Genomic DNA, 71,627 nt, shown 5'->3' on the forward strand with positions numbered 1-71,627 from the left:
CTAATCCACTATGAGACACCATTGTGTCCCTGAGCAAGACACTTAACCCCTAGTTGCTCCAGAGGCGTGCGACCTCTGACATGTATAGCAATTGTAAGTCGCTTTGGATAAAAGCTTCAGCTAAATGAATAAATGTAAATGAACAAGGAGGAAGTGTTGCATTTGTATCAACAGCTAATTGAAAACAGGAGCAGATCAGAAAACAGGGAGGGTTCTTACTAAAATATGATCAAATATACTTATAAAACGGGTGAAATTAGAAAAAGGCCAGTCTCTAATATAAGCCTGTTTCAAATAAAGGTGGAGTGGAGGTAAATAAAGGTCCCGGCTATAATTTAAGAATAATCAGTATTGAGAAATAAATTTCTGCTGTCACATTTCTAACAGTTGTAAATGCATCTGTACTGTATTTAATTAAACTTGTGTTATTGTGATACATTGCCTCTAAACTGACTATAATATTTTGGGCCAATCCGTGTGTGTGTTTGATGTGGAAACATTTAAGTTTGACGTGTTTGTTTCGTTACATAAAAAGTCACTAAAATTCATACTCTGGGTACCATGAATGTCCGAACCAAATCTTGTGAAAATCTAATAGCTGGTGAGAGATTTCAGTCTGGATCCAAGTGATGGACTGACAAAATGACTTTGTCTTGCCAGAGAGAAGTTGGGTTTTCCCCCATCTCGTGGCCATTAGAGGAACTGCAGCTGAACGACCTTCAGCCCTGAAAGTAACAATTGTGCAGCACAACAATACAAACTGACAGTAAACACAGTCAGGAGGTGTGAGCTGCTTCCTGTCTGTAACACACAGTGAAAGCAGGTCTAAATTTAACCCCCTGACCTGCAAAAACAACAACAAACACAACGTGGCTCCACATTCTGGCAGGTCACCCGAGAACCTGATAACAAGAAGAGGTCACGTTGTTTTGAATGACCTCCAAACTGTTGACACCTTCTGGAAAGCAGCTGTAACCAGCAAGTGTGTTAATGTCCTAAAACAAAACACAGACAAATTAAATAAAACATTTTATGTAAGTAACATATCTCAGGATTTTCAGGTAACATGATTCCATCCAGCAGCCATGACTGTGTTAAAATCAACAAAGGTTAGAGCTAGAACGAGCTAAAAACACAACATCTGACATATTTATTACCTTGTAGTGTATACGTGGCTAACATATTGCCAATACATGAGTATCCAGCAAACACATTATCATGGTGTTGTGTTTGTGTCCATTTGATGTATGTAAGTCCAATATGCACACACCTTTTAGCTCTGGTTTGGTCTCCACCAACTCCTGAGAAAAATATCTGGGAATTTAGCTGCTAGATTTGAAACTTTCTTCACCAGCTAGTCTCTAACTGTGTCTTTCTGCTGTTTGCTGCTGGGCAGGGTAGTGTACAGTGGGTTTATCACAGCTTCCTGCTGCTGCTAGAAACACTGGCACTAAACCAGCCAGTAAGCTTAAGTTAAACTAAAAGTAGGAGCTAAAAGAAGCTAAAAGGCTCATTGGTGCTGCAAAGTTGGTGACAATTCTCTGTGTATTCATCTTTACCAGTGACACCTTTCGCATTGCACATTGTCCTTTGAGCCGTTGTTGAAATAAAAATATTGATTAGTGTAGCTTTAAAAAACACAAACATTACAGTAGTATTATAAACAATAATGTTTGCTTTAAGGTTTGGGACTTATGGTGCGTTCCATTTACTTGGGAGGTCGGAGCTACGAATGACGTCACGCCCGAGTTGACCACGTTCCAGTTACACGTCGGAAAACTTCGCTCGGCCAGCCGTTGTTCACATATAGCCAGGTTAGCCATTGTTACCAACGCTGGTTGATAAAAACGCATTAAGAGGTATTCACGCGTACTAAACACAGTAGCAACACGTCCACAGAGAGCAGTTGGACAGGACTTATATGAGACACAAACACACAGAAGTGCAAATAAACATTACAGACTACAGCTTTCACTAACTGTTGAAACACGGAGCAGCCATCTTGGATCACAAAGTTGGGGGTAGAGCAAAGGAAATCCGATTTAAAAGGGGCGTTCCAGATGAAATTTCCAACTGGGAACTGGGAATTCTGACACGCACCATTATTCCAAAGAATCACGGAAATGTGTAATTCATAAACAAATAAATAAAGATAGATAAACAGATGATAAATTATCTCTGTGCATTTAAAGAAATTAACTGAAACCAACCTAGGAAGGAAGGAAATGAATCTAAAAACGAATGAATATCAAATAAATATTAATCAGTTTGCTCATTTGTTTTGTAACTGAAACTGTTTCCATTCCCAGTCTGGACTGCACAGCTGGATGACTGATGCTAATCTGCAATAATCCAGGTCAAGGGTCAAATTTACAGCAGATTTAGGATGAGAGCGGTTTTATGTCACTCGCGTAACATTACACGAGTGCCAAGCAGCTCATTAAACATGCTCAGTGATGGATGCATGTTGTTGTTACTGAGCTGTGATGATTGTCTTGGCAACCAAACAACAAACTACCCTCCCCTCAAAAAAACTTGGGGTCAGTCCTACACATTCATACAAATGTTACTTGTGTGACGAGTACAGGGGTGGACACAATAATGACAACACCTATGCTATATGGTAGGATTCATTACAACAGCTCTGCAGCTAATAAAAAGGAGCTCTGTGCAGAGTTTAAGTTTAGTTCGACTTGAGGTTGCAGTTATTGGTGTTTTTTCTGTTATACTGTACAAGAGTTATTTTAATTGTGTCCAGCAAAATACAACAATAATCTAGAGATTTGACATTATGTAAATTTACCACGGGTTTGAAATTGCTTTTCTTTCAAATAACATGTTTTATAGACTGAAATCTGGGGCCGGTCCGTCAAGTTAATACTACTCACTAAAAAGTAGTTAGATGTGGTCAAGAAAGTCGAGCAGAGTGGAGACTACAGACAAAAATAACCAGAATAGTTCCAACAATCATGGCCCTTAAATTTAAATAAAGTTTTACCAAAGACTGGATTCCTGTGCCGCCTCTGGACATCGTCATGATTAGATTTTATCTTTCTAAAGTTTTATTCGTATTGTAGAGTTCATTTTTCACCTTAGGAACAGCAGTTGACCAAACAATCTCACCTCACTTTCAGAATTTCTTGTTTATGTTGCCTCAAAAGTTGAGTTTCAAAGTTTATTATTGATGAACAGCCAATAAATAGATTTTAAGGTGAGGTTGTTTTATGTCTTGTACTTTAGTTTTTATCTGAGCTGCACTAAGACAAGTCATTTCATAACAGTTGTTAACCTTTATTGACTGATAAGGTTTGAATGTGAACTGATAAGGTTTGAATGTGACATGACAGATTGTGGAGATAAAAACCACTTTGTTTCTGTTCCAGCAAACGGCCATAAAAAGTTGGAGATGTACTGTGCATAATCCCACCATCCTCAGGGAGAACAAGTGTTTCCCTGCAACTGGATTGTTCCCTGACAACGCGTGTTTCTGTGTCCTGACATATTGCGTAACACCACAGACTTGCATCTCTGGTGTCTCCCCACAGCATTTTGCTTCCTTCGTTTCTTTCGAGTTGCTGGTGAGCTCTCGGCACAGGCCACTCAGAGGGCTCACATTCCTGCAGTAAGCCTATCTCATTGACCCCCCCACCCAACACCCTAAAAAAAGACAGGACCATCAGCAGCATGGTAACCCTCCCCTTTCTCCCTGTCAGGCAACTTTGGTAGTTTGGATCAGTAGATGAACGAGGACTCTGATATGGCACCTGTATCCCTGGTCTGAAGGGATCTGATGGAGGACAAACCATCGAGCAAAAGCAGATTCAGTTAGATATTTAAGTGTTCAGAGAGTCCTGAAACGATCGCAGAACCATGAGTACCTTTGGCTACCGCAGGGAGCTGAAGAAGTACGAGGAGGTGGACGAAGACGAGCTGCTGGCCACTCTGTCCTCCGAGGAGCTCCAGGAGCTGGAGAGGGAGCTGGTCGACCTGGATGACAACGTCCCCATCGGCCTGAGGCAGAAAGACCAGACCGGCAAAACTCCATCAGGGACCTTCGACAGGGACGCTCTGCAGAAATACTGGGAGGATGAAAACAAGAAGCTGCTGGAAGACCAAAGGATGGAGTCCAACGTCAGACAGGTAAGAAGGGACATCAATACTCTGTCGGCACACTTAGAGGATCATTACTGCATGTTTTAACTACCAAGAGAGTCTTTCTGCCTGAAGTTGTTTTTGTTTTAGGAAAGCAGAGATTGTTTTCAAAACTCTACTTTTGGGTGCCGTAAAGGATGCTCCGACATCTGAGTTTTTAGAAACTACCAAATTCACTTTTCACAACATCCATGTTTGTTTATTATCTTCAGGGTTTGATTTAAAATGGTCCCTGCTTGCACCTGCATTCACCACATAATGATCCGTAACTGTGACAGTAAAAAAAAGTTACATTTTGGATGTGACGGATTGTCTCTTTGCAGCAAGTTTCAAGTCACTTCAGGTTGATTTTAAAAGAAATCATCTGAAACCACTGGCTGCCTGGAGGGCTGGAAATCAATCTAAAACTTTGGAAAAGGAGCAGCAGTTTATGTCAGTAATGCAAAGAGACAGGAGTACCTTTAGTTTTAATTTGAGAAATTTGAATGACATGCCACTATAAAAATGACAGTCTGTTAAAAGGAACTCTGTCTGACACTATAGTAACTCAACAGCTAAAGTCAAATAAACTCATTTACATTTTATTGATTAATTTAATTGACATCTTTAAAAGTGCAGTAATCAATATTTCTACATCCACAATTGATGAACAACTACACTAATCTCTTTGCAAATTACAATTCTCCAGACCTCCAGCAGTTGATTTCTGTTTGACAGAAATGATAGGGGGCATGGCCCAGATCAAAGAGAATGTAATGCTGACTTGTACTTTGTACAACGCAAAATCGCAGATTGTTTTGTTTGTTTTTATTTTAATTACTTGATTTTCTCTTAAAAAAACAGCTGCCACTGGCTCTGGAGGAAAAAAATCCTATGACGATGTCATAGTGATGTCATCAGGGTTATCTCAGCTTGGGCTTGGAGAATACAAATGTATAACTATCTGCATTACAGACTGGAGGTGTGGAGTTTGAAAGAATATCCGTTTGCATTGTGGGGTGTCGATTCTTTTTTTTAATCAATTCAATTTTATTTATAAAGCGCCACTTCATAACAAAAGTCATCCAGTGTTTCGCCTAGGATGGAGTTATAGCAGCGGAGGTGAAGCAAAATTTTTGTCTGAATATAAAACCCCAACACAACATGTCTCAGCAGTATTGCTCTTGTGTCCATGACAATGCAATGCACATCAGAATAGTTTAAAACTTCAGTGTTGACCCATTTTAATGTGTCCTTTAGCTAAATGTTTTGGTGTTGGTGTTCATGGTCAGGGTGGTCGGGGGTTTGGGGGTCCTCCCCCGAGAAAACTTTACATTTTCCAATGACAAATATGTAATTTCACATCATATCGGGCCATTATTTTCACCATATGTCTGAACAAAGAGTTGGAAAAGCTAGAGCAGATAATAAATAACCAACAGTAAAAGATGAGTCTACTGGGGAGGAACTACACCCTTTAGATTTGGGGAAAGTTATTAAGTTGGTTATGACGCTCTCCACAGTGATTTAACATTTATTGCACAGCATGTTTTGGGCCTCACCCCCTAAAACCCTGTTAATATGACCTCAGAATCGTTATAGATACGATTGTTCATGTTTGCCTTTTGCGTGCAACATGAGAAACCTCCTCCCTTCTGAGGTGCATTTTATTTGCACATTAAAATCCAAAAAGAAACGTCTCCTCATTAGCTTATAAGGACTAGTTTGCATCACTAATTAGCTTTACTAACCTCAGCTCCTCCGGTCACCTCCGTCCTTTCTTTTCCCAACAACCACTCTTTCATCTAAAAAATAATTGAACCAGTCTGTACAGGACAGAGCTGCAGGCTACACCATTTTACTCTCAGATTGTAACTGATGTTCTCAACATTGGACAAGTAGGAATAAATAAAATACAGCTACCAGTTACTTTCTATAAATTGAGGTAATGTTAAGTTACATAGCAGCCAAAAGACGCAGTTTGCTGTTGAAGCTTTCCTGCTCAGCTCAGTCTGAAGTGGGGTGGAGATGTTAGCTAACTTGGCGCAGACAGGCTTCACTTTTTCAGCAGGTGGGGAAACAACAGACTTTGACAGAGGCCAAAAAAATCCATTATTTTAAGAGGCAGAAACCTTGAGAAGAACTATGACTCAACAAATTTTAATAGTTTTTAGAAGTCCTCCAACTTTGAGGAAGATCAATACTAAATTCACTGCAGGTCATTCGGATTCACATTGCTGAATTCACATACAAATTACAATATCAAGTCATACTCGTGCATATTTGGTCAAAAATCAAATGTGGTTTTCATACGAAGCCTTTTAGTTTATGATATCCTCTATCATTTCAGATGCAAGTTTTTCAATTGTACAAACATAAACCCACTGGTATGATATATATAATGATGAAGTGTGTAATGTGTTGCTGAAAAACAGAGTCTGAGTCTGGAAAATGTCAGCTTCATGTCTGCCAGTGTTGTTGAGGGTTCTTAATTAAAAGTCAGAGGCCGGAGAATGTCAGGGTTCGACCTTATTTTCTGTCCTGTTATCGTGTGCAGGAGGTACGCCCAGATAAGAGCAGGGGGGAGCCAGTGACTGTTACCACCAGCGACAGCGGCAAGACTCTTGACAGCGACAGGAAGAAGATTTCGCAAAAGGGGAAGAAAGGTGCCTTTAGCAAAAATGATGCGAAGAAAGATGAGGCGGAAAAGAAAGACGAGTGTAAAAAGGAGGCTCCTATAAGGAGTAAATGTCCTCAGAAGAAAAGTCTGTCCAAAGGCTTGAAGAGTGAATCGAGGAGGACTGAAACCACAGACAAAAACCTGGATGCAAACTCTGACAGACCTAGCGGGAACCCGATAATCATCGACGAAACTCTGGAGCAGATCTTGTGTGATGACCCTACCGTGATCGAAGTCAACCTCAACAACATAGAAGATATTACCCAGGAAACCTTGCTTCGATTCGCAGAGGCCCTGTGCACAAATACTCATGTCCACGTTTTCAGCCTCGCCAACACCCATGCCGACGACCGGGTGGCCTTCGCCATCTCCAAGATGCTCCGTGAGAACCGCATCATTAGAAACCTGAACATCGAGTCCAACTTTGTGTCGGGTCAGGGCATCCTGGCTCTGCTGGCGGCGCTGCAGCACAACAGGACACTAGTGGAGCTTCGCTTTCACAACCAGAGGCACATCTGCGGGGGGAAGGTGGAGATGGAGATGGTCCAGCTGCTGAGGGAAAACACCACTCTGCTCAAGCTCGGTTACCAGTTTGACCTCCCGGGACCGCGGATGACAGCGACCGGCATCCTGACGCGCAACCAGGACCAACAGCGACAGAAGAGGCTCCAACAGAAGAAGGAAGAGAGTCCTCCAGAGGTGTCAGGACAAGGTTCTGGTTCATCTGCAGAAAACAGACCACCAAATAAGCCATCACAATGTTCTAAGACTGCTCAGAATCAAAACAGAAATCCTCCTCCTCCATCTCTAGACCCGCCGACAAGGAAGATCGCCGAAATGGTCAAACAGCACGAAGGCTCGAACGGCACGAAGAGTCAGTCAAACCAAAGAAAACCCAAGTCAAAGAAGCTCAAGAACGGCGCCAACGAAAAAGAGAGCACAGACATTCTTAAAGACCTGAAGAACGCCTTGAAGCCGTCACCGCAGAAGAGACGAGACGAATCGTCACTCCTGCCACCCCCGCAGAGGTCGAGCCGCGACGACCTGATGGCGGCAATTCGTGGGAGCAGCATCAGGTCCTTAAAAAGGGTAAGACTTCCTGTGAGTCTGTCCGGCTGATCTACGTTCGAGGTTTGAAGGAAGCATCAGAGACATAATTTAGCCTCCAAAAGCCATTAGACCCCCTCAGTGCTGTCATCAGGCACCTCTGTCACTCTCAAGTTATAAATAGCATTACTTCTTCACTGCTGTTTGATAAGACTGATGGCTCAGAGAGCTGCTGGGAAGAGGCTGAAAAAACAAACTGTTGTTCACATTTCCACTGAGTTCAGAGAGCTTTAAACACAAGTGGTTTACACGATAGGAACAAATATTAAGAATCATGATCAAATCTTTATAATGCTTTTGTGAAATGCATTAGGACAACAGCAGAATCTGAGTAACATGATCAAACCGTGACAATATAAATCTAAAGGAACACAATGAATCCTTCAAAAACAAGCCCTTACCGAAGATCTGGTGTTTTTAATCCCTTCAAGCCTTCAATGGAGACAGATGATAAACAGAGTAAAGAAGAAAATTCCATATAAAAAAGAAAAGTACCCATTTGATCTTTGCTTTGATGGAAGTACAGACAAAAGCCCGGTGTCCTCAGGACAGTCCAGTCAGCTCCAGCTGCTCATTGGCTGACAGATCATAGTTAAATACCTCTAACTGTGTTTTGAAACATGATGTCTGAATGAAGAATTTTTTGTCTTGAACATCCATCCAGTCCTAAATCTGCTGTAACTTAACGTGTGTGTGATGTTTGTCATTTCAGGTGGATCTGTCACAGGCCTGAACTCACCTACCGCTCACAACTATTCTCACTTTGTATTGAAATATTTCATTTTTATTTCACACTATTTCACTTTTTAACAGTATTTTACTTAACGTGTCACACAGCGTAGCAGCAGACTGTATTTGTTTCAGACACTACTGTTGTATTTTGTTACTGTGTGAAAGCTACTGTGAATACTGATGTGTAGAGAAATAAAGTTTATGTTCTGACTCAGTCTGCATGTTTTTCACAACGTGAACTCACGAAAAGGTTTTCTGACAGCTCTTTGTTGATACAGAAACAATGGTTTACATACATGTTTTCAAATCAGAATAATGTTCTTTTACATATTTTACAGATAAAAGTACTTTGGTTAAAAGTTGGCTTTGCTGTTTTTTTTGTTTTCTGTCCAACATGTTGGTCCACGACAGGGTTTCTTCTGGTGGCTGGCTTTGTTGAAGCTTGTGTTGTGAATAAATGTGTTCTCACAAGACACTTTCTAGTTTTTATATAAAAAGTGACAGATTTAGTAAAATTATTTTTCATCAAACAAGGCTGTTTCATTTTGTGATTCATTTTTCTCAGTTTGCAAAGCTGGACCCTGAATGATAGAAAAGCAGCAGCTTTGAACAACGATGTAGGCTTGTTTCTCTGCCGCTTGTACTTGTGTCTCGCTTGTGTCTTCGCATTTTTCCATTATTTGACAGTAGGTGTGTTTCCATCCTCCTGTTTTTATGAACATTTACATTTTGCATATAAAAAACCTGAATAGAAACACTGAATATATTATAAATTCATTGATATATATGCTGACATTTTGCACACAATTTTTTTACGCTTGGCTGAGGTGAAAAAATGTGTTTTGATAAAAGTAAAAAGTGCAATGGAAACAGACTGAGCAAATAAATCACAACATAACTAGAGGCATTATGTTAACATAAGAGCAATGAGGAGACTGTAACCTTCCTTAAATTAGTACACAAAACAAACATAAATGCCATTTTCCCATCTATTCCAGCTCTTTTAACTACTCTGGTTGTGAACTCTTCTTCTGTAATTATATAATGGCACCTGACTGGAACATTAGTGCCCCCTACTGCTAATCTCGACAGATCATCTTTAAATATTTGCATAACAGGAGTGGATGGAAATACGGAAAATTTCAAATTTACTTACGCTGATTTCCGGAAAATTCTGTTCAGATTTGCACTACATTTAAACGGAAACCTGGCTATTAACAGCAGACATACAGGCAAGAAAAGAGGTTCAAGAGAGAGACTTACAACATCCATATGTGCCCCAACCACTAGGCTGTCAGGATGTATCATTCAAAAAGTAGTTTACTTACGAAAATGTAAATCCCACATCAGACTCTTCTTGTTACACACAGCACCTCTGAAAGACAAAACTACAGTTCATTCAACAGCTTCTCATGTTGGTGACCTGATAGGAGGATCTACCCACTGTGTTTTCTAATACAGACCGCTCACAGAGGGATTAAACTCTACAACAAACTCACACAGAGAGCTGTTATGTGAGCCGCAGCTGCTGCCTACTGTCCATCAGCACACACAGAGTTGAAATACATGACAGAGATACAGACAGGCTTACACTGTAGGTGACAGATGAAGCACACTATAGCTAATTATTGGTTTATCTTGAAGGTTCTTTTTTTTTTTGCGAAAAGCAAACTGACTAAAATTAAATGTCAAAATTACCTCTCATCCAACTCAACTGCTACAACAGGACACATACAAAATTCTTGTGTGCCTGGCTGAGCTGTACTTTTAGATTGACTAAAACATTGGAAAGTAAGGTTATAGCGAGATTTGCGAATGACTGATTGCCGTCAGTTATGAGCCGTTCAATTACAGGCGTGGACAATAAGGGATGTTATTCTGGAAGCTATAAAAAAAAATATTATTAAGTTGCTTTGCAAAGGAATAATCGCCTGGTCTCCATGTGTAGCCCGTGAAATGAGATGCCACACAGGAAGCAATTACTTCAGGGATTCTTGAAGCTCCAGGTTTATTTTAGACCACATGTGCAGGTCATTTGACAGAGTGGTAAGTTATGCTACTGAGTCTTTCACTTAACCAGCTCAAATGCTGAGTTTTGTAATCTCTAACAGCCAAAAATGTTAGGAGAAATAAAATAAAATACAGAAAAATGCTATGACTATCCGCAGAAAAAAATTATTAAAAATAATAAAAATTATTTTAACAACCATAAACCGTCTTACATCAACATCAGTGTATAAAATGTGCGACTGTAAATGACAATTACACTTCACCAAGTTCTACCAACTTCCCAGAGATCGCACAACTCTACGCACTTTCAGCGTCAATTACTTTCAAACAGAGTCACAATTACTGTAAACTGTAACATTTCTCAAGTAACAAAGTACAATATCACGGTGTGACTTTATGCACGTTAGCATTACCATGTCATTTAGTACACAGGCGTCGACGATTGGCGCCCAAAATCTCAGCACACAATTCCAGTAGTGCCTAAATCAAACCATCTTGTTAAATATTGACAGTTGACGCCATTTTATACACTTGTACGGGAATATTTTACAAGATATGCATGCATTTACCTACTAACGTTACTTTACATTACGAAGTCTCAGCACCAATCCCTCGTACGTCAAACAACAACCATTCTACTCAAAGATGCCGCCTTGTGACCAAGGTCTGCCACCACATGTAAAACTGTGGAAATCCACTTACAATCTACTTCACACAAACTGGACAATGTCACTCTCAAAACAAAACAACAAAAACACATGTATTTACATTACTATACTTTTAGAAATATATTAAACCTAAGTGGAAAATCGCCTATGAATAGATTTACCACCCGGCTACACATGTAATATTAAATAAATTGCAAACTGCTTCTCCGTCTCCTCAAAGATTATTCTGTCCAGAAAAAAATACCACGACACGTGCTGAGACTTTAGCTGAGGTGTTAGCAGGCCAACATCCTAGCAAGCTAAATTTCAGCACAGCTGTCGTAGTTTAAGTACACACCGTTCACAATACAGCATGAGGGACGTACAAATAATTTGGACACAGCAGTATCACTAAATAAGCATTATCATTCACAGTTATTACTTACTGGGATTACAAAAAGAAAATAGTTAGGAAGCTATTAGTTGGTTATATTTCTTATGTTCATGAGCTGTAATTACAGTACAGTGGTGTATCAGCTGGCAGAGAAACAGAAAAGATTCAGATCCATCTGTCATTGAGTTATATATTAGTTTCTAATCCAGTGTGCTTACACACACACAGTGTCACTAAAGTTCATTAAACAGCTGTTCAAAGTAAATATGGACGCCCCCCCCCCCCCCAACCCGAGAGGAGCAGGAGGGGAGTGAAGTCTGACTGAGTGACCTCTCATTACAACACTTCACATCTTTAATAAAATGCCACGTAAATGTTCAAGCTTAATTGGAGGAAAATGAAATCCTCCACTTACAGAGTGCTGAGAGACACTGTGGGATGTCTGTCTGAGGCAAGTTCTCTGCTGTAATACTCATTATAACATATATTCACATACATTTATCTTGATTAAGTTCTGTGTCAGCAGATGCAAACCACCAGTGGTTGAAGAAGTAACCTACATTGTGTTTGGCAGCGTAGCATCTTACAGTCTGAGCTCCAATCTCACACGGCACAAAAAACAACAGCTTCCAGATCTGGATGGAGTAGTGGCACATGCAACCATTCGGACGAAACCTGGAGCAACAAATGTAAGCAGAGATATTAGGATAAATATATTTAGACTGTGTGTGTGGGTGTGTATATGTTAGGGGTGGGCAGCAGGATTAAAATCTCCTGGCTAGGCATGAATTCCATATCTTGATTATCTTGAAGTATATATTATGACATCCTGAAAATGTAATTTATACAGTAATATGCAGTGTAATTTAACAGTATCTTAAGGCCATGACTTCTTCCATTCTTTTGCAAATTTGTCAGTAAAGAGAGAATAAAAAAATTGTGTATAACATAGTGATGGTATTTCTGCAGAAAGTCTACATTGCAGGTGAATTATTACATTAACATTGATCCATTCTGCACAGTAAAACATCATGCTTTGTTAAAAAAATCTGAATTATTATAAATGCATTTTTTTTAAAAACGCATGCACTGAATTACTTAATGTGAAAAGTAATTGTGACATGTAAAAAAACAAAACAAGGTGAGATGAGGCTTTCTGTATATGATTTTGAGACTGTGCCAGTCTCACCAAAACCAGACATCAGTGTATTTTCCTCTGCGATGCATTAAACACCAGAGTCATTTCGCTCTCTCTTCCTTTCAACTGACTCTTTAACCAAACCTATATATTCCAGCGAGGAAGGTCTCCCACATCCTCCTCCCAGCTATGTTTCCCTGAGCTGAAGCCCTCAGAGCCATGAACATTGGTATACTTAGTGTTTCTCTCCAGATTGTTGGGGAGCTGTTGCTTTGTATCTCCAAATCTCACACTAGTCAGATCATCAGACATATAGAGCCAGCAGCCTATTGTCAGGACTGAAGTGGACTTTCCCCTCCGTCTTCTCCCACACTCTGTAGGACAGGCGTTTGGCCACATCTATCAGCGTTCCTGAGACCATCTGCGGATCGATGAGCGCTGGACTTTGGTCTGAGCGGGTTTATAACTGCTGAGGAAAGACACTTTGTGCTACTGCAGATCTTCAGCAGAGATACTGTCTGACAGAGGGGAGATTTCCCTTCTGCTCCTCTACATTCCTCAGAGCTGCCAGTCTGGACTCCTCTTCCTCTTTCAGGCACTGGCGGAGCTTGTTGAACTCGGCTCTGAGCTGATTCTCTGCGGACAACAGCTTCGTTGTGTGTTTTATCCACTTGTTTGTACTTGTCCCTATTATCTTGTAGAGACTTTAGGTCAGATTTCAGCTGGTCCTTCAGGTCACCGACTGCTTGTTCAATAAGAACCACCTTGTGACTCCGGTGGCGAATCACCACCTCCAGCTTTTGCTCAGATGATCCAGCTTTCTCTCTATCATAGGATTCAGCCAGTTCCTTCAGTGCCAAGTTCACATCTTGATCGTCTCTTAGAGAATTTTCAGTTTTAACCCTCCCATTGTGTTCCAATAAAAATATGCTAATTACTTTCTTCTGTTATAAATATGTTCTTTTTAATCTGGCTTCTTGTTTTTCTCCATACTAGCAATTTATACATATATTATACTATATTATACATATAAATATATATATTTTACATTATATAAAATGGGTGATGACCATTTTCATTTATTTCTGATGGTTTAATTCAGTAACTTGATATATGAATACCATCACTTATCTGCTTTCACACATTTCCTAAAACATACCAGGACTACCTGCTGGTCTTGTTGTAATTACCTGTATGTTTTATAATCATATTCTTCTTACACTACAGCAAAATTGAAGTACCTGACCAATGTTTCCTAGTGGTTTAAAGAAGACTTAAGTCAACTTCTATTCACCTCCTGCCTGTTTCACCACTATGGGGTTTAGAGCCTTCAGCCGCTCTGCCCCTCGCACATCCATAACACTGACTTGCTTTCCATTTTTAAATCCCGCGTGGAAGTACACATTTTTAAACTGGCACATCCAACGTGATCGCCGTTCATCTGGTCACAGCAATCTTTTGTTTCCAATTGTTTATGTACCCTGATTTTATGCACGGTTATTTTAGTTCTTGTTTACTTTATTTTAGATTTATTGCTATACTGTTTTATTATGTTTTGTGAGGTGAACATACATTTAAAAAAAAAATGTTATTAGTATATTTATGTTTAATATCGTGTTTCATGTTTACACTGTACATTGTTCGAGAATGTGTGCCAGCATAGATTGAACAGGAATCTTGATGCCTAGAATACCATTTATCTGAATCCTGCACCAAACAACCAGAAGCAGACAAAAAACAAGAGACACTTTTCTCTGTAAATATTAACATTTATTTAAGTATACAATTTAGTATTTTCATTGCGCCCCCCCCCCCCACCACCACCCCTCTTCACAGGTTCTGTCAGTATCTCGGCTTCTCGATGCAGCATTAAGCCTCGCTGGAGGACGGTAAAAACGCTAAGACGAACAGTTAAATCGAGCGTTGGTTATTTCTTTACACCGTTTACAGACGGAGGATCACAGGCATTGCCAAACCCACAAGCTGCTTGATAATGCCACATTTGGTTCATTATTTGCTTTTTTAAATTATTTTTCCATTAAGGAGGCATTTACAGTCGCATTGCATAAAATTATAGTTTGTTAACTGAAGAGGATGAAAGTTTTTTTTTTTTTTTTTTTTTTTTTTTTTTAAATCTTTTAGTGCTTTGCGTGATGATATTTGTTTGAAATACTGATCAGACCACTGTCGTTTCCTACAGCTGGAAATAACGGAATGATGTCACAACAAAAAAATCAACCAGACATTAAGAAGAAAACTTTCATCATTTCACAAATGCCACAGTGTGAGTGAATGGGGTGTGGACAAGTTTTTGTATTAAGCCAAAAAAAATAAAGTCACTAACTGAAACATCGTCACTCATGTTTGTACTCCTGTTTAAAGGTCACCTTTAGCTTTTAAAAGTGTCCACCTTCGCTGTGACCTGCTTGAAATAAAAATTAGGCTACAAATTATTTGACAAAACACACACCAGAAAAACGCAAAACTGAACTATCATATAAACTGTGTGCAAATAAACGGCTTTAATTTCATAAAAAATAAAAGTTGAAAATCCACATGAGGCGACTGAGCCGCCGCCACATTTTGGTCAAAGTATTTATGAAAAAATAACACGACTAAACTACGATTTATTAGGAAACTCGGAGGTACGAAAAGAAGCACGGTAAGAAAATAGTGTTATCTCGCATTTAAACCGACCACAGTCAAACACAAAGAGGATCCTGCCTGTTTGGTCACACGTACGTCTCCCTTTCAGTTTGTTTTTCCACGAGGAATGAAAACACGAAGAAATGAACACAAAAAAAATATTTACCAATGAGCACACGAAGACCGCAATTCAGATTCCCCTCAGTGGTGCAGCTAGTGTTTATATTATTGATTATTGATAATGACATGAAGCCGGCTGTGTCTCCACATTGTGCTGATGGCGGTGTTAAGTGCTTTTTTATGACAGACGTCCGGGGGAAAGTGTCTTTTAACGATGAGGGTGTGTAACGAACAACACAGATTTAACGGATGAGGTATTGCACAGATTAATTATAATGGTCATAAAAAAAAAAAAACAAAACAAAAAAAAAAAGAGGCAAAAATAAATATACAGCCAATTCATACAACATTTACAACATTTTAGTCAGATGCTGGAAGATTTTTAGAAGATATTTTAGTGTCAGCGGTAGGTGCGGAGGGACCGGGGTTGAGGAGAGAAATCTTCACTAGTCGTCCCACTCGTCGTCGTCTTCGAAGTCCTCGTCTTCGTCGTCATCCTCGTCTTCGTCTGGGGAAAAAAAAAAAAGACAGTGTGGAAATCGGGAGACTAACAACCGTTTTACAATAACAAGCCACAAGACGAACAGGAAATATAAACCCGACTGAGGAGTTCTGCCTTAAAAGGAATAGTTTGCTTTCCTGCGGAGTTAGATGACGAGATCGATTTCACTCTCACATCCTTCTGTTAAATATGAAGCTATAGGCAGAGGCCAGCTAACTGGAAACAGAGGGGCACATCGAATGCTCATTAATAGAGACGCTGTCAAAGGTAATAGCCTACATATTAACGACAGGCTTACCTGAGGAATGGATGGCTTTGCTCCTCTTCTGCATCACCTCCATGAGAGCGCCGACAATGCCCGCGGTGGGAGCTGGCGTTGGAGGACCGGACTCTGGATTATCTGGCACCTGGAGACCCACAAAAAACAGATCCAGTCCAGTTTGTTACAGGTACAATCAGGTGTTTCTTTAAACATTTAAATCACAGGTATATTCACATACAGGAAATGAAAGCATCTTGCTGCCTCTAGCCCGCCACAAACACCCATTTATGGATTTTTAAGTGACATTTTGATTTTAAAGGAACACTTTGACGATTGCTCATTAATCAGATCATAATATGCACTTTTGTTCCATTTGTTTTCTGCCTTTGAATAAGACTGCAAACACAAAATGGTGCAGCTTAAAGTGAAATTCCTAAAAATGTTAATTAACCATCTGAACGCTTGATTTTTTTTGTACATTTTTAAAGCCTATGATTGTTTCCATTTTGGCAAATTTGCACCATGAAAAGTCTATTAGCTATAAGGAGTTCTTGTTTGCACTGTAACTATGCGGTGCAAATAAAGAAAACTTCCAAATGTGATGATCATGAGGCTGAAGATCTGAACGACAGAGTGTGATATTGCCTCAGTCGGGCTCCATCACATCTATGACGTGGGATATCGTGATCGTCTTACGGTCTTGAGCTGGATTCCCTGTCGGATCTGGTCCAGCAGGGCGTCCCGTCCAATCCCGGAAGCCGGCGCTCTGTGGTTCTGCTCCACCTTCTTCAGCTGGGCTCCTCCTCTAATCTGCTCCAGCAGTGCCGACTTCCCGCCGGGACTTGGCGAATGAGGGGAGTCTCCGCCTCCACCGCCATCCAGTTCTGGGGGCGGAGGGGGAGGTGGAGGCGGCGGCGGAGGAGGTGGAGCAGGAGCCGCGCCGCCTCCGTTGCCTACTGGAGAGTGCTGGGCCAATGGGGGAGGTGGAGGGGGTGGGGCTTGCGGAGCAATGGACGAGTGCAAGGAAGACTGAGGAGGAGGAGGGGGAGGCTGGTGGTGGTGGTGGTGATGGTGATGGTGGGGAGGAGGAGGGGGCTGGTGACCTCCCCTGGTGGGAGGAGGTGGAGGAGGCGGGGCACCTAGAGTTCCTGGTCTAGTGGGGGGAGGGGGAGGAGGAGCTGAGGCAGGGGCTCTCGACGGCGGAGGGGGAGGAGGGGCTCCCCGGCCTCCTCTTGACGGGGGAGGAGGAGGGGGTGTAGCTGAGCTGTGGGGGGGCGGAGGAGGAGGAGGGGGACCGCCACGAATAGGAGGTGGAGGGGGTGCTGCAGGAGAAGATAACAGACACGAGATCGCATCAATAAACCTTAAGATAGCGTCACACAGGCGCCACCTGCTCCCAAACTTTTTAAATGTGAGTCTTGCAAAGCTACAATACAGGAGTCACAGAACTACAATATAGGACTGGAAAAGCAGTTTAATAGGTCTCTTTTAACGTTGTGAAACATTGCAATTTGGTTATGTTTAGGCACCAAAAGTACTCCATTGTTTGGGTAAAAAAAAGAAATAAAAAAAAAAGAAAAAACTACGTTATGTTCGTCAGTTAACTTAAGAAATATAAGTAACGTAACTTGCGTAACTTACACAATTTACGTAACTTAAATTATTTAATGTTGACTTTTTGTTTCACACAGGAAACTAACACCTGTCTCCTGGTTGAAAGTCCATTTACTGGCCCTCCATCCACCCCAACCACCTAGTTACTCAGTCTTTTCTGCCATATATCATATACCTACCTTTACCTACAGGGCTTCCCCCATTGCGCTGAACTATGACACTATTGGGATCTCGAGTGCTTTACAAACTGACGCTGACGGGTCTCGACCACGCGTCCATATGTGACGAGTTGGGAGTGAGAATGGGTTGGAAAATATTTAGTTTTTTAAATGTTGGTCACACAAAACAAGCAGTTTGATGTTAACATAGGCTTTTAGGAGATTGTGATACTTTGACATTTTATAGAAAAAAACAGTCAATTCAATTTTCTAGAAAAGAATCTGCTGATTAATCAATGATGAAACTTATTGTAAATTGCAGCCCCAGACTGAGGGTATGAAGAAAGTTCTGCAGCACCTCGTCTGTACTAGAACAGCTTCCTTATTGTAGTCAGTCAACATGACGACCACAGATAGCCAATAATATTCCAGTACTCGTCACTGACAACTTGAAAAGATCCACCATCTTTCTACACGTTGTCTAAAATCATCATACACCCAGACACCCTTACATCATCCTAAATTGAGATTCAGATCAGTCCTGCTTTCAAAGCAGCGCAGCTTAACATGAATAAAACATGGGCAGAGACTCATGACAGAAGAAGCAGAGTCTGTCACGAGGAATAAAAAAAACAGACAGAGCATACCGTTTCATCTGCACACCTCAAATCTACTGTCGGAAAGAAAAATACAGGAGAAAGGCAGGAAATGATAGTTCAAGATAAAACTGTGAGGGGATTTTAAATGAGTTTAAAAAAACAAAAAGTTATTTTGCTTCTTTTTAAAACAAATTTTTGCTATGTTGCTGTTTTTATAGATTAATTTTAGGCTTAAAAATCCCTGACTTCTGACTCGATGCTACACTACACACTTCGCCCGTCATGTTCTGTGATCGATATTGATTATTTATCATAAAAATGTTGCACAAACATCAGTGCACTCACACCTTAGGTAGATGACAGCTGTCAATCACTCTGCGTAATGCAGCGCAAACATTACAGTCGGATAAATGAAATCAGTTTATTCAGACTGGTTCGCACGACTTGTCCTTTGATCAAGTGAAAAGACAAAAGCTGTTTTTACAAACCTCATAGTTTGTATGTACGGAAACCTAAATATTTAACTTTATTTTCACGCTTGTCTCTAACATTTAACTGACTCTCATGTTTCAATGTCCCACAAGAGTTTAAAGAAAAGGTTCGACAAGTGAAATCCACTTATTAGTCTTCTGGTGGAGAGAGAAGATTCTGTTGATGAGAAGATCAATACCATACTCCTCATCTAACTATCTGTTAGTAATAGGGCTGCAACTAACGATTATTTTCATTATCAACTAATCTGCAGACTATTTTCTCGATTAATCGTTAGGTCTATAAAATGTGAAGAAATTGTGAAAAATGCTCTTCACAATTTTCCAGAGCCCAAAGTGATGCCTTCAAATTGCTTCTTTGGTCCAACAAACAGTCCAAAACCCAAAGACTCGTCATTTACTATTATAAATGACAAAGAATAGCAGCAATTCCTCAATTGACGAAAGAAGACGACATTTTTGCTTAAAAAAAATGCCTTAAATGATTAATCGATTATCAAAATAGTCGACCGACTATGTGAATAATCGACTCACCGTTGCAGCAGCAGTTAGTAATAAGGGTATTTCCCACAATGTTGAACTACTCTTTTAAGATCTGTTTGAGAGGTTTTTACATTTTGGCAAAAGAGAGGAAAGTCATTTGGGAGAAAAACTGTAAAAACTAAAATGTATTATGTATCAGCTATCTGCAAAATCAACTGACAAGCAGCAGCACTGGCCTTCTTCCATCTGTCAAAAATGAGCAGAGCCCTGCACAGAGAGAGCAAGAGAGAGAGCGTGACCGTCCAGCAACAGAAACCAAGGCAGAGCATGGTTTCCCACAACACTACCTAACTGGGAACGGAACTAAATACATTATTTTTTTAAGACTAAATAATTTATTTATTCTGTAAAAAAAAAAAAAAAAAAAAAATCACAATTTTCCAAAGTTGAAGCTGACATCTTCCAACTTGTTTTCGTGCTTGTTTTGTCTGACCAACAGTCCAAAATCCACTAAACTTAAATAAACAACTCATCAATTAATTGAATTATCATTAACAATAATTACGCCACAATATCTGTGTTTACATCACAGATGGTGTTAAATCAAATGCGGCACCACCTTCATTATTATTCAAGATCAGTTTGACACATCAAAAGGTATCCGAGTGTGTACGTATGTGTCCGCGTTCTCACCCTGCCTCCTCAGTTCGTTTTTGACAGCCTCCACCCCTCCTTTCTTCTCGATGAAGTCGTAGATGACCTTGGACGTCTCTCGGTCCTTCAGCTGAGCCTCAGAGATGCCGCACATGTCGAACAGGTTCTTCAGTTCAGGATCCAGGTTGTTGAGCTGCAACAACAAAACAGAGAACATTTTAAACACACACACACACACACTGTTCAGGACTGCAGTTATAAGAGTTCTAACTAAAGCTCACACAAAAATGACTTGTCAGCTCAAAATACTTACTGATGACTCCTGTGGTCAAACTTCCATTTGTGCAGAAAATAGCTGCAACAAATTGTGTTCTTGTATGAAATGCTGGATGAGGAAAGATGCATTATCTGGCCATGTGGAAGGAATCCCATTACTGTGCGGCTTTGTAACAGTTAGAGGTCAGTCTTTAGCCATGCTATTGACTCCGTGAGGCTGTACTTCTGCACAACGTTGCTTTGAGCCAAATGCTAACTCCCTAATGGGAGTCCTGCACAGTACCGACTAAGCTAAGCGCGTACATGAGTATACAAGGATCTGAAATAATTTGACTTTGTTCTGGCCCGTCCTGTAACGGCTTGAAAAAAATCTGGCCCAATGCCGGACTTATTTGCCGACCCCTGCTCTAGGGCATTGGTTTTCAAAGTCTGAGACTGTGGGCCTCTCGTCAGACAAAGCTTGAAAAAAGCCTGGATGCCTAAGATATCATGATTATGTTATTTGGTCCTATAGACACTCAACTATTGAGAAAAGATAGCCTTAATGTTTAACATAACTTCAGACTACGCCAAATACATGAAGTGTCTCCTAAAGCATTTATTGGTTTCTGACTCTGGTAAAGTAGGAAACACTGTAAAATTCCCCACTTTAACCAATCACACATATTTAGTCTATTCTTCATGATCTCTTTTTGATAACGTAATAACTTTTCACTTCCATTCACTGAGCCTGCCCCGAAACAGTTGAGGCCCTCCCAAGTTCGAAACCCTCTGCTCTAGGGGACTTTAATATCAGCAGCAATCCATCTGCTATTTCACCCTGAACCACCAACGTCAACTGACTGACTGCCCACATTTTCACAGCAATCCATCTAGTAGTAGTTGATAAATCTCAGTCTGGACTAAAATGGTGGACCAACAGACAGACCGACCAAGGAACATGTTTATAGTAGTAACACTGAGTACTGAAAGCAGTCCACTACTTTGATCCAATGTCTCCTGATTTTAATAAGAAATTTCTTTTATATTAGTTCCTAAACAGCCTCCACTTCACAGCAACAAACAATTGCCAAACCTTAAATGACAACACTGATGATACATCCTGTTAACAATCCCACTCAGTTATTTTCCCACTGGATTTTGTTAACACATGTTAGTTTATTTATACCTCACTTGGTTTTATTATATATTTGTCACCGTTTCTTCTGTGAATAAGCAGTGTGATTCTGCTTCCTCTGCGGCGATGATACTCAGCAGTCAGTCACAGTGTCAGTCTGACATCTGCTGGCCAGCAGGTAGAATTACAAGCTCCAAACAAAACAATCCACTCAGCTGCTTTTCATCAAATCAAAAATTGACCTGCAACTCTGTTATGTTCTCCTCCTTGGAAATATTCCCACCTCGTTTCTGTCACACTGCAGTGCATTCTGGGACTGTCTGGTGTGTGACTGACATGTGGGAAGATGTACTGTATTTTATCAGCCTCCTGCTCGTTAAGCCCCCCAGTCTGAACACAACACAACGTTCGTTAGCGGACAAACTCAACGATGACACGCATCAGCAGCTTCAATTGCTACGAGAAACCAGTTCCTAAACAGCCAATGTAATAACGTGCGCAGTTTGTCACTAGATGCTGTTTTCACATTCCTTGTTTCCCTGAAATGTTTGACATCACATCTAGTGGAGAAACAAATAATGCTCCAATATACAACTTAAACTCTGCAGCACACGTACAGTCGTCTTTTGAGACAGTAGTAGAACTTTTTTTCATATTTATTGTTTTTGGAAATCAGTAACAAGACATTGAAACTCAAAATGTCAGCTGCCCAACCAAACAAACCCTAAATAACATCACATAACGTTTAAGTGTGTCATTTTGGCAACCTGTTTTTTACTCTTTGCCCTCTTTTTTATGGGTGTTTGTATCCTAAATTGTGTCCTGTTAATTGCAAAATTTGAAGCACCTGTATAGGAGCTGTACTGGATGTGCCTTCTACATACTCTGCAGCAATAAGAGGAAATAAAAAATGAAAATAGCTCCATTACTCTAACTTGTGATATCACCACAGCCCTTGCTTTAATAAACCAGATAGATTTATTTTCAGCTGTGGCACCAAATCACTTTTTTATGAAGGGAACTGCTGACAGCTAAAATACTTTCATTTGTGCTGTTAGTTCATTGCAACATCCTCACTGATGATGAATACAAAGACGAGCTTCTTGACAGCTACAGCTCCCCTTGTGACAGAGATGTGCTGGTTGTGGAGACGACCACGTAAGTCAGTGCGTTTGCGGGTTTAAAAGCCAGTTTCATGAGGTGCTTTGTGCCTAATAAACAACAACAAGTCAATACAACTTTTAATTAAACAACATAAGAGGGGTGGGGAATAGCGTTGGGTGCACAATTACGACATTGCATTAATTTCAAGTGCGCTAATTATCTATGAAATTAGAGCTTTTTTAAGACTGTGGAAGAGGAAGAGAGAAGCGCTTTGAATGAGTCTGTATTTAAATATATTTACATAATATCTTCGGTATGCCACTCTGAGCAGACCGGTTCTCTCTGGAACATTCTGTGTCCGTGTGCAGCTTCTGAGACGCAGCGAGATGAGTATGAGCAGGAAACAAAAAGAGCCTATTGTGTGATTTCATCATGCAGCAACCACACAGGTCACTATTGTGCTCCTGTGTGCGTGTTTGTGTGTGTGTGTGTGAAAGGGGGTACTCACGTCAAAACCTGTGTTTGGATCCCAGCCCACGTGACCGATGTGCCTGAAGAAGACGGGGACAGATATGTGGTGAGATCACACACACATGTCCACACAAACACATAAATATACAGAAGTACATCAACTATTCAGCATGTGCACGTGGGCGATCATGTGCACATGCTAAATAGTGAGCCCACACACTCACACATCAGTCACAGAGACAGTGTGGTCATTGAGCGATTTCAGACCGCAACGAAACAGGTTTACTGTTGCCAACAAGCAGAGGGTTTCTGCTGGATCAGACAGGGTGGTACAGGTCTATGACTGCGCTCACACACACACTACAAAGAACATTTTGGAGAGGCTTTAAGTTTTTTTCCCAAGAACATTTAAGTTAATTATTTGTCCCTTGTCTTAGACTGAGTTTGCTTTTGTAAGATGACCGGATTGCCAGTTGAGCAAGTTTTAGCACATTAACAGCAAACTCTGCACACATTAACATTCCTAATGATCATTTCCCAAGTCATTGGGAGTTTCTGGTTTAAAGGGGAATGCCACGAGTCATGAGTACTTCTACTACTCCGCCTGAGAAAACCGTTGCATGAAGTCTTCTGTGTCTCTGGAGGAGTAATTCATTTCAATGACACCACTCGAGTGTCTCGGCCTCACCATGGAGAAAACAGAAAGCCTGTGTTATGGAGGTATGGAGCTTGAAAGATATAGATATTTATCAGAGAGGGTCTAATGAAAGACACTATTGAGTTGCATTTTACCCACACTGGGGCCAAAAAGTCAGGATCTCTCGCTTCAATTTTTGACGGCTCTTCTCGTCCCCCAACTACAGTTTTTTTTTCTTCTTTTTTCCTATCATTTTATAGTGAAAATATTAGTCAATATTATTCAGATTAGATGGACTAAAACACTATCTCATCATCATTCTGCTGCAGCACTCAACAATGATAAATACGAGGTGCGACTCACTGGAAGTTGCTGGGCGTGCCAATGTCAGCCTTCGTCAGCTTCTTCTTCTTGCCTTTGGTCTTCTTGTCCTTCCGGGATAGCCCGCTGTGGCTCAGCATGTTGTTGAGGTGGTACGGCTGCTGGTGGCTGTGGGAGTTGTGGAATCGGACGTTGTTGATCTCCGGGTTCTTGATGTCCACCACGGCCATGTGCAGAGCTGGACCTGAACACAGGGAGGGAGAGAGGGCGGTCAAGCAGAAATGTTTATGAGCTGTGGTTGATTTTTGACAGCAAACTTTCCACTTGTGCATGAACCTTTTTAACAATGACCATCCCTCAGGACAGGCTTTACATTTTTAGCTCCACTACTGGTTAGGTTCCACAAATAGTCAAATCATCAGCATGTTGTTTGTTGTGTCAAACATGTTGCTGTTTAGGGTTTCTGCAGGCTTCACAAAGTTAAACGAAATACCTTTTAAGACCATTTAATGTAACATATTTGCTAAACAGCTGATCCAGGCTCAACTTTTGCGGTAACATCATCCAGTAAAATACTGCGTTAACCAGTAAAATACATGCAAGCGCAATTTCCTGGCAGAGGACTTTGTAACATTAACACGGTAATGTTAAGATAAACTATCTGTTGTCGTTATAAAATTGAGGGCAGTGCAGTGTTTTTGCACATGACAAGCCTCAAACTCAAGAATCTTTTACTTAAACTGGACTTCCTTTATTCTACTTATTTATCTTATGTGTAGTGTGTACTGCTGGTCGGACAGCACTGACTGAAACTTCTTATAAAAGAAGCACGAAGACGAGTTTATTATGAAATATGTTACAATTTCCCGACAGCCTGCAAACACACAAACATTTTTTAATATAAAATTGATTATCTGGCAGGCAAGAAAGCAAGCTTTTAATACCTTTGCAAATGAAATTAAATATTTTAATAAATTTTAAGGCCTGTTTTTGATAAAACAGAATTCAATTCTATTAGGATTTAAGACCTGTGTGGATTCCCTGATATTGTCGCTGTAATGAAGACTGCATCCTACAGGGGGATGCTGGCGTACCTTTTGACTGTTAGTAAGGTTTTTACTGTAGTATGTAATCTCACCGACCCCTCCTGACACTAATCTATATACCTTCAGTAATCCCTGGTACCTGGGAGATCAATATAGCAAAGGGTTTCTGTAAACTCTCTGCAGTGTTTCATGTTTACCAACGGGGATCTGATCCATCTGCACTGAGCTTTTATGATCCATCTTTTCTTATATAAATGTCAACTGGCTGTCTCCTCCCTAGCGTTGGTCCGAACCGTTCAGTCTTTGAATTCTCATAATCTCCACAAACCACAGCAGCATCTGACAATCACTAATCCACTGCTAATCCCAGTCCAAATCCCAGGACTCCCCATGAATGCCGGATGTCTATGACCAGACCAACATGCTCGCCTCAAATCTGCCGTCTTCTGAGGACCAGGGTGGTCGTTTCCACCTTTTGAAGTAGAGCTGTATGGGTTGGTTCTGTGTGAGCATGGGTATCAAAAATGAGTTATGCAGCCCCCTCCCTATGGAACTCCTTACCCATACACATCCGAGATTGCAGCGACACAGACCCAAATCACTTATCAAAACCCACCTTTTTAGACTAGCTTTTAACCTCAAATAATGTTATATTGCACCTCCTGCTGTTTGTTATTTATATGGTCGCCCCTTCGCTCTTATATATTTCCGCACCACATGTTTTCATCTACTGTTCATATATTTATATTTTTTATCCGTTTTAAATGTACATAACTTCTAATTTTTCTGTAAAGTGCCTTTGAATGTCCTTAAAAGCGCTACAGAAATGTATTATTATTTTTTTTTTAAGTAACCGGAAGGCTTGCTTGAGCTTCACAATCTTGTAAACTTTTATTTGACAGTTCCTTATTTAAATCTTCATTTTTATAAGGCATTTTATTTAGACAAAGTACATCTGCCGGTGTTCAGACAACGTTTGGGAACTTGTTCATAATTTCTGAATCATTTTTGTATCAGTACTCAAACTCAGGTATCGTTTCATCATCTTAACATTTCAACTGCCACCTAGCCCTAATCGAATTATAATGTCACAAAAATGCTGTCCTCCTGATCCTTTTGAAAATTTTACTGAACTCCAAATAAGTCAGACTCGAACTTTGGTTCATTAACACATTCAATACGAAAAGCTGGCAGACTCGCTGCAAACATTTTGGCTTCTTTTCTAAAACAGACCAGACCAGCAAAAACTTACAACCACACTTCGTACTGGTTGGATTAGATACGACAGTGAGCATCGATTCAAGCCACAGCATTCAGTTTGTCAATGAACAGCAAATGTGAAGCTTCAGAGCTGGATATAAGAGTTCACATCAGGTAACAACAGAGACAGAGGCGATCTCTCAAATTTCCCCAAACAATATGGATGATCCCAACATGAGCAGCTTCTTCGCTACAAAAGTGATTTTACTGATGTTCTCACAATGAGGATGAGAATAATACAAGTGAAGAGGACTGGGGAGGCTGAGACACATACATTTCCCAAACAGAGAGGCAAATCCAGAGCAATGACGTCCCGCTGTTAGTCTCATGTTTCACAGCTGAAATGTCAAAATGAATCTGTGCCCCTGGAGAGAAACTTGACTGAAGAGACGACCGATTTGTTCAGTATGTGTTAATCCTGCTCTTTACAGCGTCAGTGTTTGCCAACAGTCGGCTTAATGAAAAGTAAACCGTTTTCTTTGGGATGACATGCAGACACAGCTGCAGAGGAGAAGATCTAAACTAAAGCTCTGATGCACTGGGACCATTACCCACAACTTTGCTCATGATGGTGTTCAGGTGAAGGCAAACTCCAAATTAAGCCGGCTAAATCTGAAAACACTTATTTTTGCTCTCCCTTTTGGCTTTCTGTCCACAAGGTGGTTTGGAATCACAGCTGAACTGCTTCCAGAGAAAAGACGGTATAAAAGTGGACGTAGCCACCGTGATGTCACCCATTGGTTTGTGGACAGCCATTCTGAAGCCATGAATTTGGCATCTCGTTTTTTTTAGAACCACAAATTACCATATTTGGACGAAAAGGTGGTGAGATACGAATTGCTACGCCTGACAGGCTCTGAAAGCGACTTGTCAATCACAAGGTAGCCACGCCCTAAAGAATACCCTGCTTTGTCATTTATTTTCCTCTAAATAGGACCAACATTTACAAAATGAACATTATGCTGTATTGAAGTAGACTTGAAACTTGCGACTGAGACAATAAATTTGCTAGGAAAGTGTTTACTGAGATGATGAATCAATAAAATAAAACTCAAGTGAGAAGTAGGGTCCTTTTGTCATAGACGTTTATACAATCGGACTTCTTTTTGCAAGCGAGTGGATATTCTCACTTTAAAACTGGGCATCTTAAAAAGAAAAAAAAACAACACTCCAGCCTCATATTCAAGTCGATGACTATTTGTCTCCTCTACCCTCTGTGATTATTGATTTTAAATGTTAATGGAAACCACAGTGTGCTATATTCCCTAACTTCAATGTTTCAGTGTAGCAGCATAGGAATTAAGAGCAGCTGGTGCTACTACTGGTCACCTAGTGAACAGCTAACACTTAATCATAAATGACCCCCCCCATCAAATCTACACAAATCCCAAAAGTTTAGGATTCAAAACAGCAAATTTCGCTGAAAGGTGAGAAGTTTTATGCTGATTCATGTGCACTTTCTTCTAATAAAATAGAAATTCACTGATGAATGATAAAATTAAATATATACAAAACAAATGTTCAGCAGCAGTAACTATAGGGATTACAGATTAGGCCTAATGTGCATCACAACAGGGTTTAAAGAGAACAACAACAGAGACCATGTGGTCCACATATGGCGCAGATGGGCTTCCTGCTGACCAGATTAACCTGCAGCAGACTTCCACTCTGTGTCAGTGTGTGAGTCACACAAACAATGCTGCTAATGTGTCGGGAAACACCACAACACTCCAGTCTCTTGGCATTTGTCATCCAGTCACGCAAAAATCTATTTTTGTAGGAGACACTCAATGAGGATGAGCACGTCTTCTAATCAGCTTCTTGCTTCTACATTCACATGGAGACATATACTGTAGGGTCACAGGTTTTCATGACTAAACACAGTGGAGAGCCACAGTAGCACGCACTAAGATACCTTTGCCTATATTATGCAGCAAAAAAAGAAAGAAATTACTCTGCGACTACTAAGTTCTTGGTATTACCACCAGTAATCACAGGTGGTGCTACATTAAAGCAGCCCTTGGTAACAACCGAACATACAATGCAAAACCTTCTGCATCTCGTATCACTGCGCTAAGCCCCTCCCACCAAACCTACAAGAAGGAGCTGGTTGCCCTGTGAAACCTCATCCCATGTAGGGCTCGCTCTCCACGGCGAGACCTGGCCCCTCTGGCTTCGACTTATCTTTTCTAAGAAAACTCTCCAACGCGTCAAACAACTAACAGCGGGATGAGAGGCTAGTACATCACTGTCTCCCATTAAAAGTTTTGTAGTCATGCTTCTTTGCCACTCGTCGATACGAGCGCCGTGGCATCAAACATAATGAGTTTGAAGCCCCGTGTGGAGCCGTACTATACGCTGTTGTTGGTAAAGGAGGGACGTGCAGTTCTTCCATTGTTTGTGGTTGTTTCTCAGCCGTTGTGTTTGCAAAACGTCTGAAGCCGCACTGAAGATATTGAGCTGGACTGAGTGAGAACATGTGGGAGGAGGGGGACTGCGCAGTGTATGCACAAGCAGTGATTAACAGTGCGTTTGAGACTGATCCTGGCTCTGATTGGTTGCTTTGACCTGGAAGCAGGAGCACTAGGAGGGGCCAGAGGAATGTGATGTATTTGTTAATATTAACCCTTTCTCACGTACGGCTGTTGAAATATAGTGATAGTTTCAGCAAATATGCCCCATATTATTAGGAGTTCACTACTGTATCTTTAACTACAACTAATATTTTAAGGATTATAACTTCACTTTCTCTCAATTTTTTTTGTTTCATACTTGTACTTGCATTTTGTTGTGGGGGACATAGATTCTCGTGTTTCATCTTGTGTTCATGTTATTTGTGTTTTTGTTGTTTGATACGAAAGCAACAAATAAAAAAATAACAGGGTTATAAAAGTAAATATGAGGATCATTTATTATATAATAGGCGAAGATAACCATGTCATAATCTCAAGATAACAGGACATAAAAAGCCACTGTGGGTCACTCTGAGCTTAAGTAAGTAAGTAAAACTGAATCTGAATTATCAACATTGAGAGTTCAACATACCATTTTTAGGGTCACCTCTCTTCTCTGCAAAAGAAAAATTAACACAATTATAGTTTCAGAACAAAATCAACAGGACTTAATTAAATTAAGAACACGTAAAATGAAAGATGTTTAGTTTCTAAGAGGCGAGAGAAGAGGGTGAACTGTTCAAGAGTCAGAAAGTGTGTTACAGTTCAGTAAGCATCATTCTGTGGCGGCTAGAGAGAAGATGACAGTTTTAAAGCCCTCAGGTGTAAAAGCTGTCAGAGAACACACGCTGCTTCATTTATTCGACGCTGTGAGCAAAGCAGTCAGAAAGACAGTTCAGGAAGTCTGCAACATGAGCGGAAGAAGAAAAAGCAAAAGATCTGAAAGCTCAGTTGTGATAAGTCCAATGAAAAACTCCCCTCCTAAAAAAAAAAAAACCTTCTGTGTCCCAGCTCTGTGAGCGTTTGACCCTCAGTAACCATCACAGTTTGAGTGGTGTACTTCAAAAGTGCCAGCATGCTGAGAGGAGCTGGAGGGAAGCCACAGAGGACCCTCACTTACAACACAGAGACAGGCTGATGGTTTTACTACAGCAGAGGGAAGAGTCCCAAACCAAACCTTAACTCATGTCCTCATCAAAGAAAAACACCTTTACAGATTTTACATTTTCGATATTGTGACTTATACCCCTCTCATACAGCAGACGCACATCTGATGTGGGTCTACTGCCGGGCCGTCACTTTCAAAGAGTTCAAATGAACATGTACATTAGTTCAAATTAATTTGAACGCAACCATTCAGTATATAGCGTCAGTAAACCCCTTCCTGTAACAATGCCCATGGGGCACATATCCTTACACAAATCTTATCGGTGGTGGCCTTTATAAAACTTCTGGAGAAGTGAAAAGTGGGCAGTCAGACGAGGTTGTACAGTCAAGGCTCTCTGCTGCCTCACACAGTTTGCAGCTAGCGGCTGAGTCCTCAGATTTGTTGTTGTTGTTGTAGTAGAGTAAAGCAGCTACTTTTTAAAATCTCCTACATCTGCTATCTATAGTGCATAGTTTTGCTCCCGTTCGAACGAAAAAATTTCAAATTTAAAAGTAACAGCCTTCTATACTGACATGTGTTCAACCCACATTAGACCCATTCCTATGAGACAGCGGTCACTGTTAGAGACTGCGGTCTGTAGTTTAGTTTATACGCACATCCAGAAAGGACTAAATAGAAGTTAGGTTCAGGCTACACAAGCACACTCCCACCTATACGTGCACCTTTACTATTCTTCTGTAGAGTCTGTTCAATTATGCTTACCCGTCATTAGTTTCATTTCCATCCCTAATACTTGTAATAACATAACGTCGTAATTGGCAACGCCTCACCTCATGTTATAGCCAACCAGGCTCCTGGATGGCAACGTGCAACAGTATCCTATTAAACGATACGACAAATGCTATTCAGGTCATTTATTTTTGTTTAAATTAATTAATATACTGACGATCCCTCACCTTTTGCTGCAATGCTTTATTTTGGTGAGGTGCATTTTCTACATCATTAGCCAGTCAAGGCTTCAAGCTTAAAGAGGAACTCCAATATAAATGATTAACGTGTGCAAAAGTCTTGACGGAGAAGAGAACAAAACAAAAACAAGAGTCCGTCAGCGTGTGGGATCGTTTGGTTCCTTCTAAAATGTCCTGTTTACCTCTGTACTTTTAGTTTCAAGATCCATTCAAATACCTTAGCGGGAACATGAGCAAAGCAGCCAGGTTTGGGACTGAGGCTGAGGTCTTGTTAGCAGAAGAGGTGGTAAGTGTTCTAAGCACAGGTGTGAAAGGTTAAACGTCACACAGCTTGATGAAGCAGAGAGACAAAATGAAACAATAAAAACGTACCAGTTTTGCGTTGTCGTCGGTTGAGCAGGTCGTTAACTGCCGCTCTGAATCTTTTGGCCTCCTCTTCGCTGGCGAAGTTCAGACCGATCTGACAGGTCTGAGAGGGAACAGCAGAACAAGACACAGATGGCACCTTTCTTTAAATAAAAAGTATTCAACAGAAAGATTATAGAACATCAAGTCTGCGCACATCATACCTAATTATCACCAGGCACCGTCTGGAGTAAGTGATACTGATTCACTAACCGGGGCATGATCATACACTACACTGGTTTAGAGGTCTCATGATTTAAAAACATTCTGGCTTTTCCTGAAGTGCATCCTCTTAAGAATCAGTCAGTTAAGTACAGACATCTCCAGCTCGGGTCCTCCTGCAGCATTTTATAGCCGAGGAGGGTCTTTTGTCAAACAACGACTCAACCTTCAGAAGCTCTCTGCTCTGCAACTGTTTAAAGAGCAGACACATCCTGAAGGCCTGCGGCTGCTTCACATTACTGTCTGTGTGTAAAACAGCTGCAGCAGCAGCAAAAAAAATAATAAATAGACACCCTAATGTGAATATGTGACTGTGTGTAAGCGCATTCAGTGATCTCAGACCTTATTAAACTGTAAGACCTGATCAGTGAGTCCAGCAGCTGTGGGCAATTTGGTTTTGAGGTAATGACAACGAGCTGAACACTTACATCGCCTGCAAACATGATGAAGTAGGATCTGGAGCTGCTGATAGAGAAGTTGTGGTACAGTTCTTGTTCAAACATGGTTTTCCCTTCCTGCAAAGACAGAGAAAGAAACAGAGTAGATTATTCTTGGGAGTTCAGAAGAACCACATCTGTAACACGCATCATCAGATTTTCATCCACGGACTACAAATCACCCGCACGTTCTGTCATTTTCAATACAAGAAATTACCAAATTCACACGATTTGCCTTTTCACAAACCGCGTTTTCAAATTGTTGACAGGGCTCATTAACAGCGATACATTTGGAAGCATCTTTAAAGTAACGGCAGGTTTGTTTTTAATAGAAATTAGCTGAAACCGAAGTGATATTTTGTCCACAGACTCGCTCAGCCTGTATGAGAGTCAGACAAAGTAAACACACATGAGTGGCTGGTAATTCAATTTGATCCATTAGAGTTACACACCTGATTGCACATCATCTTTGAAAAAAAAAAACGTGTTAATTTATTCTGCCAACAGTGTATAGATTCAGTCAGCGTAACAGACAGAGGGAAGAATGAAGAGAAAATGAGCAGATTTAATGGACAAGTTGGCCGTTTTCGGCTAATAGGGGTGTGACGAGACGAGATTCAAGACTGGGTTCACGAGACGAGATGAGGTTTTAACACTATTTTTAAGAAATCTTTAATACTGAATTATATGAAATTTTTTCCTGCATTCTGATGAATTTTTCTGCACTAGTTTATGGTGATTTGTTAAATTTTATTTACATAAAGAGAAACACAAAATTCATATAGCCATATAACCATACCTTATTTAATATCATCCCTGCTGCTTTGGTCTTCCCTCCTCTTTGTGTCTTTGTTTGGGGAAGTAACACTTTTTCACCATAATGATAAATTACTTAATTTTAAATTAGTTGTAAACTCCTGAACTTGAACTTCTGTGTTTCAGCAGATTTTCTGGTCATGGTCAAAACTTTCTGCACATTCAGAATCTCCTCCACAAATCTGTGTTCTGACGTGTCCAGAGAAAAGTCAGACTATTACCAGACTAACGTCATCAGTTAATAAGAAGTCTGTGCATTACGTTTTTTGATCCGCTGGTAGTAACGTTATCCCCTTCAGACCGTTTGACCGACATGTTGCATGTGAAACCGAAACTAAATGAAACACTTTTGATCAGGCAGAAATCTCACCACAGATCCACACACGTGAACTTTAGCAGCTCAGATAAAGTGCTCAAAGTCCCCACAGTCCCAAACAGAGCAGGCTGCGCTTCAGTTTTTAGAGGTTTATGTTGCTCTACCAGCTACGTTACCTCTCGTCATAGCTGTCTGGACTCGGTTGATTACTATCACAGCGTACGCCGGTGTCAATCAACTGGGCGGAGTTGACTCACTCCATGAATCTATTTTATCAGTTATACGTTGTAATTCACTGCGTGAGAAAATTAAAATGAGTCTCGCGAGACAGCTTTTTACCTGACGAGAATTTTCATCACAATTTAATCTCACAAAATGTCGTGCCGCAAGATCTCGTCACACTAGGGCTGGGCGAAATGTTATCATGATTAAAATATTTCATATCATTTGATATCGATAATTACCACGATATATATCAAATCATTATTTCTTTCAAGTTTCAAGGCAGATTTTTGCTCCTGAGTGGAAATTGATGAAACCAGATGGTTATTTATGTGGTCAGAATGGGGAAAAACACTTGATGCCAAAACAGTGGATCACTTCACAAATCTGAGGGAGAACAATGAAAACCATTATGATAAAATCTTTTTAAACATAAATAATAATAAATATCTTAATAGAAAAATTAAGTGCTAATTTGTTAGCGATTCAAATGAATTAAACCAGATATTTACTGACTGATATATTGAACATTTATTATATTGTTATTGAGGAATACTATATTGCAATATTTTTTTTTTTTTTCACAAAACAGACATGTATCCCTGAAATTTAAGAACCAAGATACGCACGAAGCCAAATCTGTTGGTATAAAAAGGCTGTATTTCAGTTTCTTGCTACATGTCAGCCGACCTATATGCTGATACGATAAATCTGTGATAAGATCGAAAACGACAGCTTTGCTGATCAACATTGTGTTTTTCCACCACGTGCCCCCGAAAAGTTTTTAAGCTGTATACTGAAAGGGATGAATAGCAATCTTCATAAAGATATTCTCTCATTTGCTGTTTTGATGTTGGTGGTGGAGAACAAAGTCACTCCAGGTGTCCCAGAGGAGTTCAGATGGGTTGAGATTTGGTGACTTCACAATCATAGAACCAGTCAGTCAGTCAGTCCTTTTGACCTTTCTTTGTTACCCGCATCAATATGAAACTTTAAACATTGAGTTTTTACTTGTATTCAAGTATTTTAATGTAACATCTGACTGATTACAAGCTTCTATTTTTCAGGACATTTCCTAAGGAGACTACTTGAAGTACGTTTATGCGACTTCTAATGAAATGTTCAATACATTATACCTGGCTAATATAAACCTAATGCAAATGTTTGGGAAATAAGCTTATTGGCTTTCTGGCAGAGAGCAAGACGAGGACCAATAACTGTCACATATCTGTGCATTCATTACCCTTGTAAAATTGGTATCAATCCTCTCATCTAAATCAGAAAGCCAATAAGCATGTTTCCCAAAATTAAGATGCTTCATTACACTATCTACCTGGTGTTTAGTTAAAGCTTTACAGATGGTCCCACTCACCTTGATATCAAACACTCTGATGAAGTAGGACCTCTGTGGGTTGTCTTTGACCAGACAGGCCACTCCACAGCACCTCTTCACCCAGTTGCAGCTCCGGTCTGCACAGTACACCTGGACCACTGCCGAACACAGAGTCTGAACACACAGAGGACAAAAGGACAGGACGGTGAATATCAGCGTCTGCGCAGTTCATTAACAATACATACAATTAATAACCAGGTGTGTTGAGTCCTGCAGCGAGTGTAAGTAACTGCTCAGTCAGGAGAATTTTAACTGCATGGCTGCGATCTCGCTCTAATGCGTGTCCACATTTAAAAACACATCAGGAGAGTTGTTAAAAGCCCCCAAGCTGTGTCACGTGTCACAAAGCAGCAACAGAGCAACCAGCGAGGAAGCGGAACTCTATCCATGATGCAAAACATTTAAACAATGATAAGGAGTACATAAAGCCCACAGCTGTTTCACCAGGTGAGAAACGAAGAGCAGGTCATTTAGGCAAACCTGAGACCTTTTCAAATCAGATTACCTGTCACATATGCAAAAATCTTCACAATGGAGTCTCAAATGTGCAGAAGAAAATGATATTATGCCCGTACACTCTTTTGTGATCATTTGTTGTCTTGGCATTGTACTTCAAAATGAACTTGCTGAATTAAAGGCACATTCCCCTGATATAATAAATCTCTTCCAAAAAGCTGGGAAGCTTGTGAAAGAGATTTAAAACCAAAAACCCTTGTAAACTGGTGAAACAGCATTCCCTCACACCATGTGCAACACCACGAAGGACTTCAAGGAGAGACTGTCCGACAGCGTGCGCCATTATCCCCTTTTATGCTCTTTATTGATTCATATCTCACACCTCTCTATGACGGCATGCATTTCACCTGTGTGGACATTCGGGACAGGTAGGACACTTTTCACTTAAGAGACGGCAGTAGAACTGGTTTCTTTGTTGGTATCTAGGGCTGCAGCTAACGATGATATTAGTAATCGAGTATTCTACAGATTATTTCATCGATTCAGCGAGTAATTGTAAAAGACGTTTACCCCTGGTGAAGAAGTATCCCTCCCCTTTTTCCACTTGCTAACATTCAACACCAGAGCTGAGGGCATCGGAGCAGTGAGGAGGAAGAAACAGGGCCAGCCTAAGTCATTTGGATTCATCGTCCATGAACAACAGAACTTTGTGCCAATCTAATAGCTGTTGAGGTATTTCAGTCTGGACCCAAGTGGTGGACCAACATTGCCATCGCGAGAGTGGCTAAAAAAAGCAAACGACAACAAGAGGTTTTAATTGGGGGACAGATTATTAGCATTTCTGATAAACCACACTATTGTCTAAAATATAGTTGTATTCTGTAGCATTATGATTTGCCTTGATTTGAACTAAGGGGCCAAACCAGGAAAAACAGACCCACACTAACAGTATGCATCTCTTCCATGTTGATGATCTGTCAGTCCTTCACTTCACGAACTTCACTTTCTTCTTGTTTCAGGGTTTTTTTGCCTCAAGTTTGATCTTCAGCAGTAAAACCCACAATGACATGGGTTGCAGTCATGCGAAGGATTTGGGCGAAACACTCCACTGTTAGGCCCTAAAAAAACCATGTTGCTGCGTCTGTATGTTTAGGATCACTGTCCTGAAAATTGGGAACTGTGTACTGTGGATATTATGGATATAAACACCCTAAAATTAAAGCTCTTTAACGTTACAGTGAGTTTTTCCAATTCAAATCAAGTGTATTTGACATTTCCCCACAGTGTTTAACTTTTTCTGCAGGACAGGAAGCGGAGACCAGCTGCTGTCCTCAGCAGTATTGTGGGTTTGTGGTTTTGAGGTTTCTGCAGAATTTCCACCGTGTTCAATCCTCTGCCAGATTTTCCCTGTGTGGCAGACAGCAACTCAAGCAGCCGAGAGAGGAAATAGGAAATGCCAATGGACCAGTTTCCTGCTCTGATTTATGATTGCAGGTCAGAAGACCAGCAGGAAACACTTTTCAACACGAAATCACAGCTCAGCATCACACAGGAAAGGTCGAAGGTCGGCCATTAAAAGCCTCATTTAGGATCTGCACATTCTCACTGAAGGAAAGCATGTAGCAATGAACACAGACAGCAACACCGCAGACTCTCTGCAGGTTACATTAGCTGGCGCTTTAGCATCTAACAACCACAAACCCAAAGGACAATATCAATGTTTTAGACCAGCGGTTCCTTATTTATTTGCCCACCCACAGCACTATCTGATTGGTTACACATCGCGAATAATCTATCTAATAAACAAATAAATTATCAACACTTTGCTCGGGTGAGTGTTGACGAGAAGGCAGCCGATATTTCTGAAGGTGCAATAATCATCAAAAATCTTCAAGCTTTTAAATCAGTCACTCTCCCCTTACCCACTCACTGCACTTAAACACAGCATGTACAAGTCTTCTTTTCATTGCAACTCTGCATCGCGATGTAATGTTATATATTTATTACTTTAACAAGTTACAGTGGCAGTAAAACCTTCTCATACAACATTTCACCTGCGGTGAACCGTGCAGAGGGAGGTGGGGGGTATTTTCATGACAAAAAAAAAAAATACGTATCAAAACATCCCCGCCACTGTTTTTTTTTTCTTTTTAGAAATCGCACCAAACCAATAACATGGACAGAAAGAGGACCCATATGAGGATTTGTAAGTACAGTGCGGGTGGTTCAACCTGAGAGAGCGAGGGAGAGGATAGAGAGAGGTGTGCGAGTAGCTATTTCCTGTGAACGATTAATAATAAAGTTTTTAATTTTAAATTAAATTTACAAAGGAAAGTTTTCTATACAGGTTTTTTATTTCATGAAAAATTCCACCAAAAAATAATTGCTGTAGTTATTACACTACTACACCAGCATTACATTTTTCCTGTCGCGCACCCTAGAGGCAGCTCACGCGCCACCACACTTTGGAGCTTTAGACAATTAACTAAAAACCAAATCAGTTTTTATATTTACTCCTTCATTTATTTGAGTTAGTCCGGAAAAAAATAGTCAAATCAGTCATTACTCAATTGACATAAATTTTAATTTTTTATATCAGTCTACGCAGACGGATACCTAATTTCGATACATCCAATCAAATCAGTCTAGCATAGGCAGAGCACATACTGAGCCAATCAGCACATCAGAGAGAGAAAAACATTCTCAACAACAATAACAACTGCATTAGCTTTCCTGCGAAATTCCGCTTCTTATCCAACTCACAAACATGAACACACATCTTGTCCTGCAACTGAGCTTCTTGAACGAGCATCCTAACAAGCATTGGCCCTGGGAAAAAGAAAAACAAAAAAATGTATTTGTCATGAATAACTCATGAGGTCAAGCCAATTTTGAGACCACATAAATCTGCTCATGGTTCAGAAAAGGTTGAGAAATCAGCTGAAAACATCCAACAGTCATAAATCCAAATCCATCTAATTCAAGCACTCCCAACAAACTTTTCATGTTTATCTGCCTCTGGATAAATCCACCACAGAGTCGTTTAAAGAGCAGAGGGGCACTCCACAAATCCGGATTAGCAATTTAGCCACACAACTTTAGGAAGCTTATAGCTAATATTTTCTGAAATTGTGTTTTTTTTAAAAGACACCATCACCTTGGATAACTGAAATCTGATACCAAATGTAATATCAGATTTAATTTTCCGATACAAATCTGTTTCACCAGATTTAAATGAACTGTTGTGAGTTTCATATGCTTAACTTTCTAATCCTGCTTTGTGAAATACCCCTCCGGACTACCGCCATCAGTGTGTTTTTATGGAACAGGAGATGAAGTCTGACCACAAGTTATCCTAAATGCTGCTCTTTAACCGAGACTAACTCTAGTAGCCAAAACAATTACACTTTACGTTACTGGTAATGCCCGAAAATAGTCCTGTGTGCAATTTCAAACTTTTAAAATGCCTTTGTGATCATTTTGTTACAGAAAAAAGGGCATTACAGTAAATCCTGGTTCATTGCTGATCGTTGATTTTAGGAAGGACAAACACTCCTGTCTACATCATTGGTGGAGGTGGAGCAGGTAAATAGTTTCAAGTTCTTGGAAATCAGCATCACGGAGAACCTGACATGGTCGTCTCACATTTCCACGCTGGTGAAGAAAGCTCAGAAATGACTGTATTTCTTGAGGAAGCTTAAGAAGGCCAAATTCCCACGCCAAGTTCTTGTCAGCTTTTACAGAGGAGCAACAGAAAGCATCCAGACTGGAAACATCACAAACTGGCATGGGATGTGCACGGCCCAGGACCGGAGGGCTCTGCAGCAGGCGATTAAACCTGCTCAGAAGATCATTGGTACTCATCTCCCGAGCATCAGTGATATCGGTGAGGTGCCTACGCAGAGCCCAAAGGATACTAAAGGACAGTACCCACCCAGCCACAGCCTGTTCACCCTGCTGCCTTCTGGGAAGAGATATAGAAGTTTCTGCTGCTGCACCACCAGACTGCAGAGCAGCTTTCCCCCCCCCCAAGCTATCAGACTCTTAAACTCTAATTCATCCTCAGCTCTGCTCCAGTGATGAGCTTATTCTTTATTGATGTACATTGTCTGCTATGTAGCTGAAAGGACTTACAAAACTCAATTTCACTCTACAACTTGCTGTAATGTGACAATAAATTTACCTACCTATTGGCTTACTTCAAGGTTTAAATATTCAGAAGACTGCAGGTGGGAATAAGAGCGAGACAGTTGTGGTTGAAAACTAGAAGGGGTTCAGGTTCCATACCCAGTGAAGATCTACCCAACCAGTCTTAGTTTTACCTCTAAGCACAGGTGTTTCACCCTGCATGCATCGGCTTCCTGCAGTCGTAGTTCAGCCGAAACGGCAAACTCCGATTCTGAAATGTGAAGCCAATACGAAAGTGCCTAACACCTACATTGTTTCTAATGGCCAGCAGGGGGCGACTACACTGGTTGCAAAAACAAGTCCTATTGCAGTCAAAATGAGACAAAATGAGGCTACTTCTCAACCGATTTATTACCTCAGTAAACACTTTCCTAATTACTTTATGGTTTCAAATGCTAGTTTCAAGTCTTCTTCAATAAAGCAGGATGCTCATTTTGTTAATTATGGTCCCATTTAGAAGAAGATGGACGATAGGCTAAAGCGGGTATGCTTTAGTGAAGTGGTCGGCAATAGGCGGCCCGCCAGCAATTATATCTGGTTAGATTGCTTTGACAGCAGAAAAATAAAAAACATAAATAAATCGATAGCGGCTGCTGCTGAAATACATCTCAGTCATGACAGCAACAGTTACTCACATAATCACTTCCTCTGAAGTGATTGTGCCTCCAAAATAAAAGCACAAGAACGTTTTTTGCAGCAATGCTTCATGTTGAGTTTATTGAGAGCTTTTACTTTGAAATGTTCTGATGGACATTCGCAAGAGTCTCTGGCTTACATGACACACCTCTGTAAAAGCCTTCAGTAAACGTGTGATTGGATTCCCCTGAATTTCCTCAGGGAAAGAAAAATTAGTGTGCCAAACTTGAGGCTTCAACACGGTAGTCCACAAACCAATGGGTGACGTCACAGTGGCTACGACCACTTACTCTATGGTTTGGCCTCTGCAACAAGCAGCAGCTGACATTAAAACCTGCTGAGCTGTCCTGCAACCACTTCAATACATCAGCCAGTAAAAGATCAGACTCACAGTTTTTGTTCTTATCTGAGAGGATTTTCACAGCTGGTTATGATTTGGCGTGGAAGTGCAGGAAGGGTTAAACCATGCTCAGTGGAGTTTTATCCAGGTGTTACTGGTTTTCACGTGTAAAAGTGATTTAATTAGAATGCTGCGTCATCTGTAAAAAGGTTTGCATCATTGTGTTGCGCAGCATTTCCTTCAGCTTCATCAAAGGTGGCCGTGTGTTTTCTCATCATACAGAGGCGGGTTTAGAAGTGTCCTTAACAATTATCACATTCAACCAGCAGTTACCATAGATGCCACTTAGACACTTCAGAGTCACTTCAACCCAGTTGGACCCAGTTCAAAGCTTGGAATGACAATTAAAGCAATTAGCCACATGTATGTTGTCTGAGTAAATTTAATTTTTTTTTCCACTGACAATGAAGCTGGCAGTTATTTTCTTGGTCAGAAAATAGTGGAAATTCGCCATCACATCTTCCTAAACCCCCAAGTTAACTTATTCTTACTGTTTGTTTTGTCTTTTTGTCCAAACCAGCAGTACAAAGCCCAAAAGTTATTCTGTTTGTAATTAATTATCATAAATGTTACATTTTGTGTTTCGGTATTATTGATAACTTAACTGCAAAATACAAATAAAATGCATGTGGTACTGATGTAAACAATTACTTTAAAATTACAATTACTTAAGAAACATAAAATGTTAGTAACTTGTAGGTCTGCATAATAGTTCAATATTACTAAAAGTGACACTGGTCATCTTGCAAGTCTGGACTTTTTGTGGTGGAAGCAAACAAACAAACTGTTAAGATCTGGTTGACTAATTGTGTCTTTTAAGTAAAAAGGTTTTATACAACAGAATCTAATTAACGAACCAGACAAATATGAGGTCGTTTAAGCTTTCAAAATTCGTGCAAACAGAAGGAAAAAAAAAAAAACACGTCAAGGAGTGTGTAGGGTCACCGATTCTCCTGTAACACCGGGGCCCCGGTATAAACGCCACAGCGGTTTCAAAACAGGTTTTTGCTGCTTCGTATCACCTGAAAGGGGTGAAGAGAACTCAAAGGCTGGCGGTTTTTTTGTTTTGTTTTGTTTATGAGACGTGGGTGAAAGTACCTGCACCTTCCTTGAACATGCAGGTGGTAAACAAACCGGGGGGGGGGGGAACTTACGGCGCATTTTCTTCCCAGGTAGCCGAACAGGCACTCGTTTTCCTGCGGGGTCAGGAGGATGGAGCCGACGTTAGCGGACCTTCGGGGCGGCTGGTGGCTGTTCATGGCTCCGAAGTCTTCTAGTTAACCCCACTAAACGATGCAGTTTTCCCCGGACGGACTCAGCAAACACTACCAATTACAGAAAATCCATGCGGGCTCCGGTTGCTATGGCCTGCAACCGGATCATCTCCGCTGAGTCCGACTCCGGGCTGGAGGGCGGAGAAGGACGGGGAGCTGTTTTCCAGGCTTGCTCTTGCTCAGGAAAGAACAATAACTCCTCCGTGTTGGTGTTAAATAAAAAATGAAGGAGTCGCTACGTGTCCGTACGCGGATAAACGCTCAACTTTCATTCGGAAACTCCAGCAGCTGCAGCAGCGATGCGTACATCCAACATGGCAGCAAGACGGAGCAGACCACTTTAAAGACGGAGGAGAGGGGAGGTGTTAGTTTGGGAAAACTCTGCAAGTATCCACTGTAATATGCTTCACATCGTGAGGTTTGCGAGCACACACACAGAAATATATGATTCATCGTTCATTTTAAGTTAAAACTGCGTGTCGGGTGTGTTTTGGGTCCATTTTGTGTCGCTAAGATGTCGTTGCTAACACGAAATGGTTCGGTCCGATGTAGCAGCAGAATGCAGCTCTGCGGAGGGAGAGGGAGGGGCGGGTATTGTGACGTAGCGCGGGGAGGAGCCAGATGGTGGACGTAAAAATGTAAATAAGATGCCTTTGCTCATCAATAATTTATAAACTGATGAATATTTTGTACATATGATGCCTTCTGTGGGGAAAATATTAAAATATCCCAAGTTTGCACAACAGAAATTATACAATAGTGCTAAATTTCTCCAGGAGAAAAGGAGCCGAAATTGTAATAAAAAAATTGTACTGTGCATTTAGAAAAATGATGTAAAAAAACTAGACTGTTTCCCTTTGACTTAATAAAATATAACAATCATAATTGAGCACATTCAGCCACAGACTCATCCAGCCCAGAGCCCTGAAGCGCTTTGGAGGCTCATTTGTGCCATTATCAGCCACAACGCCACAGAACCCAACTGACACCGACTCTATTTGTGATTATAGATTTGATTTATCTGATTGTAAATAATTGTTATCATATATTGATTGTATATAGTGTGTATACACTGTGTATATAGCCTATTTATCCATCTACGTAGAATGATTATACTTTTAATCTGTTATGTTACATTCCTCTGTGCTGCTGTGTCAACCTGAATTTCTCATACGCAGGTTTAATAAAGGTAAATCTTAAAATATCTTATTTTATACACATCATCATTAGCATGACTTAGCATTAGATAATAAAATAACCCTTTTTGAAATAACTCTTTTTGTTTTGTTACTTTAATTTCTTAATCAAATCTATTACTACTCTTGTTTTTTGGGATGTTGGGATCATGGACTGGGGTGGGATTTTTGAGAAGTAACTACTGTAAGGGATCACAGTAACAAATAAAGAGTATGAAGAAAAAGATTCTGAACACTTCTCACTGAGAATACAAACAGTACAACCGTGGGCTCAAACACCAAAATAATGAGCTGAAAGTTTCTTCAAAGGCCAGTAGAGCTGATGAGAAATGCATCTATTGAATTGAAAAGTTCTATAAAAGTAAAACTATTATTATTTCTTAATTTTTTCTACTTAAGATGTTTATTGTTTGTGGCAGTTTTTTTGTAACACATCTGCTTTTTTGTCCTGTGTTCACAGCAACAGAGTAAACAACTCACATTGGACCACCATGTGTAAATAAACATTGAATAAAATGAATATTGATGGTGTCAATCTGTTGCTGCACCCATCTCTGTGGCTCAGGTCAAGATCAACAAATACTGGCCAGATCACCTTCAGCTTTTTGAACTTTCCTGCCTGTCCTGCAACTGCCCTTCTCTCCCTAAATGAGATAATATTCATTTACACTTTTGCAGTGCCCAAACTTGGAACAACAAGACTTGCAGTCATCTCTTCCCTGAAAACAAGCTGCTGTCCTGTTCTGACTTTAAAAGTCATGACAAATTAATTTTGATTAACTTTTTAAATAAGTTCCGACACTCCTTTATCAATACAAATAAAATCAGGGGGAGGGTTGTGAAGGCGGCTTTGGCAGATGGACGGATGTCGGCGTCCCGCAGGTCCCGCCCGCCTACTGCAGGGTTAAAGCTTGTCAGCAGCATTAACACCAAAACTAAGCCGTAGACCAGCTGCTTCTTCACTCTGCTGTATAAAACACTGAACGGAGGCCAAACAAGAGGAATTGAAGGACCATTCACAACTATCACAGAACCTGCATTGTAACCAGAGTGACATCCTGCTAGTGTCCCATAGAGGCTGCAGTGTTCATTACAGACACAGTCTGAAAGTGCTGGACAGCAACAACATCCTGGTGATTTATCTGTTCTTAGAGTCTTACCCGCAGTGAAGATAAGAATGTAAAGATTGTATTGAGGGTGGTGCTAAAAATCACTGGGTCTTTGAAATTTACAGGGTCCATTGTCTGGAAAGCTGGAATGGAATCAGGTCATGTCATAACAATCTGATCAGTAGTTGCTGAGATATTTCTAGCATCATAGCTCTAGTGATGGTGAAGTTGGTTGGTTGGTTGGTTGGAAATATCTCTACAACTACGTTGGATTGCCAAGCTGTCAGATTCTTGAGCTCAGTTTCAACCTCAGCGCTGCTCCACCGAATGTATTTATTTCTGTTTACCATATTTATAATTGCAGGGCGGTGCAGTTGTGCAGTGGTTAGCACAGTCGCCTCCCAGCAAAAAGGTCGTGGGTTCGAACCCCGGTCGTCCCGGCCTTTCTGTGTGGAGTATGCACCCTAGGTATGAGTGTGACTGGTTCTTTGTCTATGTGTGGCCCTGTGTTGGACTGGCGACCTGTCCAGGGTGTACTCTGCCCGATGTCAGCTGGGATTGGCTCCAGCCCCCCGCGACCCTGTATGCAGGATAAGCAGTTGACGATGGATGGATATTTATAATTGCTTCTACATAAATGTATAGCAGGAGGGAGTTTCAAATTCAATATAACCTGTTATATTGCGACCGACCAACCTACCAACCGACCGACCGACCTTGTCCCCAGAGGAAGAATTCTAATGGCTTTGTTGATCCCCTGATTTTTCATTGCGCACCACTATCAGGTCAAAGTTTTCTAATAGCCTATGCTGTGAAATATCTGAGAATATTCTAGATGGATAAGCTGAAAATTTGGTACAGATATCCACGTTGCTCAGACAATGAATCCTAATGACTTTGGTGACACCTGATTTTTCCTCCAGTGCCACCATGAGGTGGATATTTGTGGTTTTGAAGTGTCTCTAAGGATGAATACGTGCTCTCCTGATTTTGTAGCACCACAACAAGGTCAGAATTTTGATTTGTCCAATACTTTGGATTATAAGCAAGTACCTGAAAAACTATGACATTCCCATCAGCCTCAGTTGCACTTTGTCATTACTGCTAAGTAACAAATGTTAGCATGCTAACTTGCTAAACTGAGATGGTGAATACGGCAAACATTATATTTTCTAAACATCAGCATATTTTAGCATTGATATTAGATCATGCTTTTCTAACTCTTCTGACCACAACCTTCTGCACAACATGAGTTTGAACAAGAGGGTCAAAGGTGCAGCGTTACTTTCTCCTAGTTGTATGCATACCGAATGCAGCAGTACATGCTTTGTAAGGGCAACTGCAGTATAAAGCTAAGAAGAAGAATTATGCAATTTATAACGCAGCATTTGTCTTGTTTTCTTGTCTTGACCAAACTCATGAACCAACAAAATGCCGCTGTCATGCTGAGCCCCCACACTGTAGCTGAAACAGAGCTTTTTCCTCATGAATTAATCCAGTTCCATCTTATTTTATCTTGTTCCATGCACACCTGTGACAGAGAGATGAGAGTCATGGTTTTAATATTAACAGATGGTGAGGGGTAATGTGGGAGGGAGTTGTATTCTGAGGCAGAACAGACACTGCACAGCTAAGATGGACTTAATGAGGATCATCTGCTGTCTTATTCTTGTCTTGTTCAGGTGTTTCTGTCAGATTTGACCAGCTCTTTTTACTTTCCTTCAGTCTGTCTCATCTGCATCTGCTTTAGCTAGTGGATTTGCATTTTCCAGAATTTCTTTCAACAACCTCCAGTGACGGTCTTGTTGTTTTTGGATACAGATAAAGAGAGTGATTATATAATAACAAGAGGATTGCCTCTTCCACAGAACCTGAAACTCTTGTGGCTACACAGCATTCTCGTGTATTTTCTGTTCCTATAATTTAAACTTTGCAGTATTTGTGTTTTTATGAATTGCTTGTAATTTTAAAAGAAGAATTTCAGCTATTTAAATGACTGAAATTGAGTGAAATTTGTCAAGTTGCTTGAAACGTGTTGGGAGCAATGTGTCTCTGTGTATTAGTGTATTTCACAGATGGCACCGCTAGATGGTGCTAGACACAGGACTGTCCAACCTGCCTCTCCTCTTACTTCACCCAAAATGCACACAGAGAGGGAGCATATTCTACTGAAGGTTTGTAACACATATGAAAGTAGGTGATCTCATTGACACATGAAGAGCTAGGGTATATGTTGTTACATGCAATCAACAAATCAAAGAGGGTTAAATAACAACTCTAATACTAAAATAACATACAACACACAAAATGCAAAAAAAGTATTACAAATGACTGAAAACTGTGAAATATGAAACCAACACATTTATGAAGCTGCTCAATCTGTCTTCAAAATTGTTCATTAGGTGAACCTAAAGTACTCTCTGCTCCCTTACCAACCATGTTCTATGAGCTCTTAAGCAGGGCACCTGTCCCTCATTACAGCTATGAAAGATTTAATGAGCAGCAGGGGCGCCGTTCAAGGCGTGGCCAGAGGGGCCATCACTGTCACATTCCAACCCCTCTATCAGCCTGCTATTGCACAGTGCACTAGTGATGGGAGTTACGGTTCTGTGAAGGGAGCCAGATCTTATTTGTCAGTTTCTTTCCAAGAGCCGGCTCCCAAACGGCTCTTCATTTAGTACAACTAGCAACTAAATGAAGAGCCGAGATCTTTTGCTACGTTTGCACGTCCCGTCCAGACTAAAACGCTGAATACAGTACTGAACACCTAAAACGGAGAAGTTTGAAAACACTGCTGACCCCATTTTTTTTTTAAACTCCAGGGTAGCGTTTTAGTGCAGACGGGCAAAAACCGAGGACGTTAAAAAACTATGACGTAGACGCTCACGTTTGGCTCTCTGATTGGGTCATACAAGTCATGCAAAGCAAAAACACAATGCTACTGACAGAGTTTTAGTTTTGGCATTGTTATTATAACATTTTGTACCACGCAAATAACACTTACAGCCTACGCTTGTACTGTGCATGTTGCTTACTTTGCAACGACTTCCAGTCTGTTTTCTGCCGCCACAGTCGCTTTTAAACTCCCGTGTTACTTTCAGTAACAGTTCCAGCTCATTGTTGGCCCATGCAAAAGAAATATCTGGTGTGGTTCTTTGTCTGTAGTACTTTATTCTTTCGCCAAATCTTCTGCAGCTGTGGAGTAGACCATCTGCTTCATGTTTTTAATATAGGCGGAGATCAGTTCTGATATGCAGCTAAAACGCTGATGTGGACGGAGATCGTATTCATTTTTAAACAAAAACGTAGTAGTGTGGATGGGGCCTAAGTTTGGCTCTCAGACTCATAGGCTCCCTTTGTACACTTAAAAGAGCCGGCTCATAGAACTGAAATTCAGTTATGGCTTATGGTTTTGAAGTACCACCCCAGGATTTCCAATGGCCCCTTCTGGCCATCCTATATTAAAAAATTCTGCCACTGATTGGGAGCCATGATATTTATAGTTGCTTTGCCAAACAACCTGATGCTTTCTTTGAAAAATTACTATTGGCAGGATTAAATGATGCATTTCACCAATCAGATGAGCTGCCCCATATATAGCTACATTACACATAAAGATGGACACAATATTTTAATAAAATAAAACAAGAAAACATTGAAAAGCAGTTGCATATTTAGCTACAGATCAGAATCCAATACTGTTTTGTTTTCCAGGATTTATGGTACCATTTGTAATTAAATAAAGGATTTCTTTCTTTTTCAACATTACCAAAATGGACTGAAATTCATCCATCAGTTAAACAAAAAGGTTCAGACAAATGTGAAGAGAAATGACGCCCTCTTCCCAGAATTCTACTCCGTGGCCCAGACGTAACCTGGGCTCTTTTTCTCTCAGTCTGCCAGCGTAATCTAATCAAAACTGCTGCAGAGCGGCATGATGGGAGTCATGATCTCTGTCTGTGTTGTTTCCTGTCCACAAGTTCATTCACAGATCAGCCAATCAAGGCCGCTTTACACAGTGATTGGCCAGGCGTGTAGGGGTGAGAAAGTAAGCAGAGTATGAATTTCTCTCTTGCTTTTACAATCTTCTCACAACTATTTCTGTCACTTTTGATAGGTACAAATGAGCACCACACTATGAATGTCTTCAAGGAGAGACTGTCGGAAAATGTGCTGTTATCCCTGTATTTAAATGAGACTGTGCCTACTGAACATCTATTAACACTTTTGACTACTTCAGGTCATTCTCCAAGGCTTCTGAATGTATGAAACAAACTTCATGACAGTCCATCCATAGCTGTATAGATATTTCAGTCTGGGCTAAAGTGATGGACAGAAAGGCAAAAATGGACAAAAAAATAGATCACATAGATCGGTCAATCACTTTTTAATGTTTTTTATGTGCCTAAGTGACCTCAAATGAAAACTTGCATGCATGCTTGTTCTATATAAATACTTTGGACAGATGACAAAGCATTAACTACTACTAAAGTAGTCATTCATGCACTTTCTTCAGCATTTCCAATATTATTTGAGCTCTGCATTATGAGACCGAGCGTCTGCTGCAATTTGTCTGTGTGTTGAGTGTGTCCCTCGGGAGTTACAGTCTAATCTGTGAATGTGTAAAGATGAAATAGAGGCCGTCGCTTAGGAGGAAAAAACAAGCAAGAAAACAAGACAGTCTAACGTCCTGTGAGAGTCCTATCAGCAAGGGTTTCTAACCCCTGAGCAACAGACTGACTGATACCATTTACATTTAATTATTTACCTGACGCTTTTATCCAAAGCGACTTACAATTGCTGTACATGTCTTGCTCAGGGACACAATGGTGGATGGGTCACAGTGGGGGAATGAACCCGGGTCTTTTACACCAAAGGTGTAGTCTTATCCATTGCGCCATCACCACCCAGGCTATGGAAACCCCACTACTAGGACACAAGAAAAAAAAATCGACAGAAATCGACAAACTTTACTATTACTACAGCTTTTTGGGCTGTTTGTCTGTGTTGCACCTTTCTTCATCACTCCTTGTCACACACAACAAGATACTCAGTATCTAAGTAGCTCATCACTCAATAATTACCCACTTAGCTACTTGATCTGCATGTGCTTGTGCTCATATTTGTCTGATTTAAGTGTTTCTCTGCTGTGTTGACTTAAGAACCAGCATAATCTTTCTCAGACCAATTCCGAATTTGATATTTGATGATTAAAAAAAAAAAGAAAAAAAGTGTTCATTCTTTTCAGAAACACATTACCTAAATGGCCAATAATATCTGCACACTGATTTATCGGTTGGGGTCTGGAACAAATGCGTGACACCACTCCCACAGATCTATGTGTCTTTGTACAGCACTTCCTTTTTATTTGTATTTGTAATATTAGAGGCATGGGACATTTTACTCTTATTTGTAACAATTTTTTAATCTTTCGACCAATCACTTATTTTGTGTAGCTGGTCAGTCCCGTGCAGCTTGCAATGCTTTGAGAGAAGTCTCACTTCCCTCCCAATGAAAATGAATATGGCTTCTTAGAGGCCGCTGAGGGAAAAATGCAAGTGGAAAAGTTTGAAGGGATTTCTAAATCATCTGCAGTTTGTGCTCCGTTGTTTCTCGAGGAAGGTCTTGAGCTGAAGGAATGTACTTCGATCATATCTACAGTTTATATAAGCTAGGTTCATGTGATATTGCATGACGGCTGTTAGAAAGTGTGATATAAAGTCAACTTTGGTGTCGAGTCCGTCTGTTTGTGCAGCTGTAAACTGATGATTATGAATATTTCTGATGTGCTGATGTCTGTGTGAGCTGTACGGTCTGTATAATAATGTTTTCCCAGCTGGAAGGAGAAAAATCTGACTGGAGCACAACACCTTTCCCAGGATCAATACAGTGTCATGAATCAGGGCCATAGCTACCACTGAAGACACTGACACTATGTCCTTTGGGAATTGAGGGAGTTTAGCGACCTGGAGGCAGACATGTTCAATAATTAAAAAGTAACACATTTTTGTTTATTATTATTTGAGGTCAACATACGAGGAAACATTTTTACTGTTCCTGGCAGAAGTTTTTTTTCCTGACAATGTGTTAAAGGCACTGCAACAGCATTTTGATTTTTATATTTAGAAATAAAATGTACAGACAATATAATCGAACAGTTCGATTTTTTTACAACATGAAAAATCCAGATAATTGACTGTGTTTGGTGTCTGGTCCATCAGAGAAAGTGTTTTAGCACTTATTTTCATTCTTATTATTAGCTATTTTAGCCTTTAGTTTCAGAAAAATTAATTGCTTTTTATAAACTTTTTTCTCCATTTCGTTTTTCCCAAGAAATTGTAGTCTGTGATTGGTTTTTATACCCTTTTATGTACCCCAGTCTGTTTACTGGGGTACATAAAAGGGTCTTCAGGACTTCATCTGCTGTTTGGTCCAGTAAATGAGAATCCTATTGGGCACTGATGAGGAGGGGCCAAACCAACCATAGTGGGGCATCTCTGCCCCCGAGAGCAACAAGAGACCTGAGAGAGGGAGGACAGAGACAAAGATACAATTCAGCAGCTCATCAAATGGACGACTTCTGTATCTGACGTTTAAAACACAAGAGACGAGGAAATCATCCAACAGGAGGCCTGGATCCTCAGCACAGTCCGCAGGGACGGGAGGGTATGTTATCTTTATCATAAAACAGATTTTGCAGGACCTGCAAGTCTTAAAATGTCTAAATTAGTTCCATCATGAAAAATAACTATATCAGTATTTCCATGGTTGTTGTTTAAGTTTTTTGTTTCTTAATCTTTCATTGGAGGATTGTCATGATGTTCTGGTAACATGGGTGATCTTCTGTGAGTGAAGCTCAAGGGGATTGATCGGTGAGTACAGTATTTGATACTGAAAAGCTGACATCCCTTAATGTGAAGAAAAACAATTAATTAAATGAAAAATTACTTTAAAGAACACAAATCACAGATACATTACTCTGCTTTTAATTGTCTGCTTTGAGTGACTGAAGATGTGGAAACACCATCAGATATCCAATATCATGCTAACTTCAGTTCAACAGGGTCAGTGTGGTTTCTGAAAGGCCGTTTTGAAGCCTGGAGATTGATAGTTTGATTTTCCCCGTATTTTGCCTTTCTACTCGGGATACCAAGTATCATTTTTATTAGAGCCCCATGCACGGCGTTTCGGCATATAGAGAAATCCGAAGCTTGACCTGCTGTGCCTAGTTACAGTTTAAAAGCTGTAATTGGGCACCTGCTGTTTAAAGGAGGCATTTGTCGTCAATTCGGTGATTTCTAAAATGAACACAAAGATGCAAATTTGATGAGGTTAAATTAGCTGCTGAGAACCAAACAATGATTATCTGCTGTCAAACTCTCATGAGAAGAAGTGAAATTATCTACTTTAACTTAATATCTTGTGTGAAAACTTTTTTAACTTTTACAGAGAGACGTTCTGGGTTTGTTTCATTCACTTCAGTCCAGTTTATTTGAAGCTGCATCTAGTGGCCATTAGAGCACAAACTGTAACAATGGTACATTTGTTACTAACATTATAACACCACCCTTAGGCCAACACTTGGATCTCTGTCAAACAACTAAACAATAAAACTTAAGATGCCGTGTGTTCCAGAGGGATAAAACCAGTGGTGGAAAGTAACTTTACAAAAGCATACTTTACTGCAATTCTGATGAAATAACATATCTTGGTGAACTAGAAAGTAAGCTGAATGTCTGTGGACAAGTCATTCAATGTTACCTGACATACAAATCATGGCTGAAATGGCAGGAATAGTGTTGTTGTTTCAGGTAGAGCAGGTCTAAACTGTACTCTGTAATATTACAGACCTTGGTCACAGTGCAAAGGAAAAACTCACTTTTAGCAGGTAGAAACCTTGAGGATTACATTAGCACACGCCACCTTAAAGTACACTTTAGCGGTAATTGTACTTGATTATTTACATTTTCTGCTACTTTATACCTCAACTCCCACATTTCAGAGGGAAATACTTTTTTACTCCGCTAAATTAGTGAAAATCGTTGTTAAATAAAAAATGTAAAATAAGTTGGTAAAATAAAACCCCACCTTTACCAGCTGCGACATTAAAATGTACAATCAATTTACACACGAATGCATCAATAATTACCATCTTGTAATATAATATATATTAGTCTGGATTTAAAAAATAGACAGAAGGACTGATGGGAGGACAGATGAATTTAATGACCAAACTGTGAAAGTAAAATGTTGTGTTGTTGCAGCAGCAGCAGTATAGTGTCTGAATGCTGGTGTTAATAAAACCATAAAATCACATCTGGAAACTACAGCAGAGAAAGCGCAGCCTGCAAACCACACGTGGACACAATCAAGACTTTATAGAAAACTGGAAATGAACCAGATATAATCAGTGTGTGTGATGGATTATAAAGGCCTCAGTAGGCTTCAAATGAACTAGTTTGTTAGACATGTTGATGATCCAACAAGAACTTAGTTATATTACGTTATACATATACACGTTATATTTTGTTAAGAAATTATCACACAAATAATAATTGTTTTCGAGCAAACAAAAATCTATTTTGTTTATTTCCACGTTAAGAGTACAATGATGACCTATTTCTTGATAAGGGAGGTAGGGAATGTTCTCAGCTAGGACTTTTATTCAGGCCTTCAAGGATCGAGCAAGACCCCAATATGAGTTGGGCCAGGTGCAAATTTTATTCTGTCAAATCTGTTTTGGTAGAATCCTGTTGTGTTGTTGCAGGTTTCAGGGTTGTGTGTCAATATGTCTAATACAAAAATGAGTCCAAGAGGACTCTCTTTTAGCTCTGATCACACAGTGCGTCATCATCATCGCAGGAGAAAAATGTGCTTTTTGAAGGAGACGACGACTGTAAACTGTGAAGTGCAGAAGAAATCGCGTGTTCTTCTTCTGTTTTCCACCACTCTGCTCGTTAATTGGTGGAGCATCATGCCAGTGTTCCTGTCCTCTCCCTTTGGGTCAAACCGCAGATTGAATGATGTCTGATTATCCACAATTCAGTGGAATTGTTTTGACTTTCTTTGGGTTTAGTTCGGTCTTTTTTTATAAGGTCTGTTATGATGTATTCAACAAAGACCTTTAGTAAATGCATAGCCATCTCTACACACACACACACACACACACACACACACTTGTCTTGTAGACACATTTGTAACCACACACATGCATAATCTATGAACATGTTTAGAGTCAAATCAGCAGTCTGACTCAGACTTTCTGTGGTTTTAAAGCCACACACACACACACACACACACACACACACACACACACTCCATGATGTGTGGTGTTGCTGAATAATGACAGTTACTCTGTCTGTTGGATCATTAACTGCTAATTCAAGGCTGGCTTCATATTTTCCATATAACACTGTACAAGCTGGTCTTGATCCAAACACATTCGCGCCGACCCATCCAGACCAGCCTGGGACCCCTGAAAAAGACATCCCCACATCTTCACATACCACTGCCACAAGGAATCCAGCGAACACAAGATTGCTTGCTTGAATGAAAATAATGTAAAATCCTGAGAAAATAATTCCAAGAGGGTCTAAGGACAGAGGGTGTTGTATGCTGTACAGATTATAAAGCCCCCCCGAGGCAAAGTTGTTATATCAAGTAAAATAAAAGACTTGACTAAAGTCAAGTCTATAGACAAAATAGAAAGCTCTGAAAGCTACTGTGACTGACTAGCTCAGCGTGTGAATGGCTAGCTCACCCAGCGGCAAACGGGATGTTCACACAGTTTATTCAATGGATGTATTTGTACCATTGACTTGTGTCTCATATGAGGTTAAATAAAGTGGTGCAACACTACTAACAAGCTTTGATAGCTTCCTCCAGTTCCCTCAGAGGTCGGCACTGTCGAGACGACTTGCTATAGGTCAACAGCTTGAGTTGATTTCACCGTTTTAAGTGCTGGTCTGACCAGGCCTCAATAGTGGGCCACACTAGTGAGGCTGTGCAGATATTTGCTTGTAAACAAAAGTAATATACAAAATAAAAATTTTACCTGATGATGGTGCTGGATGAAAAGTTAAGGGATAACTAAGACTATTACAGTTTATCCTCCAAAGACCATGAATGTCTGAACTACATTCCATGGCAATCCATCCAGCAATTACAGTTGTAGCCTGAACCAAAGTGGTGGACCAACTGACTGAAATTGCTATTCCTACAGACATGCCAGTAGAGTGGCTAAAAATCACGAGGGGTAGCTTACACTGACAGTTTACCTCCCTGTCTTCATCTGGCTTTCATTAGTTGAGTTTAGCTGCATTGTACTGTTTTCATTGTGTCTGTCTGAGAGAAAACATCAGACTCAATCTCACTTTGTGTCTGGGGGGTCTGGAGTGGCGGCGTTTCCAGAGGTTCTGGGCCTTCTGGTGGTTTGAAGGACAGCCAGAGTGGCTTCACCACACTCTGTTTGTCTTGGATCAGCATCACCAGAAAAACCATCCAGCTGGGAGGATTATGAAACTGGTGCGGGACACACTGCCTGAAGAAATGCTTTCCTAAGCTGAGCCGGACATGAGGAAACCTTTTCATAAATTACAGCCTTCTTAAAATGTTTTGAGGGAAACATTTCAACAATTAATTTGTGACTATAACTCCTTCTTCCACCGTCTTTTCAGCCAGCTCTCCACCGACTGATCCACATCCAAGATTACAGCGATCATAAAGTTCTCGTGCCATTAAAGTCATCAGAAAACATCAGCTCCAGGCCAGCGCCTCCTCAGATGAATGAAAAGTTGAAATGATCGGAGAAGGCTCAGCCCACCGGCGGTTTTCTGCTCTGCTGCTCTGTTTACAATCCTGCAAAGAGATTTTTCGTGGCGTCCAATGAGGCAACCTCATTGGCCATAATTCCCAAGAGCCGGGTCACAATGTCTTTCCCCCAACTTTGGAAAAAACAAATTGTGAATTACTTGCATATAAGGGGGCGCCATGAGCAATTACATGGGGAGGCTGTGTGTGTGTGTGTGTGTGTGTGGTGTGTGTGTGTGTGTGTGTGTGTGTGTGTGTGGGGGGGTTACATAAAGAGCTGGAGGGAACAGTTTCAGAAGAATGAAATAGAAGATAATTTTGATGCCACTGAATCCTACTCACTGGTCCTCTAAAAGCATGACAGGAAAACTTGTCTGTATGAAATGTATGAAATCAGACAGACTCTATGATTTCTGTCCTGTTGTAGAGCTCACAGCAGGACCTCCTAACTGTGGAAAAAACATCTCTTTCGATTAGCTTTAATGGGAGATAAATTATAAAATGTAAGGGAGAGGGGAGAGCTTATGCTGATTGCTCTCCTTCTCCACACTGTCTCTGCTGCTTTGGGATTTGAACCAGCATCCTTTTCATTATAGTCCTGCGCCCTCTGAGAACAGGGGAGCCTTTTGTTTTGTTGTGTTTGTGGAATTTGGAGCATTCCCTTCAGTGATCATCACTCAGACCTGCCCGATTGTTTCTGCTCACTGAAGCTCATGATGTGTTTATTTTCTATTCAAACAGGACCACTAATTGCCCCATGAAGAATCAGAGGTCATGGCGTTGATGGAGCTCCGTCTCCTGGCACTGGCCTTGTGGGTTGGTGTTGGAGTAAAAGTCCAAGTTCGAGGTGACCAGATGAAGCCAGCCTGGGGACCTCTGATCCCTCATCGGCCTTTTATTGTAGTGTGGAACGCTCCTACTGAGTCCTGCCGCCTTCGATTCAAGGTGGACCTAGATCTCAGCGTTTTCGACATTGTAGCGAACCTCAACGAAACCCTAAGCGGACCAAATGTCACCATATTCTACCACAGCCACTTGGGATACTACCCGTACTACTCCAACTCCGGGGTCCCTGTCAACGGTGGACTGCCGCAGAACCAGAGCATCTCCAAACACCTGAGCAAGGCCCGGGCCGACATTGACAAGCTAATTCCCCACAAAGATTTTCGAGGCCTGGGTGTCATTGACTGGGAGAACTGGAGGCCTCAGTGGGTCCGAAACTGGGGCTCCAAGGACATCTACCGCAACAAGTCCAAGGAACAGATCCGGAAACTTCACCCAAACTGGCCTGAGAGCAAGGTGGAGAAGGAAGCAAAGGAAAGTTTTGAGAGGGCGGGGCAAGCCTTCATGAACCTGACCTTAGCCCTGGCTGAAGGTCGCAGGCCGGACGGGCTGTGGGGGTTTTACCTTTTCCCAGACTGCTACAACTATGGGTATAAGCAGTACCCACAACGGTACACCGGCGAATGCCCCAACGTTGAACACGTACGCAACGACCATCTAATGTGGCTTTGGAAGGAGACCACGGCCCTCTACCCATCCATCTACCTGGACTACGAGCTCAAGTCCTCCTCCAACACTGTCAAGTTTGTCCACTATCGAGTCAAGGAAGCCATGAGGATCGCGTCCATCGCCCGTACCGGCTTCACATTGCCTGTGTTTGTCTATTCCAGACCTTTCTACGCCTATACCTTTGTGGTTCTTTCAGAGGTAAGTTTTCAGCTTTTAGTTTTTTGATGCCTCCTTAGAGCATCTTAAATAAGCAAGAAAGCATTCCTCATATGCTTTCACATAAGCTGAGTATATTGTATGAGCATTTGTAGATTATGAAACAGTGGAAGAGATGGATGTGTGTAAACTGGACAGTTTAAGTTGGATTCAAATGTTTAATTTGTTAAAATGTCCTTGTCACTTTGTTTCAGAGTGACCTGATTCACACCATTGGGGAGAGTGCTGCCTTGGGAGTGTCAGGTGTCGTCCTCTGGGGATCGTCAGAATATGCTCGATCACAGGTAACAGTAAAATGTATAAAAACAAACATGCACTACAAAGGATTTAAAATAACTTTCAATACTACATTAAATAAAGAACCCCCTCCCACCACCACACACACACAAAAAGCTATAAATTCACTTAAAATCAGATCAAAGGAACAGCCTTAAACTAAATGCTTATTATGTTATAGCATTATCCCTACATTGTGGCATACTTTACATAAAGAAGCCACAAAGCATTTTAGGGAACAATAAATTTTAATGACATAAATGGCAGATTGTCACCGTGTATAAAGGCTTCGTATTGTCTGACTATGAAAAATATGAACAGACATCATTATTTTTTCCTCCAGAACCTAATGTTTCCAAAAATAGTGATTTTTTTTCAAACTCTGACAGTCAAAAACCAGCATTTGATTTATGTGTGAAAGAGGTTTCTGTTGGTAACTGTGGAATGTTTTACATCCTGTTTACAGCAGACTCAGATGTCAATCTAGGAGAAAAAGACTATGTCATGTAATCCTCACTGAGAAATGAACTGAAATGGTAAAGAAATTAGCTTTATCACTTGAGTTGAACATTTCCAGTCCCGCTCAGTCATCAGATTATTGAAACCTTATACTTATTACTGCGACGTGCTGGAAACTGTCAGCAGTCCTAGCCGTGCAAGCATATGTTTTCCCCACTATTTAGAGATATTAACATGGTGAGGTGGTGCTCTTGCAAGAGACATATTTCTTTGCCTTTCCGCCTAAAGACACAAAAGCACGAGAACTGGATTAAACAGAATGTTTGTCTGCTCTTACAATCCGGTGATGTTAGCATGCCTAGCTGACTTGTTTTCTGTAACCTAGTGTTACTTCTAAACCTATGAGTTAGCAAACCATTAGCTATATTACTGTGTGGGGTTAAAGCAAATGCAAAAAAAAAACAGTTTATGTTAGATTTCCCTTATGACACTGTAATATGCTACAATGGCTAACTTTACAAGAACAGTGATGTTCCTTTATTTCCATTTATTTTACATTTTACATAACTGGTGAAGATGGTGACTTTGTACCTGGGGATTTTTAGCTTTAGCCTCAGTCTTTTTTGCATTATTTCACAGCACTTAGCTAGACATTGTGTATGTAGTCACAAGTGCATTTTCAGGGTTATCACTGTCAAACTAGTCAGTTGGAAATTAAAAAGTCAGCTGAAGATTGACTCATGTCCACCGCATGTAGTTAACATTAATTAGCTAGCTACAGCTGATTAAGTATGCCAGCGACAGTTGCAATTCCAGCAGCAAAATCGACAGTCATTAGGTAAAAATGAGAAGCTGCTTTTGTCTGGAATCAAGGGCAAACTGCATACACTCCATGGCAGAATGGAAAGGGTTAGGGCACAGTAACAGCAGCTAAAGGAGACAGGGCTTACAAACAAACAAACAAAATAGGTAAAACCTGTATGTGTCCTAATGTCTCTTTAATGATAATTGGTTTAGCATATTTCAGCTCACCTCTCCAAATGGCGTTGGCCTATGAATCAAATAAAAAGGCCTGGATGGTAAGAAGTAAACAATCTGATGGTATGGTGTGGAAAACATGCCCAGCAGAGATGCAAAGATGATTTTTAGTTACTAGAAAAGTAAGATCTTATAATTTTACAGGCTAATGACAGTGTCTTTTGTCTCCTGCCTCCTCCAGAGGAACTGCTTAACAGTGAAGAAGTACATTGATGGTCCACTGGGACATTATGTCATCAACGTCACCTCTGCTGCCAAGCTGTGCAGCAAAGCACTTTGCAAGAAGAACGGGAGGTGCGTCCGCAAGAGCCTTGACTCAGGTGCTTACCTGCACCTGAATCCACGCTTCTTCCACATCCACCGCAACCCGGCGCCCAGGGGCCCCCGCTTCCACGTCAGTGGTCACCTCAACAACCACGACATCCTGGACATGAAACACAAGTTCACCTGCAACTGCTACCAGGGCTGGACAGGCATTTACTGCGAGATGCCCCAGGCTCCACCTCCTCCTCCTCCTCCTCCTCCCCCACCTCAGCCCGCCATCCCTCTGCCTCACCCCAGGGAGAACAGCCTGCTGGGAGATATCTTGCTCCTCTTATCCCTCCATTTCTCCTGTCTCTGTATCATCATGTTCCTGGGACTCTGTCTGATTATAAAGTGTCTGATACTGTAGACACCAAGCTACAACTGAGTGTTAGCCCAACTTTAAGTGTGATCAGCTGCAGCTCCCCTTATGTCCACTAGATGCTGCTCCAACAAAACTGTATTGAAATGACTGTGAAAACTTCTAACTTGTCTTTAAAGATCAACAAATTCAAGTTCATTCAAGTAGCTGGATGTACACTTGGATTCCACCGGGCACGGCTACATAACTTTACGTCTGCAACCATGTTTTGTTAAGTACACGGCTTCATACCCAACATGGTACGTTTCAGAAATGGAGCATTTTGCCTGCCTAAAGGCCCTTTCAGATTGGAAGCGATTTGCGCTGCGCTGTCAGCGCAAAACCGTGACGTGCGCGAGGTCGCCGAGCAGTGCGCTGTGCTGCGCTTGCGCTTTGTTTGACGCAGCAACAAACTGCAGTGGCGCGACACAAGCCATTGAAAATAATTGGTTTCACAGCGCAGCAGTGCGGTTGTCGCAGTCTGTCTGAAAGGCCCGTATGTTTGTAGACTTGCTTAGATTTAGATGATTTGATCATTTTTCCTTGATTTATGTGCTTTTTTTTGTTAAATGATTTCTTTTTTGGACTCTTCTTAATGTGTTTATTGTTGATACACAATCGTGAGTCTGCACAGGATGTTTTAATTAATTTGTGTTTTCCTGCCCGGTTGGATCTGCTCTGTTGCATTAGACTAGCCGCATATTCTCCACTTAGCAGAGCGGAGAGACGCTTCAGGGCAGCTTCTGAAACTCACTGCAGCGCATGTATTTTCTAGAATGGCCGAGATCAGCTCTGGTTGCTGCCCAGTGGAATGGAGCCATAGTCTAATGTGTTTTAGTGGAGATTTTGAAAAGGATTTTTTAATTACAGGAACATTTCACAAAAAAAACGAGGTTTTGAGTAGCAAACACCCCTTTAGGCTTACAAAGTCACTCTGAAAAGTTTGCTACGTGCTCCAGAGACCACGTTTCACAGCAAATACAGGAATTCAAAAATCCATAGAAACTTCTAACTGCACCAACCATAATCTCTGTCCTTTCCTTTCGGTTTGGCTCGTGGTGGCAGCAGGCTGAGCAAGTTAGCCCAGACATCCCTCTCCTCACCCACGTCCTCTAGCTCCTCATACAGTTATTTCTAAGGCTACAACAACAACAGTATCATTCAACAAAAAACAAAGCGGGCCACTATTAGTCCTGCATGTGTAACCTAACAATTACTTCTCTAGTTTCATAGTGCAACTTAAAACACTGATAAGTGTTATTTTTGCCAAATAAGCTTCAACATAACTGTAACTTTTTTTACACAAGGATCAGGACTTTTACTGCAAGCTCCTTGCTCTCCGTCATTGAGCCCATGGATTTCTAAATACTCTGCCTCTGTTGCTAGTGAAAACTGGAAAGACCATATAAATTTATGTTATGCCAAGTCCCTATGGATGTTTTCATACCTTTTATTTTGCTGAGAAAGTGGGTTTCCATGTGAGAACTTTTCAGAGCCTACAGGACGTAAATATACTCAACGTATGTTTTTGGTTGAATGTTTCTATAAAATTATGCTAATTATGATTCTGTGTTTTTCAGCCTAAATAAAAGTCAACTGCAATAATTACCAATCATACATGTTACAACAAAACAGTCTGCAAGTCTGTCATCCGGGATCAACTGCAGCAAAATGTTAGATTTATTTTTATTTTATTTTAAATGCCTTTAGATTGTTGCAGACAGAACTACTGACTACAGTTATTTTTCTCCAGCAGGAGAACAAAATAAACATAAAAACCTCTTAAAACAATCAATAAATCAACAAAGTCAGTCATTTGTTTAATTTGGGATAATGACTGTAATGAAGCTGACATCACATCTACCACTTCATCAGCCTGCTGAGTGAATCTGCATTTTGGTGATGACGGAGCAGTCAGTCAAATGAGTCATCTAAAGCTGCGGCGGGACAGGTCACATGACCCAACAGTTTTACAATAGTCCCTGTTTGTCCCACGGGAAAGGGAGGGACGGCAGAGTGTCGGGCTTTGGGTGATGAGGGGGGGAAGTTAGGAGGAAGCTTCTGTTGCAGCTGGAGGTTCATGATTCACGTCTGTTAAAAGAAGTGTCAAAACAGAGTAAACTGTGGATTACAGAAAGTGTTGAAGTCAGCTGATTATAAATGAAGGTCTTTACTAACTCGACATAAGCTTTGCAGTTTCATTAATCTGCTGCTGCTGCTGCTGCTGCTGCTGCTGCTGGAGGATCAGAGTGCTGCATGATATTTATGCTTTTAACTGCAGATTAAATGACGGAGCTGAAGGCCATGTGATTTATTTTATTTTTGTTCGTTCTAGGTCTCAAGGGAGAGCTTTGAGTTTTGCAGTCTCATTTTCTTAGATGAATTCCCGCAAATTAGCATCTTTAAAGGAATAGTTCAACATTTTGGGATATACACTTTCTTTCTTGAGAGTTAAGTACAGAGTTGAGGTCAGGAAATGGTTTGCCGAGCTTAACATAAAAACTGAAAAGGATCGAACCAGAAACCTTCTGGTCTTAAACCCACTTCTCCGATTTGTTGAAAAAATAAATAAAGCAGAGACATGATGTACTGATGGAATTAAAACAGTGGAAATGTACATTATACTGGTTTGATTTTACAAAGTTTAGATATTTCTGTGAACCAAAAAATCCTCCAGACCCAAACCACAAAATAGTTAGTGTGTCTATGCCTGCCAAAACGACACATACGAGTGTTTCCAGCAACAGGCGACTGGACTTTAACTACGTTACTTATGTCACATGATATTAAACACGTGGTTAACCTTGCGAAACGGTCACAGTTTTGTTAGGTTAAGGAAACAAAACTACTTGGTAAGGTTAAGTAAACATCGTGGTATGGGTTAAAATAAGTACATTATGTACACAAGACGTGTATCACCTGACTTCACGCAACTCATGTTAATCATGTGATGGAAGTCAGTAGCGTAATGCTCTTTAACTTAAAACTCAAAATCACTCACCATTTACTTGGTTTCACCTGGGACTCGAACGCCGGTCGTATTTTCAGACCATCCATCAAAAAAGTTACTTACTTTAACACAAACCTAACCAAGTACTTTTGGCGCCTAATCCTAACCCTAACGTTAACCACATGTTTGCTTTTGTTACCATGACAACAAAGGTCCCGTACGCATTGCTGGTCAAAGACATTTTGGGAGTCATTGGCAAATGACCTACTCTGTCATTAGGTATAAGGAAGTGTTGACTGTGGCTGCATGGCTGAGAATGGATTAGATTATTGCACGTACAGTCCATTATATCAGGGCATCCCGCCACGGACAACAAATAACAGTCATATTTTGCTCTTTAAACACTCAATAGCTTTGTCCAACTAGGAATACAATTTACTTTAGTACTCCTGCAAGCAACAGGGCTGTCTTTACTTTGCTGTTTTGCAAATCACCTTCTGATGACTTCGAAATAAATATAAGTTGCCTGGCACATAAAACACTGTGACTCTGAATATTTTACAATAGATTTAAAAAAAATGAGACTTTGTCCAGTAAAAATACAATTAAGCAGCTTTTAGTGGTTTACAGCTCATCGGAGGACGGCCGCTCTGACCGGACTGAGGAACCACCAAACACTCTGCCCAGAGTGGAAACTGTCAGGTCCACTCTGGAGGAACATTCCTTCACTCCTGAATTTGTTGTTTTTGAAAGAAATGACAAAGAAAGACACACAGTACTCCCTCTCTCCCTCCCACATCTTGTGCCTTCAGGGTTTAGATGTATGAGTCATTAGTTTGAGTTCAAGCACATGTGAATTAAACACATTTTACATGCTGTGTTTCCGAGGTTACTTTACCGTCGTATAGTAATACAGTTCACAAAGCCATCTGACTGTTTTTGATGTTGGTGATGATCCTGTTGCAGCGCAATATTTGTCCGCTTGGATGATCAGCTGAGATCCTTGGTTGGATGTCAGCCTGTAGTCTGCTGCTGTGCCGAGTGATCACATATCAGCTGAGGGCGTACGCATAGATATGTTGTGTATATGAGAAAACAGCTGTACTAACATCTACTACAGACATTCATTGTCTCCAGATAATGTATTGTAATGACTGGTGATCCCCTGGCCTTTCTCTAGAGCCACTATGAGGTTGATAATTTTGGTTTTGAGCAAGCGGGAAGCTTCCGGTCTGAGACGTGAATCCAATGTGGAAGTCCCGTAAACCTGCATTCTATTGAACAGCCAGCAGGGGGCGACTCTTCTGGTTGCAAAAAGAAGTCCATTAGAAATAATGGTAAAATGACCCTACTTCTCAGCTGATTTATTACCTCAGCAAACACTTTCATAAAGAGTTTATGGTCTCAGTCGCTAGTTTCATGTCTTCATCGATACAACATGATGTTCATTTAGTAGATTATGGGCCCATTTAGAGGGAAACAGACCATAAAGCTGTGTATGCTTCAGGGTGGGATTATCTGTGATTGACAAGTCGTTACCACGGCAACCGGTCAATCAGGTTAGAATGACTCGTACCCACGGTACTACAGTGAAAAAGCTCATCATAAGTTGGCTGTTCACTTTCTCTGGTGAGTACATTTAGTTTCAAGACTGTTGTTCGCTAGACAAAGTTGTCAGCCCTGTTAAAATGACAGTTAGCGTGAGTTACAGATGCTCCTAGCTAAGCAAGCTAACTAGTTCCACACACGGCTGTTAGCTCCACCGGTTCGTCCAAATATGGTCACTTCTGGGCACTTCCTTGTTACAAAAAATCAACATGGCGGCGCCCTATCGGCCAAACTCGAGGCTTCAAAACGGCAGTCCGCAAACCAACAGGTGACGTCACGATGACTACGTCCACTACTTATACACAGTCTATGGTTTTGAGTTAAATGTCTTGACAGGATGGATTTGGTGAAATTTGCTACAGAGATTCATGTTCCCATCAGGATGAACTGTAATAACTTTATGGAGTAAGCAAATCCCCCAAAACAGGGAATGTGTGGATAATCAGGGGTGGGAGGAAAGGAGCTGAAATGACAGGAATAGTTAGTGTACCAAAGTAAAAAAGGAAGATTAACGGGATGTTACAGTCAGAGGATCACCAAAGTCATTAGGATCCATCCTCTGTAGACAATGAATGTCTAAACCAGATTTCACGGCCTTCAAATCTCTTCATGAGTAAATGTGACTTTGGCAGAACTGAAGCTGACTCGGCTGAATACTTCTGACAGCGCGACGCCGTCTGTCTTATTATCGGATTACGATGACTGACAGCCGAGGAAGTAAACAGCCTCAGCATCTGCAATTCATAGTCCTTTCAGTTTCGTGTTAGGGTCTTTTTCTTCTTCATCTCCCAAACATAAACCTGAGAATGTGAGAACAGAGAAAATAATGCTATCATTGAAAGTCAGATCAGAAAATAGTATGACTTTTTAAAGACAACTTCTGCACAGTTTGTTTTCTTTAAACTGTTTGTACATGACCACATTTAAAGAGTCCACTTTCTAAAACACTGCATCCTATTTACTTCATAAAATAAACTCTTGAGGTTCATCGTTCAGTATGTCTTAAATACAGTATACAGAAACCAAACACCTGTAATTTTACAACCCACAGACATCAGTTAGCTCCTGTACTTAACTAACTAATAACCATAATCAGCTTAAGTCCAGTGTCAGCAGTCACTCTGGGTTTTCAGCTCATCTATAGTGAGGCTGGCAGACTGAAAAATCTCAGTGTAAGAAATCCAGTTTCAGCAAGTTTTAAAGGACCCTTACGCTGTTTTTACATATTATAGTCATATTACATTTATTCAGCTGATGCTTTTATCCAAAGCGATTTACAATTGCTATATATGTCAGAGGTCGCACGCCTCTGGTTAAGTGTTTTGCTCAGGGACACATTGGTGTCTCACAGTGGATCTGAACCCTAGTCTCTCACACCACACAAGGTATTATCCACTGTTCCATCACTCCATATAGAGTCAAAAAGTGGCATTATTCTATGTTTTACTGTGTGTTCACATACAACGCAAATTTAATCGTCGCAATGCTTTCCTCGCGGGGGTTTTATCACTGGACATCTGCCCAGTGTTCAACCCGGGATTACTACAGCTGTATGAACCCAAACTAAACATTTTGCCGTGATTTAATTGCAATAAACGGATCAAACTGATGCCGAAATAACTACAATGTCATGCAGATTTGTTAAACATATGAATTCATGCTTTGTCAGGTCTGTCAGCAAGTTGGTAAGTTGTTCTTACGACTTCAGTGTGTGTTTATGTGTTCTTAAGTCAGAATGTGGAATCAACATGGATTGCAAAGATGTGTTGGATTAACATTATCAGAGCATATAAACTCTACATGGACAGCAAACTAACCATTATAACCATATTACACATTACATGTTTGCAAAATATGTATATGCAATCCGTGATTCTGCATGAATCAAAGCCTGTATACTTTTTTATGTCCCATGTACACTTTATTTTTCTTTTTGCAATAAAGATTAAATGAGGGAAAAAGATTCTGATTATTCTAACACCACATGAAAGCACCGCTCCCCCCTCCCTACCAAGTTCTCAGGAGAAGCTTTGGTGGCCGACACACTCTGTCGGCTCTTGTGCTAAAGAATACGTGTGGTCCTCCATTTGTCCAAATTTCCCTTCTCTTCTTCTTACTTCTAATAAACCAGTCGACCATGACTACTACTAAAGTTACTTCTTCTTTTTCTTCCTCTTCTTCTATTTCTTCTTCTGTACGTATTCAATGTAGTTGAAACACGCTCTGTAGACACTTTTTCGGCTAATGTAGAAATATGGAGGCGCAACATGGTGACATCCATGTAGGAGGACCTGTGGTGTCTGTAGACAGAAATGTCTCATTCTAAAGTAATAAAAACATGATGGTTCATTAAGTAAGGTCTTTATACGCCACTGAAAACATAGTTATTATATTGCATTTCTGTCAATAGATCCTCCTAAATATTACACACTGAACCTTTAAAAAACTGTATAAATATTTATATTGTGGTTTAATTTTCCTAAAACAGCTGGACACAGCAGTTTTAGCAAACTTTACTCAAACAGGAAGAATTAGTCATTTTGTTGCTATTTTCAACAACATTTGATGCTTATAGTTAGTATTTGTCTCCATAGTTACTAAAATCCATACAAAATCAACCAACAACAAAATCTCAAAGCGAACTGATTTAAACTGGTAAATGAATGAACAGAGTCTGAGTTCAGAGCCTGACCTGTGACCGGGCTGTAGACTGCAGCTCTGATTGGCTGTTTATCAGCTGCTCATCACCTCTGCTGGCTGTGATTACAGGCTGGGAGGGAAAGCAGTTAAACATTTACAACCTTCATACACAAACAATTAACGAGGTTTAAACAAGAACGACTGATGATCAAGATGGATAAGATGTCTCACTTCCAAAGCCGCCATCTGAAAAAACATCCAAACCAGCTCCACTTCCGGCTCCTCTATAAGCAAAGATGATGACTAACCCTCTGGAAAGAACATAATTTCCTCCTTTCAACATGGAAATACGTATAGGGGAAGCAAAGGATCCAACTAGATGTGATCTCAAATGGTTGTAAGTTTGAATTTTGACTGACAAACTAAGGATTTTCTTTAATTTTCTGATGCCATGTGCAGGTTGCGTGTCGGTAAGTCAGTCAGTATCAACAGGGCTTTGTCCTTTGTAGACAAAGCTTTTTTTATCCTTTGAAAGGGATACAATTTGGATTTAAAAACAATATTACTACGTGAAATGAGATTTGGATAAAAGAAAATAGCATTTGCAGTGCATACTGGTAAGTATTTGTGTTACTAACTTGAGACATCCTCCTCACAATGTCAGCAACTAATTTGGGTTTTCTCCCCATTTTCATTTTCTTTTTGTAAAACCTAAAGCATTTTCTGAGCTGGCCTCCCTACAAGAGGACCAAAGCAGCGGTAAACATCGTTGGTTGAGATTGTGAAACTATTTTCTTAAAACAAGACAAAACAAAAGAGTTGTGTTGTTGAAATATATTATAGTACAAACCACAAATATAAACTTCATGGTGGCTCTAGAGGAAAAGTGAGGGGACCACCAACTTCAGTGAGAGGGATTCATCTTCCAGGAAACATGGGTATCTGAAATAAATGTCATGGTAATCCATCAAATAGTGGTTGCGACAGGACAAGTGGTGGACTGACTAATCCAAACCAAGCAAAATAAGCCTTCCTTATGCAAACTTATTGCATATCTGGTCAGTAGTGCTAATATAGACCAGCATTATAAAAGGCTAAATGGTTGGATGGTGTTGCTAAAATGAGTTAAAATGATATGACTGAGTTTTTAACCTGGTTTATAAAGCAAATTTGACAACATAACAAAGTGCTGAATAACTCTAAGGCATTTTATAGTATAGTAAGAAGAGAAACAGTTCATCAGAGTGAGTAGGAGTCGTCTCCTCCAGTAAAAACACCAACATGGCTGCTGTCCAAGCAGCCAGGCGTCAGGCTGTTGATTCTGAATCCAGTCGACCTCTCAGATCCTGATCCTACATCAACACAACAACTCTGTGAAGCTCATCGAGCGCCATAAAATGCAGAGTTAGTCTGGTGGGCGAAGATGGCACCAGAAACAATAATATGACTGCTGGGGGAAAACTGGCAACCCTGCAATAAAACACACAGTGTGTGAAATTCACCGAGATGTTCGAAAGAAACCGCAGGACTGTACGAGAAGTCACCGACTCCTGCAGCTCACTGGACTCTCAATTCTGTTTAACATGTGTTTGTAACTGCATACAATACACTAAGCTTTAGTTCCTGGAGGTCAAAGGTCAGAGCCACAGCAGGTGGACTGTGATGAAAGAAATTAAGTCATTTTCCTTCTGTGTGATTGTCTGATGAAAAAGATCAGAGAGAGAGCATGGAGAAGAGGTACGATGTTGTTTTAAACAGGAAATGATAAAGCTGCTTTACTGTAAACTGTTTTGACAACAGTGAGGAAGTGGAGGAAGAACCCTAAAAACTGACCTGCTGCATGACTGGAAGTGTGTTTACCTTTCCACAAGCAAAATGCATCTCACCACCAAAAACCTCACGTCATCCAACTAACGATTTGAAACTGACAAAATAATTGATGTTTTCTGATCTGATGGACGACTTGAGGATTTATCATTGCAGGATTTCATTTCCAAACCTGTTACAAACAATAAAATAATTTTTTGATCTGTCCCCTCTATAGTTAGTTATAAGCTAAAAGTCTATTTGACACATTTCTGTTTGCATTTTCGCTCCATCAAAAAAGACAATCTACAGAATAAGTAAATTAGACTAGTGGAAGCAACAATACAGACCCAATGTGAACTCACTTAATGATTGTATAGATACATCTAAGTGGTTATGTATCCAAGAAGCATTCAAGACAGAAATCTGATGCAGCCAGATGTTTAAAAGGTGTAAATGCGTTCGTCTCAGCAAGACACGCAAGTCATCTTTCCCATAACGCCCATGTCTCCCAGCTATGTTGGTAAGCAGTCTGTGGAAAAATTCACTCAATGTCTGATTTCCTTCATACTACCCTTGTCTGTCTCCTCCTTCCTTGTGATAACAGAAGGTAAAATTACAGTAAAATGACTGAATAGCTTTCATCTGATCCCTGAGCAGTTCAACACTGAAAGAAAGGACTGAGTTAGAGCCATGAAGACAATAAAGCCTTAATCTCGCTCGTAGTTCAAAAATACAATTCATCGTGTGTTTCTGATATGGATAGTTGTTAGCTGATGCTAGTTAAACTGTTGTTGTTGTAAATAAACTGATAAAGTGCAGAAGTTCTTCTTCTGGTGTTTCTGGCTTCAGATGCATTACCCTCTCCTTCTGGACTTGAATAGTCAAAAATGAAAAGAAACCAATGGCTGAAAGGAAGGACATCTAAAAACTGGTTTGGAAAATGATCAGCAGGAGTGAAAAATTATGTATGGGTTAAAATACTGTGATCAAAACTGGATGTATGGTTTTTAAAAACTAGAGTAGATGGGAGAGACAGGAACAACACGATGAAGGGATGATGACCTTCATCTGCAACAACCATAGAAATCAGTTTTCAGTTTCCATTCTTTTCAGAATAAATTTAATTTGTGTCGACCATCATCCTGCAGGAGCAGGCGCAGAGCACGTTTTACAGATGAAAATCTGCTCATTCTCTCCTGAAACCCTCCATATTATACTGTATGTATTGAACCCAGACGGACCCTGAACCATCACTTCCTCGCCCGGCAACTCGATGCCTCATTACAGTTGAGGCCATTAAAGCGGCAGGAAGATCCGCGCAGTCTGAGCCCAGACGTTTTCATAACACAGTCCATATGTTCGTGAGGAGGCTCTGATCGCCACAGCAAGGGACGCTGAGGTTTCCATGCAGGAGTGGGTGGGTGAGGGGGGGTTGGGGGTGAGGTGGGTTGTATGGGTTGAGGGTGGGCCTTTCATCCACAGAGGTGGTGGAAACGAATCTGCAGTCAGGATCACGATGCCAGGCCAGAGGAATCCAAATACACCCCTACCACCCCTCCACCCACTGTGGGAATGTGGTTCCCTGCACACACACACACACACACACACACTGAGGTAGAGGTATTATGAAATCAGTCTGTAGGTTGGTTTTCCTGTGAGTTAGCATTTATTTGAACATTTGTGTAAGGGCAAAGTTTGTGTGTGTGTGTAGTTCAGTATGTAGATTAGTGTGTGTGTGTGTGTGTGTGTGTGTGCGTGTAGTTCTGTGTGCAATTGTTGTACCTGTTATGGGTGATTAACTAAGAATTATTACGTAGATGACAAAAGGTGCAAACAAGGGATCAACTAACATGTTAATTTGCTGGTGATATCAAGTTTGCACACGTTTTTACTCACTCAAACCTTTAGTAAATGTGGCCCTTATGCTTGATTTATACTGAGCAATGCATTTATACTTCATCTGTGTCTCAGTCATTCTGCAATTACACCGCCAAACGCTAGTTGGCGGTACCGCTGCAGTGTCCACTGTGTTGACTTTTGCCGGCAGAGCAGGCTAACTTCCGGTTTAGCCCTCCGCAAACGTGAATGGGGGTAAAAATGTATACGTGCGGCTGTTATAGACTTTTCAAATGTTATCAACAGAATGGATCACATTCTGACAGTGAAACAAGTCATTTCGCTCAGGTTGTGACGATCAAATATATCGATCCACCGTGTTACAGCCGCTGGTTTGGCAGCTGGTAAAATATACTTCAAAGCATGGGACACTTCCTGTCGGCGACGCAGAAGTATAAATCACACTTTAGTCTAATAAATAAACAAAACAAACTCGCAAAATGTCAAGAAAGGAAATAATTTTCCACCTATTTTCCTTATCAAACAGAAAAATACAACCGTAGACCTTCATTGTAAAACACACTTTCAAACACGACAGAAATAAAATGAAACTCAATAAAACTTATTTCCACTGTTCCAACAATCATCAACTCTGGTTTGTAGTTAGATGTGAAAATATTCTGGCTCTGCACTCTGTTGTTGTTTTTGAAAGTGAGGATATCTTCTTAAAAACCAACAACACTTTGAAAACGTTCTCCAGTATTAGTGGGCTTTTGTTTTGGTCATCAATTAATTTACTAATCATTTAAACATGAAGGTCCAAATGGTGTGATGTTTTAAGAGCACTTTTGAAATTATTTAATGCATATAATAAAATTTAAAAAATCATTTAGGAAGTTGTAACCCCAGTGTTTCTTTCACCGCTACCAATATTGGATTGGAAGTTGCATTAATCACATATCACATTGTGACATACATGCAACAAATAAAGCTCCAACTCCATGTATTCTATGCTGCTGTAGTTTCACTGCGTGTCAAACTTTTTTTTATTGACTTCCTCATCATTAGTCTAATTTAACGGCTGAGAAATGTTTGTAGTTCCTGAAGTCTTTGGCTCCTGTGGCTCTTTTGATGGAAAACAGAGTTTAGGTATTCAGGGAAAGTTAGCTGGACGCAGATGATTTCACCAACTATTGTTCCTCAGTCAAGTTCCTCAACAAACTGCTCTCTCTCATGTCCCTCCTACGCAGAAATGCAGAGCATCTAATTACCACCCACAGTCCGTCACAACTGATGGAGCAGAGTGTCCCGTCAAAACTGCCTAGTCTGCAGCGTCGACCTTCTGCCAGGCCTGGCAATGAAACAAACACGGTGTGTGTGTGTGTGTGTGTGCGCGCGCTTTTGTTTTAAAAAGACAAAATTAGAAGGTGTATTCAGGGAGCAAATTAGAGAAAATTGCACTTGAAGAGAAAAGAAGATCTGAGGGAGGAACTGATCACTGATTATCCAGGAGAGAGGAAAAAACATCTTGGCTCACAGCAGCTGGTGATTTAAAGCATATAAACACACACACTAGCTATGATGTCATTTCTTACAGAAACTCAAAGGTAT

At 40.6% G+C, this 71,627-nt stretch overlaps 3 protein-coding genes across 6 annotated transcripts in view; 2 read left to right on the top strand and 1 right to left on the bottom strand.

Moving 5' to 3' along the window:
* lmod2a (leiomodin 2 (cardiac) a) overlaps positions 1–8,881 on the top strand; it is a 9,793-nt gene extending 912 nt beyond the window's left edge. The window contains exons 2-5 of one of the 3 annotated variants that reach the window (XM_046038644.1): positions 3,384–3,622; positions 3,714–4,140; positions 6,689–7,900; positions 8,631–8,881. In XM_046038644.1, the coding sequence (XP_045894600.1) occupies positions 3,871–4,140; positions 6,689–7,900; positions 8,631–8,651 (1,503 nt within the window). In that variant the 5' untranslated portion in view covers positions 3,384–3,622; positions 3,714–3,870 and the 3' untranslated portion in view covers positions 8,652–8,881. Of the gene's footprint in view, positions 1–658; positions 732–3,383; positions 4,141–6,688; positions 7,901–8,630 lie in introns of those variants that run through there. The other 2 variants (XM_046038643.1, XM_046038642.1) reach the window with 2 other exon arrangements.
* Positions 8,882–15,943: 7,062 nt separating this feature from the next.
* Positions 15,944–42,365, bottom strand: wasla (WASP like actin nucleation promoting factor a). Of its 2 annotated transcripts, XM_046038114.1 has the most exons (11): positions 41,775–42,359; positions 34,920–35,054; positions 32,185–32,271; positions 31,502–31,598; positions 29,646–29,669; positions 24,337–24,538; positions 23,374–23,416; positions 20,408–20,561; positions 17,066–17,691; positions 16,406–16,514; positions 15,944–16,113 (listed from the first exon to the last, which is right to left on the bottom strand). In XM_046038114.1, the coding sequence occupies exons 1-11, from the start codon at positions 41,877–41,879 to the stop codon at positions 16,052–16,054; spliced, it is 1,644 nt and encodes a 547-aa protein (XP_045894070.1). In that variant the 5' UTR covers positions 41,880–42,359; the 3' UTR covers positions 15,944–16,051. The 2 variants fall into 2 exon arrangements, with proteins under 2 accessions (XP_045894070.1, XP_045894071.1); XM_046038115.1 differs by lacking the exon at positions 29,646–29,669 and having other exon boundaries at positions 41,775–42,365.
* A 13,417-nt stretch (positions 42,366–55,782) lies between these two features.
* Positions 55,783–59,182, top strand: hyal6 (hyaluronoglucosaminidase 6). Its single transcript, XM_046038252.1, has 3 exons — positions 55,783–56,718; positions 56,931–57,020; positions 58,691–59,182. The coding sequence occupies exons 1-3, from the start codon at positions 55,783–55,785 to the stop codon at positions 59,180–59,182; spliced, it is 1,518 nt and encodes a 505-aa protein (XP_045894208.1).
* Positions 59,183–71,627: the final 12,445 nt, after the last annotated feature.

Source organism: Micropterus dolomieu, linkage group LG22 (assembly GCF_021292245.1).
Source record: "Micropterus dolomieu isolate WLL.071019.BEF.003 ecotype Adirondacks linkage group LG22, ASM2129224v1, whole genome shotgun sequence".
NCBI classification, from domain to species: Eukaryota; Metazoa; Chordata; class Actinopteri; order Centrarchiformes; family Centrarchidae; genus Micropterus; species Micropterus dolomieu.

Excerpts from the sequence above, each read along its gene's own strand:
- wasla (XM_046038114.1), bottom strand. The coding sequence starts at position 41,879 with ATGAACAGCCACCAGCCGCCCCGAAGGTCCGCTAACGTCGGCTCCATC. Across the intron at positions 23,417-24,336 it reads GGCACGCCCAGCAACTTCCA|GCACATCGGTCACGTGGGCT; the intron begins GTGAGTCGCACC and ends CGTCTTCTTCAG. Across the intron at positions 20,562-23,373 it reads ATCCAAACACAGGTTTTGAC|CTCAACAACCTGGATCCTGA; the intron begins GTGAGTACCCCC and ends TTGTTGTTGCAG.
- hyal6 (XM_046038252.1), top strand. The coding sequence starts at position 55,783 with ATGGCGTTGATGGAGCTCCGTCTCCTGGCACTGGCCTTGTGGGTTGGT. Across the intron at positions 56,719-56,930 it reads CCTTTGTGGTTCTTTCAGAG|AGTGACCTGATTCACACCAT; the intron begins GTAAGTTTTCAG and ends ACTTTGTTTCAG. Across the intron at positions 57,021-58,690 it reads CAGAATATGCTCGATCACAG|AGGAACTGCTTAACAGTGAA; the intron begins GTAACAGTAAAA and ends TGCCTCCTCCAG.